General features: G+C 34.8%; 2 protein-coding genes and 1 long non-coding RNA gene across 3 annotated transcripts; all 3 read left to right on the top strand.

Annotated features, from left to right (window-relative positions):
• Positions 1–6,820: 6,820 nt before the first annotated feature.
• Positions 6,821–7,817, top strand: LOC149564885 (uncharacterized). The gene has a single exon (XM_089818431.1). It carries the CDS (start codon positions 7,131–7,133, stop codon positions 7,524–7,526), a length of 396 nt encoding a protein of 131 aa, XP_089674557.1. The 5' UTR covers positions 6,821–7,130; the 3' UTR covers positions 7,527–7,817.
• A 15,065-nt stretch (positions 7,818–22,882) lies between these two features.
• LOC149564886 (uncharacterized) lies at positions 22,883–25,719 on the top strand. Its single transcript, XM_089818432.1, has 2 exons — positions 22,883–24,792; positions 24,927–25,719. The coding sequence occupies exons 1-2, from the start codon at positions 24,601–24,603 to the stop codon at positions 25,290–25,292; spliced, it is 558 nt and encodes a 185-aa protein (XP_089674558.1). The 5' UTR covers positions 22,883–24,600; the 3' UTR covers positions 25,293–25,719.
• A 480-nt stretch (positions 25,720–26,199) lies between these two features.
• On the top strand, positions 26,200–33,817 carry LOC149564887 (uncharacterized). The gene is made up of 2 exons (XR_016361968.1): positions 26,200–33,331; positions 33,438–33,817. It is a non-coding gene; the product is annotated as an uncharacterized LOC149564887 (long non-coding RNA).
• Positions 33,818–72,089: the final 38,272 nt, after the last annotated feature.

Below are 72,089 nucleotides of genomic sequence, written 5' to 3' on the forward strand. Positions count from 1 at the left end.
TGTTATTCTCTGTGCGGTTTAACTACCATCTGTGTGTTGTTCTATTAAGTTGAACTTGTAATCACATTGGGGTATGCCCCTTTTATGTTTTGTATAATATTTGACTTTGTTCCTAGGCAAGACTAAAGGTTTTCTTACTTCGTTCTTTCCTTCCAGTGCTCGTTTGAATGGAGAACTCTGTAATATCTTTTGTTTATCTAATATAATATAAGGCTTCAACTGTTTACCAATCAAAAATTCTTTTTTTTTTTCAAGAAAAATAGTTTATATTTGAATATATATATTTTAAATCAATATTACAATACAATATTTTTAATTTATATTTTTTGATCAATTTAAAGAATTGAATTTAAAATAATAAATTTTGAAAGACACACATTTTTTAAAGATTTATTTGAAGAAGAAATGAAAATTCACATAACTAAAAGTTGTCATTTAAAAATCACATCAAATATTTAAATAATAGTGTGAATAATAGCGTGAGACTTGTAAATTAGTAGAATATAAGACATTGTAGCTTTATTTATATTTCATAAAATTATTCTCTATTAGAGATATTTTTGAATTTTTTTGAATCGTAACATTATTACGGAAGTGGTTTCTTCACAACTATGTTTGTCTACAAGTATGCGTTGTATATGGTTTGGAGAGTGAAATATTTATTCTTATGAGCTACACACTCTCATGGTATTCTTATGCTAGTGGGATTCCGTATTCCAATCCAAATGGCTTCTTAGAATCTCATTTTTCAAGTTCATTAATATTCTATTGTACTCATGCTTTTTTCCACAATTGTTTTCATGATTTCTTACAAGATAAAACATGACATTTATTATTTCTTTTAAAATAGATTATGCAGGAGTTCAATTTATGGTCTTCCATTTATTGTTGGAGTGCTTTATCATTATGTTAAGAAATCTCATTTATTATTGATATTTAAAATGGTGGATAAAGAATCACAAATATTTTAGAAAAGGATCAAATATAAACATTATATTTTTCTTTGCTCATAAAAATATTTTCTTTCAAGTTTGTTATTTTCTTTCCCACTATGCAACCCTTTGATTACTAACCTTATATTACAATTTTGCATGCATGTCATCTTTTACTCAATAAGCCAACAAGTCACAACCTTGTACTAATCAAAATTATAGTGGTTCCATACGGTAATATTTTCTTTTGTGATGATAATTGACAATAAACTGAGCACATCTACTATATTAATGGTGCATGTATTTATATATCTATTTTGTTCAAATCAAATGAGTTAGTTCTTTGTAGTTGAACAAATTTTTGACAATATTGTATAACAAAGATCCACAAAAAATGATCATTGCACAAAAAAACTTGCAAATGTATCTTAAAATATTGGTGCTATGTTAAAAATCAACAATCCTATTGGGTAATTGTTGCATGCACAAAAACATGTGACTCCTAGTATATAAAAGTGAGAGAAATATAGCAAAATTTTATGTATATTATGATTTCTGTTTTATTGAATGAGAGATAAAAGTTTCTTTATTTTATCTAAGAATTAATAATTGATTTTTTTTTGTTTTAAAATTTAGAATTTAATTTTTATATAACAACTTTAGTGTTTAGCGTTAAAAATTTGTAAGCTTATATTTATTCTCTTTCAACTCTAAAATGCATAATAAGGGAAAAACTTAAATACAATCTTGAAATATATTTTGATCTTCCTAAACATTATTCAAAATTGATTTATTGCATCACAAGCTAACATTTAAAAATAAAAATAAAAATTGTAAGTCTTTTTTTTTTTAAATCAGTAAATGGCCAAGGCCTTGATAATATTATTTAATAAAAAATAGTATTATATCAAAGTACCTCCATTCAAATGGGCACCGGTAGGAAAGAACAAAGAAGAAAACCTCTAGTCTTGCCTGGGACCATGGTCCATTATTATTACAACATAAAAGGGGCATTCCCCAATTAAAGTTACAAATTATATCAATACAAAGAATGGATCGAACTTTAATGGATGTGCATTATCTATTCGATCTATTGAGGAATGGAAGCCTGCCGAAAGATTGTACCATCCATTGTACTATGCCCCCTTCCATTGCATAAAAATTGTAAGTCTTATTTTAGTTCACAATAACAATATTCAAGTTCATTAACTACACAAATTATTTTAAAAATAAATAAATTCTAACTTCTATATTTTGGATGGTATTATAGGGTGGAATTAAAAAATAAGAGTCTTGCAACATTACTGTTGAAAAGTTATAAACCTCTTGAGGTAAAAGAAATATTAGAACTTGCCATAAATGGAAAGTATAAAAAGAATAAAGTTAATTTTTTAGAAACTTGTAAGAAAATATTTTTGATGGGAAAAACAATTATAAATCTATCTAAAGAAATGTCGATAGATATCCACTACAAAATAATTATAATTTAATTTACTACATCTAAAATTATTTATATTTCCTTGATTTCGGTTTATTTATTTTTTACTAACTTAGGCTTTTTATTTTAATTTCTAAAAAAATAGATGATTTATATCTCCAAATATTATAATTTAAACAAATATTTTATGTGGTATTTATTAATTTTTTATTAAAAATATTTTCTATTTATAACAAGAGCTCTGTTAGAGCTTGAGTACCTGCCTTCAGTGGATAATCTATAGTAGGAGATCTAAAAAGGAATAGCTAGATGTGTTGGAAATATTCAGGATAAGATAGGTTACTGAGAGGGGAGGGGTGAATCAGTAACTTATAAAACTTTTATACAATTTAGCATTTTAGCCATTCATCATTCATTCGTCAAATCTACAACATAAATGAAAGATTAGACATTTATTGCACATTAACATAGAGATTTGGTGACCCAGAGACCTTCCAAATAGAAAGTAAAACTGGGGTGGGGATGATACCCACAAAACTTCAATACTGCAATATAAAGTTGGCCTGTTAAGGCTTACAATGATCACTTCTGGTGATTTGACCTGTTAGGAGCAAGTAGGACTGCTAGATCCACCTTGTTAGAGGATTTCCAAACATACAGTGAAGTATGCACTCTGTTAGGAGATTTACAAAAAGATTGTTAAGTCTACCCTATTAAAGGATTTATAAACTGATTCACCTATTAGGATGAAGCAGTGGATCTACTTACAACTATTTGCTGATAAGATCCTTTTTGCATTGATCACCTGATGTGATAGATATAACTTTTCTGCTCCTATGTTGACCTTGTTGTATTCCTTTTGCTTTGCTGTTGATTTTCAATATCCTCTTTACATGCGAACATCAATCTCTTCCTTTTTATGTCTTTTTCACACACATCATATATCATACTACAAATGATATCATACATTACATATATACCATTCCATTATTCAAGGTCAGCCAAAACATTACTGAGTCGGCCAAATAGTAGAAAACTCGGGTTCCTTAAGCTGACTCTGTGACCTTCTGATACTCGGCATCCACTGCATTACTCGACATCATCATGCATTCAGTAGAAGTAGAGGCTCGATTCATACTAGCCGCACAACACTGCTTGGAACTTGCTAACCATTAGTGACTCGGTAGATATAGTGTCACTCGGTAGAAACTAACTTCTTCGTTTACCTTGCTTTGCTCGGTGAACACTAAGTTCTTCATTTACCTTGCTTTGCTCGATGAACACTGAGTTCTTCATTTACCTTGCTTTGCTCGGTGAACACTGAGTTCTTCATTTACCTTGCTTTGCTCGGTGAACACTGCTGAACTTATAAGGTAACCACTAAATGCTCGATAAACGTGATAATCTAGATAAGCATTCAAAATTGAATAAGTGTTTGCACTAATGAAAAATATATCATGATTCGAACAAGATGTTCCTGGTCACATGAATCTTGTTGCAGGAGGACGATTCTTTCTTGAAGTAAATTGATGATTCTTGGAATGATTGATTCGTTCTTTCGATGATCATTGTTTGAGGATTTCTAGGTGTAAAGCATTCAACTGTCCATCTCCTAATGGATATTGCAAATGATACAAGTGCCACACAGTGACCAATGTTTTCCTTCATTAGTTATAGTATTAAATATAATTGAATTAAATAAGATAGAAGTTTGATAATTATAGAAAAATATAATTAATTGTAATTGTAATATTGAATATGAATATAACTTGATTAGATATAGAAGTAATTTTATTGAAAAAAAAAATTTATAAAAAATAAATTAAACATTAACTATTATACATATCATCTTATTTAATTTATGTATTAAAATGAGAAAGCCAAGAAACTTAAAGACTTCTAGGTAAAATACACTAGAGTGGTAAAAAGTTTCTAATATAAATAATAAATCTTAATTCATTTCCTACTTTTAGTTCGTGAATGATAATTTGTAATGAGTAATATTTTTGTTTTAAATATATTTTAATTTTAATTTTTAATTTTACTTTAAATGAGAGTTTTTTTTTTGATATTGATCTTCTATTTGTCCTCCTAAACCTAACATTATCACATGTTTTGCATTTTTATTCTATTTTATGTAACTAATGATTTGGAAAATATAGTATTGCATGAAAGCAATCTAGAACTAACAAAAGAAATTTTATATAAGCAAAGGTGATTTAGGCAACAAGATAAAATAAATGAGTTGTTTATAACATCAAATAGTGTAAATCAAATGAAGGATATTTTATTAAATTTTAGTTTTATTAAAAAAATTATAATTTAATTAGATATAAAATAATGCAAAAATATTTTTATGGATGAATTTGTAGTATGTAAAAATTTAGACTATATAGTTCTAGACTAGAGGAAAGGCTAATAGATGAAAATTAGCTATAAGAGGGGAGAGAGAGAATGTAAACCTATTATATATATAGTCACTTTATTATATATTGTTTTAAATTATTTTTATTTATTTTGAACAAAAGAAATGAGAAAACATTTAAGCAAGAGACACCAAAATAGTAAATTGTGAGTCTTTTATGTGAGAGGTGTTAGGTTAATACAAGTTAATGCTGAGACAAAATCATTATTGTGAAACTGACAAATTTAGAATATTGTAAGGAAATATATAATTTTATTTTGTTTTCAATGGATAATATTGTAAATAAATTTATAATTTTATTTCGTTTTCAATAGATTTTTACCATAAAACAAGCTTTTTATAATGATGATATATCTTTAAATAAAATTTTCAAATACACTCCTACATAGTGCTCTAAATAGATGATAGTTTTTAGATCCAATAATTATATTTTATAAATGTAAAATTTGTATTTTAAAATTAAATAATAAATAACCAGTTTACAATTTTTTAAAATTTTAATAAATTATAAATAAGTTACAATAACAAATTTTAAAAAATAATATTAATTTAATAAATAAAATTATAGATTGACATATATATTAATTAATTAAATCATGTTATAGTTGAAACCAATATATGCTCTAAATATTAGATTAGTTTACAAATATATAATACTCAATTAATTGATATAAGAATACTAAACCACTCATTTATTAAATTACTTTTTTTATCTGGAAGTTTCTAAACCATTGCTCCCAATGCACGAAAAAGTAAAGGCCCATATTAGACATGTAATAAGGCCCGAGTCTCACTTACTGTACACTCCTTGCACAGAATAAAGTCACATTGAAAGGTTTCATACTCAAGCAAATACCATTTAGAATGATTTGATCACAAAACTGGTTGAAAACGACGAGTCTGCAATTGAAATAATGATCCTCAAATGGTAGAGAATCTAGAGCTACGAAGGCACCACAAAGCAGCCCATATACATGGAGATGACAGGAGATCGATCTGAGGTGAAAAGAAAGAGGCCTTTGTGGATTCTCAGTGCCTCTCTCTCCATTAAACCATCCACCATTTTCGATTATCGATATGTGATGGAGGACCAATTGGAAGAATGTGACATAATTGTCAATGCCAATCACACATAAGGTTGTAGAATAGAGAGCGAATGAATTTGTCGTGGATAGCTAGGAAAAGTGGAGTAGGTTTCAATAATTGCAGGCCCACGAAAGTCAACAATCCAAGATCACATAGTTTTTGAAATTCACCACGACCGCTTGTCTCACTTGCTCCTCCACACCCTTCTTTGAGAACATGTGCAAAATGACAATCTCATAACTTGGTTGACTGGCTGCTTGTTTTAGAAACTCTTGATTGGGCATTAGGGTTTGTAAGAAACACTATTACATGGATAAGATGCTTTCTAAGGTACTGTATTTCTTGTAGTCACAAATCATTTCTAATTATCTATTTTTATGATGTATCGAGATGAATCCGCATCTTACAAGAAACACTTCAAAGCCTGGTCTGTACAAACGCAGATGAGCAAGAAACCCTTTGTTTGGGAAGACAAAATCAAGACAAGGAACCCATTAGCACCTTTGCTTCTTCCACAAAGAGTCCTAGAGTCATAGTTTAGAAACTAGAAGAAGTTTCCAGAATGAAGTTGGAACATTCTCCATATTTAATTCTATAATTTTTTTAATTAAAAAAATAGCTTTACCCCTAGCAAAATTGCTATTACCCAATTAGAAAATAAGAATTAGTAAGTAAAAATAAGTTTAAAAATAAACTATTTTTTTAACTTTAGAAGTTGGCTAATATTGGTCATAAAAATTATTTGTGTCCTTCAATTGAAAACATTAGTTCCTGCCTATATAGGCAAGGACTAATAATAAGATTTAAACTTTTGACATGTAGATGGTTGTCAAATTTAACCTGAAAAAATACAAGTTAAGAAAAAACAATTGAAAATTGAAATAATAAAAGAAAGAGTCTTACAACATTACCGTTGAAGCTCCCGCATAAACTTATGGGCTTAATTAAAAAGGCAAAAGATATTGGACTTGTGCAACTACATAGCAAGATTACGCAACCATACATGCAAACAAAAATGCCATCTGTTCTTCTATGGTAGAAGGATTGTGGTCATGGAAAAAGCCAAATACGCGTTAATCCTATCCTGCGTCAAGTTTCAGCGAAACACGGTTGAAGGTTTATTGATATATTCTAGTTGAGCGCCGTTGAACATTACGGACCACCACCAATTCTGCAGATCACTTCGCATGCGCAGCGCAGACGTTGGACCTGGTGGTGGGTATTGCTGAGATTGGCCAGTGCAATCTCAATGATTCAACTGTCAAATCTAAGCATCACCATGGCCAAGTGTAATCTTGCCATAGTCATAGCGAGCTTGTTTCTGGTAATCCCATCTGTATTGGCAAGTGCAAAGGAGACTATTATTGCTTTGCCGAGCGAACAAAAGGTCTGCAGCAAAAATTACGAATCAGTATCGTGTCCTGTAAGCTGTTTCAGGGCAGATCCGGTATGTGGGGTCGATGGCATAACGTACTGGTGTGGCTGCGCAGAGGCTCTATGTGCGGGTGTTGAAGTGGCCAAGGTTGGATTTTGTCCGGTGGGAAGTAATGGAGGAAGCGGTCTTCTCACTGGACAGGCCCTTTTACTGGTACACATTGTCTGGTTAATTCTTCTTGGGTTTATTGTATTGATTGGGTTGCCATAATTGATTAGGGTTAGGGTTTCTGTTAGTGGTTAGTTATAATGGAATTTATTTGTAATTACTGGGTTGCCCTGAATTGGACGGGGATAGGGTTTCTTCTGTACTTTTAATTGACGCTGAGAGTTTTTACGGGGGGCTGCGTGGGATTGGGTTCGACTTCTAATTGGGGCCATGTTAGATGAAAGAATTTCTCCCTTTGGAGAACAAGGTTGTGGCTTCAGTTGTTTATGGCATCGATTTGTACTGTGTTTTAGATATGGCAAAGAAAGAGCACGTTAGTGCTTTACAAGTGAAGATGCAATTCATCGACACCAGTGAAGATTTATCTGTTTTTCCTTAAATTGTCTGTTAATGATTTTTTTACACAAAATCAGCAATTTTCCTGATGGATGCTGTTTGTAGATCAAATAAAGGTTTATCTGTGCTTCGATATTCTATTTTCTAACAAGTATGTGCTCATAGCCTCTTACTTAACAATCAGAGCTTTTCAAGCAACGCTGCTGAGAGAATTTAGAAGTATAATGGTCCCGCACACCATTAATCTTTTCAGGTTTCAGTTACTATTTTTTTGGATTCTTTATGCAATAATTGGTATTGAAATTGTTTTTCTTGTAAATATTGATCTGTGTGTCGTTTATCTTAAGATGATCTCAATGAGTTATCATTCCGCGGGCAGATATTTTTCTGCCTGAACCGCAGCTCACAGACATTTAGTACACAAACTCCATTAAGTATTTGCTAGGGGGAGGAATATTGAATGTAAACCTTGCTGAACTCACCGCTGCCCCATTTTCTTATTTTCTACCTTACTGGTGCGTGGCATTCGAGTTTCGAAGTGGGTCCAGAGGTGGTTGGATGCCCAAACCGCTTTGGGTGCCCTGCTGATGTGTGCAGGAATTGCTTCCTGAGCACCAGACTCCGTGAATATTGGCCAGAGCTCACAAATTTTAAACTTAATTCATGTGGAGACTTAATTTTATTAATATTTCCCTTTGCAGTGGGACCCTGTTCCCAATTATTCGTTTGTCCTGGATGCCCCCACAAAGCATAAGACTTTGCACAAGAATTAACATTGATGTGGGCCTCAAATTAGTGGATTATTTGTCAAATTGTGGTGTGTCCGGAAGGGTGTATTTTTCTGGAACCATGTGAATGTAAAGCAGCCAAAGTCACCTTAGGAATATTGAATGTAAACCTTGCTGAACTCACCGCTGCCCCATTTTCTTATTTTTCTACCATACTGGTGCGCGGCATTCAAGTTTCGAAGTGGGTCCAGAGGTGTTCAGATGCCCAAACTGCTTTGGGTGCCCTGCTGATGCGTGCAGGAATTGCTTCCTGAGCACCAGACTCCGTGAATATTGGCCAGAGCTCACAAATTTCCAACTTAATTCATGTGGAGACTTAATTTTATTAATATTTCCCTTTGCAGTGGGACCTTGTTCCCAATTATTCGTTTGTCCTGGATGCCCCCACAAAGCATAAGACTTTGCACAAGAATTAACATTAATGTGGGCCTCAAATTAGTGGATTATTTGTCAAATTATGGCGTGTCCAGAAGGGTATATTTTTCTGGAACCATGTGAATGTAAAGCAGTCAAAGTCCAAAAACTCCTTTTCTTCTTTTGCCTTTATTATAATATATCTGCATCTTCATCCTAATCAGCAACTTAGTTAATTTTCATCATTGTGAGACTGACCTATTTATAACTCAATTAGGTATTTGTTTTAAGGCTGCATTAATGCAGTAAGCCTTTCTTTAAAATTTGAGTGGGTGCTTTAAACTTCCAACCTCAGTTACTAGTAAGCATTAAAATTGCTGCATTTCCATTTAGGTAGGGATTTAATTTCTCTGTGTTGCCCTGGTTTCAAACATTGCATGGGACTGCTAATATAGCCAATAACCTCATGACATCTTGTCCTTAGATGCCATAGTTTTCTCATGGATGTCTAATTTAGCAATGCTGAAACAAAATTTCTTCTTGAAGTTGTATATGTTTTTAGCAGTTAGATGAATTCTACTTATGACATTCATGGGGGATTGTGCTAAGGGGTTCTTCAAGCATAATTGGCTTTTGTATGGGAGTATATCTGGTCCACAATCTAATAAAAAATGTTCTTGTAGAAATTAAGTATCAAGATATGTATGGACCATGCTTCTTATAATTAAACTACGATTAGAAGTGAATAATCTATTTTGTATGTGAATATGGGGGCTTTGTTACATACTATTGAGCCTTTGTTACAGACTATGAAACTAGCAGCCCTAAATACAAGCCAGTGAAACTCAGGGACTCGCTCCCCCCTCCCCCAAAAAACCTCGAAGTACCCATCCCCCAGACACTCCTGCACCAGGTTCTCCTGCACCAGGTTCTTGGAGTCCCCGAGTACCCCCACCTCTGCCATTCCATAGCCATGCTGCTGCCGAGATGGGTGCTTAAATTTCTATTTTAATTTTAATTTTAATTTTTGAATGATACTATTGGGTATGTACCATGTTACTATGTTGAATGTTCAATGGTTCTAGTTCGTGTTACAATTTTGCTATGTTCAAGTATTTCAATTTGGTATTTATGCTGAAACATCATTTCATAACTAGCATTTCAAGTTCTATATGAATAGTGTGCAGCACCCTTAACCACCCGCTTTGTCTCCCCACTGTCTTGAAATTGAGGCCTTTTGTCCCCCATTCTGGAAACTCGTCACAGTGTCCTGACGTACCCAATTGCTGGTGTTACATTGACACAAATTGACACAATCAATACATTGGAGGCAAAACTTAATGACAGTATTTTATTAATTTTTCTGTAGCTTATACAATCAACATAGTGCTTCAAGAAAGTGAGGCCTTCCTGTGATAGATTATTCACATACACAATGACAAAGGCAAAAATTCTTCATACAGTAGTCTGCTCAATTATCTTCAAAAAGATAAAAGCTGGTTTATATTTCCTCTTATATAGGTTCCAATTATATGCTTTGTTAAGGATTTTCAAAAGCTTTGTTTTCTTAGTGAATAAACCCTTATTGTATGTATGCAGCGTTTAATCTCTTTTCTACAATATTATCTCCAAGCCAACATTATCTCCATTTACACTTCACTCCCATATGTTGCTTTTCAGAATCCCATTAGCCATGCACACACTTTGTTCACGCAGTTGTTTTTTCCCATTTGGGTTCATGGGTGGGTTCATGAGTACACACACACACACAAGAGAAATATGCATAGTTGCAAAACAAAGTCATTTCACAATATGAACAGTTGTTTGATCATTGATCAATGCCAAATGTCAATGATAAACATTAAATACTCGTTCATTAATCTATTTTCATGATTGTAAAGAAAATTATACATTGAATTACTAAATTGCAAAATGAAATTGCAAAACATAGACTAGTTCGTCAAATAATACATTTAATTACTAAATTGCAAAACAAAGACTAGTTGATCAAATAATAAAGTTTGAAACATGATGATAGATGACAAGTGTTTAGTAGTTTATCAATAATCATAGTATCAAATGCCCTTCAAGGGTCAAATGGATCATCATAAAATGAGGGATCAATGGCTTCACCCCCAATTGCAACTATATCTAGATCTTCATTATTGAAACTCAAACTGGTTCCACTAGTCCCATATGCTGCTATATCATCCTCCTCCTCCTCAACATAAGAGATTAGATGAGTGAAATGTTTTTTACTAAGTTCTTTTTAGAGTTACATAAGAAAACAATTAAAAAAACACACTCTTTAAAGTTGTTTTAGCCCTGGGTTCGCTGTGGGTTCGCTCCAGCAAGGACCCGGAGGAACCCACAGTCCAAACTAAGGACCTTGTTCGGACCCACAGCGAACCTGGGGGCAAATCCGGACCCGAATTCGAGCAACAGGGGATGAATCCGTCTTTTTAGGAAAAATGTTACATTTCAAATTTTGACCTAATTTTAAATTTGCTCATAGCTGTTAGATTGAACGGATTTTTCTTTCATAATCATGTGAAGTAGGTAGTTATTTATATCCGTTGTATTAACTGTTAATGAAGATGGTCGTTATCCATTATTTGGCATGTGATGATTAGTAGTTGCTTGATTTTGGAATTATGGTTAATAATTAAAATCCTTATAAATGTTTATATGAAAATTATTATGGAATTTGTTATTATCGTGGAAGTATTGCACGGGTGATTGTAGGAGAAGATGAAGGGGGGAAGTATTGCTAAACGGGATCAACGGAATGGGATACTAGCTTAGTCCAGTCATCAGGATTGACAAGTATGACTTTAAATTGCCTTGGTAAGGACCTAGCGATTTGAACTTCAGGATACAATTGAAGGACCCGCATGAGCTATTAAATAAACAATTTAAAACATAAAATAATATAATATGTACCTCAAAGGATTTTGAATGATCTTTCACCATATTATTATAATATATACCTATGTACGTACACAGATTAAAAATAAAGTGACAATATTATTTTTTTAATAATAAAATGATGCCACCTCACCAATATATCTACATGTACGTAGATAGATATAAACCATAATATCTTTTGATTTATAACCTTCAAATCTTCTTCCATCCTTTTATTCTTTTTCTCTTGCTTAAAACCGATTAAACACTTGGCACATTTTCTTGGCCTCCAAGAAGCCAAGACATTTCTTTTATGGTACAACTTCTTGGAAGCCAAAGAGTCTAACCTTTAATATATATCATGAGGTCGGGAGAGACAGAGGACATACAATATCACATTCTTGACTTCCTTTCTTATTCCCGTTTTTTCCTTGCTCATTTTCGACTTCCACCTACCACCCGATACTCTGCAAATACCATTCAAATCTCTGCAAATTCCATTCGAAACCTCTGCATTTTATAGCGGTGCCATTCTTGTTACAGTCTGCCATATGTTGTTCCTTCCTTGCTGAAGTTTAGGTTTTATTTACACATTGTGGTTATGCTTGGAAAGCAAATCGAAGAAGAGCTGATACATAAGCGTCTAGCAAGACTCCAGACATTTTCGGAATTATGCCAAGTCACGTGGTTAATCATTTCCAAATATTGCTATAATTCCATTAACAATTGTTATTGCATTTCGATTTCCATAGCAGTAAGCTGCAAATTATACTCATTCACACTTAAATAACTTTAGGGAGTTGTTCACCATAAATCATAGTAAAGTATCCATGACATGGAATCATGAATTATTTTTGCTATTGGAAATTAGAATCAAATGATATTTATTTTTGCAAGTCTTAAAGAATATAATCTCTCAAATCACAGATTGTGAAATGCTGGAAGTATATAATTTTCATGAATCAATAAGCAGAGCCGATTGCTCTGAGATTCCGAGCACCTAGGATTCACTGGCTGTATAGCCATGGAAGAGGTGAAGAGGTGAGATGGAATCTGCAATGACAGGAAGTGAAATTAGATATGATACATTAAATCTAAATAATTTTACTTAATAGCTCATGCATGTTCGTATTGTTGTTCCCCTATTGTCAAGTTGAGTGGTGGTGATCTGGTCATTGAACTCATCAGAAAAACCTTGGCCAAGGTTGTTTAAAGGCATGTTTGCCATCTAAGATCTCTTGATGTCAGTGGTGCTAGTTATTCAAACACGTCCTTTCATAACTGTACGGACATTCTAAACACCAGAATGCTCAGGTGGCTGGACTAAAAGTATCTCAAGCCCGATCCCAAGGTAGGGAGGGCTGGGGATAATTATGGTTCGAGGTTAGGAGGTTAAGCCTAAGTCAATGCTTCTCCTCTTACTGAAAGCCGAGGCTTGCACAACCAACTAAAGACTCATCGGATAATACTTGTATGTTTCTCTCTTTTTCTTTTCATGTTAAGCATTTACTTTCCTTGTATGTAGAAAAAGATAGTTAATTGTTATTTTACTTATTATAGATGATCATTGATACAGTTATTTCAGTTAATTGTTATTTTAGTTATTTCAGTTGATCATTGATACAATTATTTCAGTAATCGTTATTTTAGTTATTTCAGTTGATCATTGATACAGTTATTTTTCAATTAATCGTTAATATGGTTATTATAGTTGATCATTGATATAGTTATCACAGTTGAACATGGTTAATTGAGTTAATAGGTGGTAGTTAAAACAGTTGATGTCCTATGAAAAGGAATTCAGTTAATTGTTGTCATGTCCCCAATTTTTGGTGACAATTCGATTTAATTAATCTAATTAATACTGGTTGTCCAAGTACCACTGAAATATCCCCGACAGGATGATTGACTCTTTAAGCACTAAAATTTTAAAATTTCAAGAGTTTGACATTTCGTCAAACAATTAGCAATCGAGCTCTGATACCACTGAAATAATACTAAACTTCGGAAAGTTATCAAATATTTGCAAACACAAAAATGATGATATCAAAACTCTCCCGTTGGACTAATGGAACTAATTCAACAGGAAGAAGAATTAGTTCCATTAGTCCAACGGGAGAGTTTTGATATCATCATTTTTGTGTTTGCAAATATTTGATAACTTTCCGAAGTTTAGTATTATTTCAGTGGTATCAGAGCTCGATTGCTAATTGTTTGACGAAATGTCAAACTCTTGAAATTTTAAAATTTTAGTGCTTAAAGAGTCAATCATCCTGTCGGGGATATTTCAGTGGTATCAGAGCGGTTTTCTTGCCATCCTGTGGGGTGAGAACCAAATTACATGAGTGATCAGCACTCTACTTCAACTAAGATGGACAGGTACAGCACAAAGTCTCCAAGGACACAATCTCGGACAAGTAATAGACAGAGTATTCAGAGTCGAAATTGTGGAAAGGAGGACTATTCAGGCATTCAGGATGAGCTCAGAAAAATCAAACATAACATGTCTGAACTGTTGGTTAAACACCACCGTATGCTTGACAGGCTGTCCGTCCCAGCTAAGGTGAATAAATCAACTGGATTTCGTTTTGACAAATCTTCTCACAAAGCGTTGAGAGATGCTACTAGGAACCTTAATGAGGAGTTCGAGAAACAAGTGTGCAACCAGTCAGAAGCTTCAGTTCGGTCACAGGAAGAAGTGGTGAAGGATATTACGCTGATGGATAGTAACTGTCAACTTGACACTCAAGTTGAGACAGTTGAATACGAGTTTTCCAAAGGTGATGTCTCATGTACTCAGGGTAGTTTGGTTCCGACAAGCAATGATTTCAGTGAAGTGAGTTCAGATGACGATGAAGATGTCATTGTGCATGATGATGAGATACCTAGTGGAAATGAGCAGACATCGAGCATTCATGATTTTGCTGAGAGAGAGTACCAGGCTCAGTTAGATGCTTCATCACATGAGGATGAGGATGGCAGTACTTCACAAGATTTGTACAGCCAGCCGAAGGTAAGTAAAGATAGTATTGTGGCTTCTTTATCTCATCATGATAGGATGCGGGAGATGTTAGAAGCGCACATCCAGATGATTCAGTTACGAGGAAGATATAAGGGAGTTCAGGCAAATTCTTCCTGCTGTGACTTACATGCAATTGGTGAAGGGATGGGGATGACGAAGCTGAGCTATTTACATCTTCTATCAGATCGTGACCATCTTTTAAGCCTTGCCAAAGACTATTCAGATGCCTTGAGGAGGAAGGAGGAGGAAGTTGTCAAGCTTTCTTGCGAGCTTGAGGACACTCGAGCAACTTTGGCATTATAGGACTGGGAGAAACAAGGGCAAGAGCACGATATGGAGCTGAGCTTAAGATCATCTTGCACTCAGTTTTTGACAGAAGAGGGATCATATATGGTAGCTGATAATGCTACGAGTTCATCTTACATTCACATCCAGGATACAAGGACAATGGCAGACATGTATGTGAAGTTAGCTGGTATTGGTCACATTACTCAGGTAAGTAGTTTGCTTGAGTTACCAATTGTTTCTTGCATATGGATTCGAGAATGTTTCAGCAGCGTTTGGGATTCAATTGACTGGAGAGCACTTAATAGTAGCAATGATTGTCTGAATGCTATCGTGGATTTGATTAGCAGAATATACGGTGTTATCTTTCCTTGTGCCAGCAAAACATCCGATGTTGGTATTAGTCTTTATGCACTGTTGTTGGGTTTGGTTCATATTTCCAGTCGACCATCCTTGCTGAGAGGTGTTGAAGGTTTTTCATATTTGGAAGCATGTACAGATGAGTCCCAGGATCGTTTTGACCTTGATGACATCCGGGAGGATGAAATGGACAGTTTTGAAGATTCAACTTCCTTGATAGATTCTTTAGGTACAGAAGAGCTTGACAGCAGAACTACAGATTTTGACACTCTGGATGTTGATATGAGTTTTGAAGTTGATTCGAAAAATATGGATGATAATAATCCAGAGACCAGTATCTTTGAAGATACTCCTTTAGACAATGCGTCAGAGGGAGTTTATAGAAGACAGTCTAGCCAGAGCCATCATGTGGTTAGCCAGTTGAAAGTTAGTGAGCGAGACATTGCTATCGCTTGTGAGCATTTTGATACTGCTCGTCGTTTGTTGGCCATTACTGGTTGGGGTACGACTATGACAGATGAGTCCAGTGGTGGTTACTTTTCTTTGGCAGAGATTCATGCCTTGCGTGAAGCTGTTCGGATTTTAAAGCAGGATTATTTACGATTGGTAGCCGACCGTGATCACTTGGTTGAGTGGGGAAGTACAGCCTATGACGCACTCTTGGATCGTGAAGAGGAGGTGAGTGAGCTTTCCCAAGAGCTCATAGCGACTACTGAGGCTTTAGAGGACACTCGGCAGGATCTACAAAAGTCGCAGTTTCAGTTGAAGGAGGTGACCGTGGAGTTGGAGCATTTGCGGTCAAAACTAGCCCCAGACCCAGTTCATTTGTCTATTGAGGTAGATGACGGTAAGTACACTCCTACAGTTGCCTTTGAGGAGCTTATTTTTGAGACTGACACACATGTTCAGGGTTTGGAAGAAGCTGGTCCTAATGAGTTTGGGATACCAGTAGAGTCAAGTCTCCAGAGTGATTCTTCTCAGATAGTTGATAGTGTGGTACAGTTGAGTATGCCACCCTTACAGGAGGACCAGTTGTGGTGTAAAGGGGAGTATGTTAATGCTTCCTCATATAATTTTTACTGTACTGAACCGTTCATGGAGTATTTGCTGGATAGTGCATGTGTTCATTTGGACTCGCATAAGGTGACAGAGGGTGTTCTCATCCAAGATACTAGTGTTATTTGCAGATTGGTTGAGAAGATTATAGGGGTCCTTTCTACTATGCTACCTCACAGGGATCTCGAGGAGGGGTTTGTTGAGCAGAATGCACAGGGACCTATACGACCTACAGTCACTCGGAGTCAGAGATTGGAGCCATATGTTGATTACCAGTTCAGTGATGATGAGCTAGCAGTAGAATTTGGAGGTTCTTACCGGCATTATACGGTAGGGTACGCTCATCATTTCTCTTTTGACACAGAGATAGAAGATTTTATTTCATACAGATGTAGATTGGCTCCAGTTTCTTACCATCCATTAGGGGATAGATTGGCACCTTCTTTCGAAAAAAGAAGTGGTAGTAGCAAGTTATTCAGCCTGCAGCATCGACACACTCGGAGCAGTTTTTCAGAAATTGGATTTGATGGCAGTGATTCAGGTACCTATGGCTGTTGTCATATCTACAATGCAGTTGGGTGCAGGTGTCTTTTTGACAGGAGCTTGAGTTTTGATAGAGTTGATGTTTTAGTTGGCTTGAGTTCCGCAGAATGTTTTCTTCTACCGGCATCTACAGTTGGTTTTCAGATGATTTCATCAGAAGTGTCAGTTGTTTGGATATTGAGTACAGTTTCTCAGTTACTGGTATTGATGATTTCTCCACGAGAGTATGATGCGGATTGGGATGATACACAGATTTACATTTGGGATCCAGGCAGACTGATTGGGTCATGGTTCAGCCATTGCTTGGGGACAAGCAATTTCAGGAAGGGCGGACTGTCATGTCCCCAATTTTTGGTGACAATTCGATTTAATTAATCTAATTAATACTGGTTGTCCAAGGACGACTAATTAATTATTAAATAAATAAATATTAAAAGATAACCTTGTATTTAATAAAGTGACTTGGAAAATATTTAATAAAGTCACTTGAGGGATAAGATCAAAAAGGTTCTAGAAGTTTCTGGAGAGGATGGAGGGAAAGGAATAAATAGGCACCCCAGGGCTCCATTCGAATCAGGCAGTTGTTTTATCTCTCTTTGTTTTCAGGTTGTGATTCAATCACAGGTGCATTGTGGAACCTAGGGTTTCTACAATTGTCACAGTTGGCCATTGAGAACGATAACTCTCAATTGGTACGCAATTTTGAGGGTGTGAAATATCATCTGAATTATTGCAGATTGGAGGTGACATTCCGTCATTTCATCGAGGCAGAATTTGTGGCCTAAGGCCATTTTGGAGGATCACTTTGAGAATTGATATTCGAAGATTCAAGCTATTTGCAAGTGGAATTTATTATCTTATAGGAGCAGTTGACAGCGTTTCAGTATATCATCGAGTCCCTTTTGCGGAACATGAAGAATTAATTAAAATTCGCAGGGCACGGATTCTTGAATCAGACGGATTAAACTATAACCGTCGGGCAATTTGGATTCGTGGGTTCTGAGCATTGTGGACCTGAAGACAGGCGTCTTCCTTAGCATTTCCATTGTCCGAAGATCAATAAATATCGCAGGGATTGGGAACTCTTGCATCTCTTGATTTGTCCGAGACTAGTTAATTACCTCCATCGAATTATTGGAAAACTGGAGAAATTCGGGTCAGGGCTTAGATGGTCTGCTACACAAGACTGAAATTTCATGATTGCCTCTCACACGTCATTTAGCCGATGACATATCTCTGCAATAGTTAATGTTGCAAGGACTTCTACCATCGTCCCTGCAAAACATTCAGGCAAAGGGTTCCAGGAAGCATCTGCAAAATTGCTCCATTCATCGTCTCCCATGGCGGCAGGCTCTTGAAGCCAGGCGGGCTCCAGCTCAGACGAGACAGTGGCTTGGCAGTTCATTAGCGGCATCAGTTTGGGATCCGAGAGCTCCAGGTTGCCAGAGAGGATATGAAAGTCGGTAGCAAACTAGAACTGGTCTGCGGATTCCACAGTTTGCCCTTGACTAGCTCCTTCATTTCCTCACACTGCGATCTCCTGCAAATTCACCTTCTCCTGACGTGGTAGAGCATAGATTGGATCGGCAATGATCTGATAATCGTCTTTTCCTTTAATTCGGGATATATGTTTGAAACTGCCGCTTGAATTGAAGGCTATTCGACCTAAGTCCAGGTTAAGATGGTAGCATACTGCGGGGGTTCTTGAGTGGTGATCCGTCCTTAGGCCTGTTCTAGTTTGCTACCGACTTTCATATCCTCTCTGGCAACCTGGAGCTCTCGGATCCCAAACTGATGCCGCTAATGAACTGCCAAGCCACTGTCCCGTCTGAGTGTCGGTTTAAGCTTGTTGCTGGGCGTCTGGTCTAGAAACGTGGAAGCAGATTAAAAACGCGGTACCTTCGTCCTTGGCAGAGAGGTCAAAAGAGACCAGACGCCCAACAACAATGGCATGGCAGTTCATTAGCGGCATCAGTTTGGGATCCGAGAGCTCCAGGTTGCCAGAGAGGATATGAAAGTCGGTAGCAAACTAGAACAGGCCTAAGGACGGATCACCACTCAAGAACCCCCGCAGTATGCTACCATCTTAACCTGGACTTAGGTCGAATAGCCTTCAATTCAAGCGGCAGTTTCAAACATATATCCCGAATTAAAGGAAAAGACGATTATCAGATCATTGCCGATCCAATCTATGCTCTGCCACGTCAGGAGAAGGTGAATTTGCAGGAGATCGTAGTGTGAGGAAATGAAGGAGCTAGTCAAGGGCAAACTGTGGAATCCGCAGACCAGTTCTTCCATCTATCACTGATACTAATAAGCGGAAGCATTGACTTTCCCATCCTGAGTCAGCCACTATATAATCTGAATCCGATTTAAGGGAGAAAGGTTGCTGACAACGTTCCAGATATAGCGCGAGTTTCAGGTCTATTCTAAATAAAAATTCTTCTTCCTGTTGAATTAGTTCCATTAGTCCAACGGGAGAGTTTTGATATCATCATTTTTGTGTTTGCAAATATTTGATAACTTTCCGAAGTTTAGTATTATTTCAGTGGTATCAGAGCTCGATTGCTAATTGTTTGACGAAATGTCAAACTCTTGAAATTTTAAAATTTTAGTGCTTAAAGAGTCAATCATCCTGTCGGGGATATTTCAATTGTTCAATAATTTGTTGGGAAAAACTCTCTATAAATTGTCTTTGTTTTGTTATGAAAAAGTATGTTACAAAAAAGAAATTGATTCTTCATCCTGTACCAATTCCGGATCAGCAAAAACTAAAAGAAATTCTTTTAAAATCTTCAAAAAATGCAGCTGGTAGATTTTGTTCTAAACATGCATTATTTAGATATGTTCACATATAATTATTTATCAACCAAATTCAGCTCAGCCTTTCAAGTTGTAAACAATTCCAAGACACTACTAGCCCAAGATAAAACACTTTATACTAGTAAAGTCTGGCGGAAAGATTTATACAGATCTTGACCCCTTACAAAAATCTTTCCATAAGCAAATAAATATTGCCATCACCATTCTGTAGCAGCCATTGAAATAAAGAAATAGATGCATAGCCTCTATGATTGATTCTCAAGCAACACATTAATGAATTTTGGACACTATTACATAATATCAAGGTTGCTACAAACAATTCGGCACAGCATTTCAAGTTATAAACATTCTAAGACAATAATAGCCTAGGCTAAAATATTTTACACTTGTAAAGTCTAGCCAAAAGATTTATACAGCTCCTGACGCCTTATAAAAATTCTTGCCATAAGCACATACAGCTTGCCATCGCCATTCTGTAGCAGCCATTGAAATAAAAAATAAATGTGTAGCCTCTATGAATGAGTCAGAAACAACACCTTAATGAATTTTGGACACTATTATATAATATCAAGGTTGCACAGGGATGAGGGTACTTGGAGATTGGTACTGGTACGGTTATTTTTTCAAAATAGGACAGGGGTACATGTAGAAGCCATTTTTCAAAAAATTTAATAATTTATAGCAAATCAGAAAATATGGGGGACTGTAACTATACTGTAATAATACTTGGGGACTTTAACACTGAAATACTTCTATCAACAGAAATCCCCACTCATTTCCACTGTTACATTTGCTCTTAAATTCTTAATGCTCAATATGGCATACAAAACCATTAGATCTTTCACCATTGTACACTGCAAATTTTCCATGGAAGTCTTCAAGGTGGGGGACACATCCCGCATAGACATTTCTCAGCAACTCTGTTACGTATTCTTTATTGGACCTAACAAACGATAGCCTTCCGGCAGCAGTACTCAAAACAAGCTAAAAGTCATGTTGAGCCTACAACGAACATGCACAAGGCTGAGGACAAACTGGATACAAAACTCTGTAAATGTTTTTGGCTGCACAGGGTTGCATGCTAGTCCTGATGCCCTTGCATCATAAGAAGTCAAATTTTTATCCTCAAAATTTTTGGCAAGGGGTGAAACCAACTTTGGCAGTGGCAAATGCACTGTTTATGAATTACTTCAAGAAGCCGAACAAATATGATGAGTTGTAAATAGTGTGGGATACAATCTGTCCTTGCTACCCTGGGTTATATACACACTTTTAAGTGCATGGTATGCCATACAATTGGAATTCTAATCTCTATATTCTACATCTCTAAAGCTACTTCCTATAATACAATCAACTCTCTCATGTGCATATATAGGTGTTGGGATATCTTAGTGCACTACTAGGTAAAAAGAAATTAGAAAGATAAATGTTGGACAGCTCACTCCTAATTGTGTGCTTTCAAATCATCCTTGTAGGGGAAGTGGGGGTTTTGAAGTGGGGGTTTTGAAGTTGCACTCCGCACAAACCAAAAGTTTTATCCCATTGAAAATGGGTTTTTTAAGAGCTGCAACTAATGAAAATGATTTCTTTGATGAAATTTGACTCATGCTGATCCTTATGGATCATACTTCCCGTTTTTGGAGAGGCTTTTAGCCCCATGAAGCTTAGCAAGACTTTGAGTAAAAAGTTTCCCCACCTCTATGTTTGAGTACTTTTTAGCTTGCTTTGATGTTTCCCCTTTGAGTCAAACTTGCCAAGACTTCTTGTTTCATCTGATATTTTTCTACAGCACTACTTCCTATGGGAGCATCACTTGGACATTTGCTAATATGTTCTTTGCTGATTGAAGTAGTTTCTTATCTCCTAATAGTATTCTTTAACATAAGCTTTGTCCAAGTCTTGTCTGTTGGTGGGAATTAATCTCCATCTAAGGTACTTTACAAAGCACATCGTTATCTTCTAAGCTCATGCCCAATAGAATGGTTCATCCTTTAAAATCCATGGCATAAACTCACATACTTCATTCATTATCTCTTTTGAGATCCATTATTTTATGGATTAGTATTGTACTCAATAGGAAATGATATGATAAGTACGAGATAATTTCCACAGCAAGTCAAATTGTGATATTGCTATCAGGATTTAACTGTGTGATTTTGAGTCAACCTCATTGACTTGTTTCATGAGTAGTGATTCAACATGAATCCATCTCTCACGAGAATAAATGGAACACTTAGCACTCACTGGATCTAGGTGATGCAATAGAGTTAAATCCTGATAGCAATATCACAAGGAATGATATCTTAAAGAAGATAACCTATGCTCCATGGGGACGCATCCCTTGGGTTTTTACCCTCATATCCCTACCGGGTACAAAATGGGGTCGTGGGGACTTCATTTTCCCGTCCCTAATGCCGTGTCGCAATTAGTGATTTCGGGTATCGTCCTTGAAACTCCGTTTCCAAGTTGCCAGGGGATGGGGGTATGGATTTCCATACCGGGGACCCCATTCCCGTCCCTTGCCCATCCCTGATACATTTTCCTGTCCCCCTTTTCCCAGACAGCAGCAGCGGACATGATGCTTCAAAAAATTGATTTTTTAATATTTTTTAATTTGTTCTTCTATTGGTGCTGGCCCACATGGATGTTGGGGAATGCTAAAAGACACAAACCCTATTTTGGCTTTAAAACACAAAAGATTGAAGTCTTTTTTTCATTTGAAGCTATTTGCTAGTTGAGAAGAGGAAGAGGGGAAACAACATCAGCAAGAGAGGAGCGCATTTTGGTGTCACAAGAGGAGGTTTTGCCTTCATTCTTCTTCATTCTAGGTATGTTTTTTATCTTCTTTTTGTTTCATTCAAGCTTTATTGTTGTTTGTTGCCATTTTTCATTTTTTTCATGACATAGAGAGGGCATGTTGAATGGAACATTGAAATGTTTTCTTTTCCATAACTTGCTGTAGTATAATACATTGTAAAATCCAAAGGCAAAAAGATAAGCAGCAGTGAGAGTGAGGGAAGTAGTGATAGCATGGATGTTGCCATGCAAGAAACTCAAGTGTCACATTTACAAAGACCAAGAAAAAGACCTAGGGCAGCCATGGATGATTCTTCAGCCCAGCCTAATATAGATGTCTCTATGGAAGATCCAATGCCTAATCCTTTCAAGTGCTCTTCCAAAGTCCTAAAAAAATATGCCAAAGGCCCATTCAACCCTAAGAAACCTCTCCTACAATTTGCCACAAAAGTAGACAACAATAAGAAAAAAAATTTAGGGGGTAGTAGGGAATGGGAATGCCATATGTGTAAGAAACATTATTTTGGGAGTTACACAAGAGTGTATTTTCATCTTTTATGGATAGGTGGGCAAGGTGTGAAAGGTTGCAAAAAAAATTAGAACTGAAGAAAAACTTGAGGCCAATAGGTTGCATGTGGAGGGGGAGTTTTTGAAAGCAGGGGGTCCAACAACTACCACACCCACACCCACATCCACATCCACATTCACTCCCACTAACACTACTAGTAAGGGAAGGGAAAGGCCAAGAGAGATACCAATGTGGCTGATTTATTTAACATACAAGCAAAAGAGAAAGCTGAATAGTCCATTGGCAGATTTCTTTTTGCTCATGGCATACCATTTCATGTTTCTCGTTCCTCATTCTATAAACAAATGTGCAAAGATATATATGCTGCTGGTCCCTCATTTATACCACCAGGAGAGACTAAATTACGCCCACTATCCTTGATAAAGAGTACTCAAAAAGTAAACATTTTGATGGAGGATGTGAGACAAACATGGATGATTGATGGATGCTCTATCATCATGGATGGGTGGACCGATATCAAACATTGGCCACTCATCAATCTTATTGTCACCAGTACAGCAGGGGCCTATTTTCTTAGAGCTATTGATTGTTCAGGAAAAAGGAAAGATGCATCCCTCCAATTTCAGATTTTGAAGGATGCTATAGAAGAGGTAGGGGCTTCAAATGTTGTGCAAGTAGTGATTGATTCAGCTCGGGTGTGTAAATCAGCGAGATTGATAGTAGAGAGCACCTATAGACAAATATTTTGGACTTAATGTTGTGTACATGCATTAAATAACACCTTGAAAGACTTTGGAAAAATTGATCGGATAAAGGCTATGGTGTCCGAGCTAGAGATGTGCAAATGTTTATTTGCAATCATCACACATCTCTTGCACTATTTAGGACATTTTCCAAAAAAGAATTCTTTAAACCCGTGGACACTAGATATGCTAGCTACTTCATTTTGTTGGAGAGGATGTTTGAGGTCCAAGAGGCCTTAGAATCCATGGTGGTCAATGCAAAGCGGAATAGATGGCATGAATCAAGCACTCCGGATGGAAGACTTGTGAAACGAAGAATCTTGGATGAGAATTAGTGGACCACAATGAGGTAAGAAACTTAAATAATTGATATCATAATTGTTATTGCTGATTTAATAAAAATATTTCTGATTTAGGCACTTGCTGATTATTAAAAATTGATGATGTTTCTCACTTGTAATTTTCTTTAATTTGCAAATACATTTGCTCCTTCATTGACTCTGTTGTGTAGGTCATTAGATGTGCTGATATTGACTCTCCTAGCCTTGGAGAGATTTATGAGACCTTTGATAGCATGCTTGGGCAGATCAAGCAAGCTATTAAAGACAAGGAACCTACTTTGGAGTTCTATGAGGAGAATCTTAAGCCCATTGTGATGAAAAGGTGGAACACTATGAACACCCCACTTCATATGGCAGCTTATGCAGTCAATCCGAAATGGTATGCACCAAGGCTTGGGAGAGTGCCTTCATCTGCTAATGAGGAGGTGAGTAATTTAAATTTAATAATTTATGTTTAAGATTTCTGATTTTTTTATTTTAATGTCTTCAAAATCTTGATTTTATTTGTAGACTAAGCTTTCTAAATTCTAACTTCTAAATTTTTGTTTGTTGAATGTAGGTGAAGGAGGGCTTCTTCAAGGCCCTTTCAAAAATGTATAATGCAGAGGATGTTGCAAAAATTCGGGGGCAATGGCTTGACTTTGCCAATCTTCGTGGTCCAAAATTTGGTAGACCAGATGCAAGGATTGATAGAGCTACATTAGCTCAAAGGGACCTGATTGGATGGTGGACATGGCATGGTACAGATGCACCTGAGCTAAAAGCTCTTGCCACCTGTCTTCTCTCACAAGTTTCGGGTTCCTCTGTTGCAGAGAGGAATTGGTCTACATATAGCTTCATCCAATCAATCAAGAGGAACAACCTTACCTCTAGACGATTGAAGAAGCTTGTGGCTGTTCACGGTGTATTGCGTCTAGAGGAGTGACAGAGTCTTAAGTATTGACAAACTCCAACTCTACATTGGGATGTTAATCCGGAGGATGCATTGCAGATTGATGAGGATGACACACCTCCAGGGCTGCTTGGTGTTCCATTGGATGAGAACCCTTTGACTACCCCTGGTAGTGATTCAGAGGAAGAGACTGGCGCTGATCTTGATTTAGATATAGATCTAGAATCTTAGATTAGTAGAGGACAACCATATATTTGGCTTTCCGCTATGCAGATACTCAGATACATTATTGCTTTTGATTATTATGGAGATGGACATCTATACTTCTAGTTCTAGTATTTACTTTCATTATGTCATTTTGATTTTATGCATGATGATGATACATTGATACTTGGAGCCTTTGGGCATTTTTGCTAATTGTATGCAATATTGGGATAATTGTATGTCATTTTGATTTGAATCTTGATAGTTTTCAATTTCCATGTATTATAGCCTATACTATGCTCAATGTTCTGATATGCATATTTGAATTATGTCTCTAATACTCTATTAAAAAAAATTAAAAATCCCCAATATTTTATAGCCGTCCCTTGAGGTCTTGTCCCCTAAATTTTGGCTTCAACCCATACTCGTACCGGAAACATGTCCCCATCCCCTAAAACGTCCTCGTCTTGGAAACTCCATGGAGCATAGAAGATAACAAATAAGTTTGACACCATAGTTGTGACATTTTGAGATGTGGAGAAGATACCTTCTATGCTTCACTTACATTATGCACATTGAAAGAAAAGTTTCATTTGTCTTATCCATGCATATATAACCTTTGTAGTATCTCCCACAGTGTTTTTAATAGCTTGGAAGGAATATTTTTATAATAAATAATCAAATTTAATTTTCGATTTCTAGAGAATGCTATATTGCACAAAATTGAATTTTTTTTTTCAATTGATATTTTTTATAATTAGTCGGATTTGCATAATGACGACTTCCATATGAAATCACTATAAGGAATTGTTGATTTTCATCTCTTTGGCTTCTATCACGATTCCTATGCCTTATTTCTTAGATTGTTCGTGATCATTCTGTGCCACTATTCCCTTGATGGCACCTGCGCTGGTCTCTGTGGTTCTGTCTTTTTTTTAAAAAGTTGTATGTGGCCACCTTCCTTTTTCGTTGCATGTTTTGTGTTGCCCCTTGCGCGTTTATTGCTCCTCCAACAAGGCTGCGAATGAGGAAGGATTCCAACTAGAGCTCTTCAAGTTTGGTATTGCTGTTTTGAGCTCCTTTCTCACAATGCTCTTTAACAATGTTTTTTGTACAAGTTTTCCTGATTATTGGCTGCGACACATTATCCATTTGATAAATAAGACTAGGTTGGTTTTTGACCCCGACAACTACATGACTATCATGGTTGGGCATCGCTCGGTGGAAGTCAACTACTTTGTTGACTTTTGCAAAGCTTTCGACTTTGTTCCTCGGATGACTCTCTTCCAAAGAGTTGGGAACATTGAGATCTCAGAGACTCTACTGATTGCTATCATGAGGCTTTATAAGAGTGTGGTAGGTAGGTTCAAGACTTCGTAGGGATCGTTGAATTCTATTCATTGCACCAATGGGGTGCCCTCTCTCCCCTACACTCTTTGGTATTTACATTGACAAGCTCTAGACTATCCTCCAAGACTTCTTGCTTCCTGGTGATGGCTTCTACTTACGCTAGGTTATGATATCCATTTTGCTTTTTGTCGATGATGTGGTTCTTTTGGTTTCATCCCTTGAGGAGCTTCAACTGATTCTTGATGGTATGGCCTCCTTATGTGATTTGAGGAAGTTAGTTGTGAACCTAGGTAAGACTTGGGTGATGGTCTTCAACCGCTTGAAGACCTCGCATGTCCACTTCTATTTTTAGAGCGATTATGCAAGAAGAGTTCACTGCCCTAACATGCAATATACAATTAAGTTCTTGACAAGTATAGGTATACATACAATACTTTCTTACTGCTGTGGCTCGCACTTGCTCTGATCATACATCAGATTTCGCATCACATAAGGCTCGCATATCATTTAAGCTTTCTTCACAATTGTTCACATCACTTGTACTTCTCACATTGTTTGTGCAAGATATGATCTTTACTTATATCTTGCAAACTAATAAATCTTTGCTCGGTCGACCTTTATGCTTTCACACTTTTAACCAATTATAAAAATCACTTGGGGTAAACATCTAAGATGTTGGCCCATCATGACTAAGTAATTATTTTGTTACCAAAATAATTTCTTAAGTCGTACAATCCAATTTTCTGATATGCTCTGTTCTGTTTTGTTAAATACCTGAATTGGTAAATTGACTGTAACTTCTGCCGTACTGTCTGTACATGTCTGCTTACTGACATACGTCATCATGACATTGCCAACTATTGATCCTTAACTGTGCATGAGCTACCTCGAAGTCTAGCGTCCGTACATACCGAATCTATCTCTTTACTGCTGCAAACTGTCTAACACTTCGACAATTTTCCAACTCGGATAACATCATGAAATATCAAAAACATATGTTGCCATAAATGACAACACCCATACATCTATCTGACTATATTGCCAACAATATCCTTTGGTTCTGGATTATTTTTCCCCTTTGAGAAGTATTTAGGCTTTCCTTGTTCTGTCTCTTTGCTTTTTGCTTTCCTGTTTTGTTCTTTTTGCTGACACCATTTGGTTGTCTTGGTCCTGGCTGCGGCCTTGTTGTAACTTTCTCCCTTAGAACTGTTTGTGGTCTTCTATTGGACATTAATAAATTATATTTTATCTCCAATTGCAAACCTAGAGGGGTTGAACCATAGTTCCATGCTCTTGAAGGAGCTAAAATCAGACAGTAAAATGTTTCTTTGAGACATCTCCTTATCCTTGGCTTTCCTTTCTTAAATAGATTGTTTCCTCCAACAGTCGTAACCAGTCAAATGCTCCTCGATTGGAAATCTTAATCATGATCTCATTTTATAAATTCTTCTGATGCTAACTTGATTGCTGCCTATGCCTCTTACATGGTGTATTGGCTGTGTTTTTTTATTGCATCCAATTTTGGACTTTAGCATAGTTGTAATACCTCTTTATTTGTTACTCATGTCGTGTTGTTTATATTGGGGCATTTATCTTATTAGTCACAACTTTAACATTACATTTCCCACAGTTTATATGTCTCACATCTAGTTTGTAGGAGGATATCATATTTGAGCTCCTGCTTTTCTGCAGGGATATCTGTGATTCTGTAGTCTCTTTTATACGTAGTTATTGTTTTTAAAGAAGCTTATACAGAGTCACACATGAGATTGACAAAAGATTACATGTCTTCAATAATTGGTGATAATCCAAAGAGCTTTTGTTTCTCACACCATTCCTCAGATGTTGATTCATTTTGCAAAATTGTCTCAAGGGACATTAACAGCTTTAACATGCCTTGATTTGTTAGAGTTGAAGATGCCTCTGCTTGTCATCCCACAAAGAATTTGTCTTTCTTGGTCAAATTTATTCATTAATTGTTCTTGACATTTGGTTTGTGCAAATGTACTTAAGATTCAACTAGGACAACCATTTGGTTTGATCTCTGTTTACATTTATTTGATTGATATTCCACTTCAAAGTTTCTTTTAAGTGGCAGAACTTAATATTTAAGCTGAGCACTCTACATATGTTTTGCTTAATTCTTCAGCGCTGTAAATCTAAGAAGAAATTGTCTATGACATATCATTATCTAAGTTGTAAAGTTTCCTACACGTGGGTCACTGGTAGGAAGTTATTAAAAAAGGTGGGATCACACCCTAGCTCCTTTGTTATCAATTTCCATGTGACCATAAATAATCTGTCATAATCTTATGAATCTACGAACAAATGTTTCTGTCTTGTGCTTGCTATGCTACTTCCAAGAATGGACAATAGAGCCTGACCTTCCAAGGATAGCTTGTTCTTAAGCAATTGCGAAATGTGCTGTTTCTTGAGTTACCAAGATTTTAAATCAACTATGGTGTTTTTATTCCCAATCCTCAACCCTCCTTGTGATTTGGTTAGCTTTTGTTGCTCTAAGAATCTAATAAAATCAGGAATCGGGATTTTTGCACTATGTTATTCTTCTCCAACTGGCTAGTTATATCTGATTCTTTATTACAGTGATGTCCTTGAAGAGTTGTTACTATGCTTGACCGATCTTGTTTGCCAACACAGTCCTTCTAAGGTTGATGCCATTCGTATGTAGAAGCATACCACTCAAACGCTCTTCTACTGTCTCAAAACACCCTTGAGCTACTTGTATTGCCTTAGCCAAAATATTCATGGACATTCCATCCTCTGGACAGCTAAAAAATGTTTTACCAATCTAGGCAATTAATCATTGTAATTTTGTTTGGGTAACCATGAGATATAAACCCTCTACATCTCTACCCATGTATCCTCTATCAAAGAAAATAATTACAACCTTTGCAATTGATGCCTACCTTTTAACAAGTTGTTCAATGCCTGTGGAGAAATGTTTCCTAACATGTGTCATTTCTTTCAACATTCTTGAAGCTCTGATCAGGGAAAAAAAACCCCAACAAGGCTTTTAGCTGAAATATCTTTGAAGGACCACTCTCTTGGGTTACCTTCGAGTGTTGATCCCGTTATAAGATGGGAAACTCTGTAGCATAGTCATCTCCTATAGCAGCAAGGGCACCTACACAAGTTACTCGTTGCTTACATATTCCCATTCTCATGTACTGTCCTCTTATCAGGTCATCATCCTTGAGATATGTTATGAAACAATATGCTTTGCTTAACTGAAGTGCTATGAATTTTTTACCCATTAAAATATTTGGTTTTTATGTTTCTTTCAACTGCCATCTGGAAACACTTGTAGTAGCAAAAGCATATGTATTATATCCAATAAATAAAGACCTTGAAAAGAACCAAAAAAGTTGGCATTGTCAAATTGAATGATATAATCTAAGTTACATTGTTTGGACCCTACCAGCCAGGATTGGGTCTAGGTTTGTCCTGGGTTCGAATTCGGGCTCGGTTCATGGCAGGTCTGCGCTGGATCTGCACCACAGACTCTGGGTATGCAGACCTGAGCGGACCCAGTCCGTGGTGCAGATCCTGCGCAGACCTGCTACAGACCTGGGGTTTTTGGCAGGTACCCAGTTGGACCCAGGCGGACCCTGTGCAGACCTGCAAGAACCCCTGATTAATGGGGCCAAAAAGTATCTTAAAAACACATTCAACATTTTTTCTTTTCTTTTCTTCCAACCCTAAAAGGAAACATCAAACACATTTTATTTCTCGTTTGCTCTCTCATTTTGGTCTGTCTATGATGAGTATCTTGATTTAGTTGCAATTGGAGATGAACCCATTGATCCCTCATGTTTTGATGACCCATTTGATCCTTGAAGGGTCCTGATACAATGACAAACTATCAAACACTTGTCACTTTTATCATTATGTTTCAAACTTTATTATTTGATGAACTAGTCTATGTTTTGAAATTTCATTTTGCAATTCAGCAATTCATTTTATGATTTTTTAAAAGTTGTGAATGTAGATTAATGAGCAAGTATTTAATGTTTATCTTTGACACTTGGCATTGATCAACGATCAAGCCACACATATTTATGCTATGAAATGATTTAGTTTTGCAATTATGTATGTTTTAGGGTTTTATATATATATATATATATATATATATATATACACACACACACACACAAACCTCCCCACGTACCTAGAGATTTTTTTTGTTTGAACGGACAAACCTGTACCTGAACTGGAAACTTAGGATATAATACATTGCCATTGTCTGTTAGTTTCTCATTAGATATTCACCAAAGATTTGTAATGTCTCCACATTAGGGGACTTTATGAACAGAGCATTCACATGCCCTTTTAATATATTTTTATCTGTGTATTTGTCTCAACTTTATCTTGGGCATGTGGAGGTATTGCCTGAATTTTGTTTTTCCTTTTTTTGTCCAAGAAGGTTTCTTGGTTCTCTAGGTGTTCACCAACATCTCCTACACCAAGTGTCTTGGCAAGAGCTTGCACTGCTAAATCCATAGAAGACTGATCTTGGACTATGCGCTCTTGTTGACATGTTTATTTTTTGCTGACTCATCTTATTGACTTTTTATTAAATCTTCATGTTTCTCTCAAGGGCAATTGTATTGTGGTTCATTTTTGTATATTTTGCCTTTCGCCTTTTTATTCCACCTTTGAAAGCAAAATGGTCAATAAAGCACCCATAGGGTCATCTGCAATATTCTATTTCCATGCATTAACATCCAGTTCTAATGCCCTCTCCTAAATCTGATTTTGGGCAGGTGTGTCCAATCTTTAATACACTTTTGTAGTGCCAAGTGATTGAAAGTCCAGTCTATGCCTCTCATAGCCTACCCATATCTATTTTCTATTCAGCTATTATCAGGAAGGATGTTCCAGCAATTGGGTAATCTAAATCTCAACTGAAGGATCGCACTATTCTTATTCCTAGATTTGTAATGATCTGAGTACAGATGTTTCAATTGCAATGTAGGATTATTTATTCTTTGTAGTCCTAGTCACTATCACACAACCATCACTATTTTCACAAATCCTAAAGATTAGCAAACTCCTCTGATACCATAGTCATCTGTAATCTCACAAAAAATATGCTTGTATGATTTATAATTAACTTAATGATCAACTGTGCTACCTAGAGTCAAATAAATGATAGTAGGAAGAAAAATATTCTATGGTTAGACAAGTGAACTTGTGGTAAAGGGATAAAACCAACTTTGGTATTGGCAAATACATTCCTTCCGAGTTATTATTAGTAGCTAAGACTTTGGAAGTGGCAAATAATTAAAATTAGGAGTTAGACAAACTCAATGCATTTAAATGGGGGGGAATAATAAGTAGTAGTACAATTCACTTCTTGCTTAAATCTACAACAATTCTTCTTTTCTGTGAGAACACTAAAATCTACCTCCAATGATACAATCTACCAGCCCTTTTGTCTCTATATAACTGCTGGGATGCCCTAATTATGCACTCGAAGGTCCCAAACATAGTTTAGAAAGAGGAATGTCGGTTTGCTGGCGTCAATGTTTCTGATTTGGGGACAAATTTGCCTCCACACAGATTTTCAGTCTCAAAATTACTGCTTTTAGGTGAAAGTTGCCAGCTGTAGGAAGTGTAGTTTTGTCAATACAAAATCAGATAGTTTTTGAGAGCTGCAACTTTTGAAAGTGTTTCCATCGATTTAATTTGACTCCTACTGATCCTTATGGATCAATGCCGATTGCTCATTGAACTCTAGTTGTTATCATGACTTGTTATGTCTTTCAACTAGAGCATGACTTGCTGAACCTAAAGAAAACATTTGTTGAATCTTGATGGATCATGAAGTCAACTGAATCTAATATTATATACAATCAGTTTTATTTCAAGATAAACTGTACTGCTTATTAAGTAGTTCTTTATGTTTTGGAAAACATGCAACTCACCTACTTCTGAAAATTTAATCTATTCAGTTTTATTTACTTCTCCATTATTGGTTAAGGGTTAATATGATGATTTATGATTGCTGTTGGCTGCCTCATTCATTCTGAAAAATTCCTAAAAGCTATAACATCAAAGAAGACTTGAGCTCACCATCAAATACTGAAACAAATAATTTTTGTAAAGGCTATCTGGAATAGCTTGTTCTAAAACAATCTGGTCGAGTCAAATTTTCTTTTGACAAATATAGAACATAAAAAAATTGTTATTTCTTCAAGTCACTAGAAAAGATGCGTGATTAGAAAGCATACTCAAATCAAAATATAAACAACTACTATGGATGCCAAACAATACATCCTAATTTTTATACAAGCACATGGTGGAGCTTTTATTTTGGTTTATTGTATCATTTATGGCATGCTATATGTACTATATTATCCCACTTATTTGTTGTTAGGATTGGTGATATTAACCTTGCAAGCATAGGACTAACGTATTTTTAAATATTTAGCAGTCTATTATTTCATGTACTCTACAAATCATGGAAGGGGGACTTGGATGCCCTACGTGAGGAGGTACAGTTTTTTTGTAATTAGATATTATCTTCTAGGCACTTGGAATATTCTTTGGAGGGTCGCATTGAATGGAGAAATCTAATTCTGCCTATGATATCATCAATAGATGCTTGGCTTGAAGTAAAAGAGAATGTAGACATTTATTGTTGTGGTAAGAAGTTGGTTGGCCTTTTCTGGACTCAAGGAGTTATATTGGTTTCTAGTGAACTGTTTTTGTCTTCTAATGAAGCTGGTCACTAGTTCACGAGAAAATTCTTGAAGCATTTTTAAAAGATGGTTGCAACTCCCAGACACTTGTCATGGACTATTTTGTACATGCAGACTAGTTGGCTCATGGTTCAAATCCATTGAATCAGAAATCATTGAGGGTTTCTTGTATTACTATTGGCAATAACTTGGAGCTCGGAGTAGTTGGCACAATTTGTGTTGTAGGTTGTAGCAGTATTGTAAGTGTTGAATAGTAGAAAATAAATTGGTTTTATGATTTGCAGCTTGTTTATACTTATTTCTGTATTTGCCTATAATTTATCAATGTATATGTGCTTGGATGCTTTTAGTTTTCAACTTCGCAACTTTTCTTTTGCTAGTTTTATTTTCCCACACTCTAAAGATGTTCATGCTTTATGTAAATAGGGTTATATGGTAGTAAATGAGAGAGATGGGAATTTGATGATCACTGTGTTTTTTCTGAATGTTATTGTTGATATTAGTGGGGACCAGTCATTATCTCTCTGTAGTTTGAGGATATGTGCTCAATATTTTGAAAATACATACACATTAGGAAAGTTCATGTTGGGTCACATGCTAATTCTGACTGCATAGCACTGCATAATTTTGATAGTGGGAGGCCTAATAGTCTTAATGTAAGAGCCTAACCATGCTGCCCTTTGTTTCTCTGTGATGCCATTCTTCTATAAGGCTCTTGTTCTTATTTTTTTGTTCTAGTACATATGAAACACAGAAACTTAGCGCAGGGGATTATTACGGTTTAAACTATCTGAGCGTGAACAACAAATTCAAAGAAGCTACCTGTTAGTGTATCGAGAAATAAAAATGTGGTGGGAAAACAAGCCAAATGGATGTAGCCTCTGTGGGCCAGAAAACCTAATGCTGATGGGAACTAAAGGTTTTCCTCATGATTATGGGTTCTCTTGCAGTCTCATCCATCTTTATCCTAATTGGAACACATGATGGACCAGTGCTGGTTAATTGAAGGCTTGAAATTAGAACTTTTGATAGGCTGCTTGAATTTGTTAATGGAGTATAAACCTTAGTTACCTGGGTTCGCTGGTTTGCTCCGAGAACCACGTTTGGGTTTGAATCAGTTCGAAATACTGATCCAGTTCGACCCAAATTCGAGCAGGGTTACATTTGCAAGGGGGTGGTTCGAACCCACAGGTTGGAAATTTGAACTTGGGTGAATTTGTGTGCCCATATCGATTTCACATAGAACTCAGGCAAATTTCCGGCGACGGACGGCTTTAACGTCATTTTTTATAACATATTTGATATTGTTTTGAGTTCTGCAGCCCAATAAAGTGAATGTAAATAGGTTATTTTGGCTTCTAACATCATTTGAGGTGTGCAAATAGGTGATTTTGTGAGTAAATAGGTGATTGAACAGAAGTAAGTTTGTGCAATGAATTGGAAGATTGTATTTTGAGCTATATTAGAAATAAAATCAGATATATATAAAGTTTTATATAAGTTTCTGCTTCCAGGCTTCATAATTATGTATATATAATTTTTAAAATTATTTTTACATGTTTTTGTACGAACGAACCCAAAACCCTTTCCAAAATTTTGCCGTACCTGTGAAGTGGTTCTTCGAACCTGTATTTCCAACCGAACTTGAACCAGTAACTAAGAGTATAACTAACAACTTGACCTAATCGGAAGCCAGAGTTTGCATTATCAAAGAACAAAGGAATCCAATGACAATTTACAAGAAGATATTTCCTGCTTTGTTTTAATTGAATCAGTTATTCAGCGGATTTTATAGTGGACATTGGAACCCTTAATGATCTAATGGGATCAGTTGCAAGTCTTAAGCACCAAGAGTGGGAGGGTAGACCTTAGTTGATCCATAATTAATGTGGAATTCCATCACACACCTCACAAAATGAATCATTGGTTTTCATATTGTAAATGGAATGTATAACTTGGTTTTCCATCATACATGTGCCATATCCCATTGCCAGGCCACACGGAGCCTGTATCTGTTCCTTCTAATCCCGTGTTTTGCTGTGAGCACAGCTGTTTTGAACTGTTAATTCTACCAGAGGGGTTTGACCACAATCAGTTAGTACCAGTCAAACACAATACTAGAGCCAGTGTTATTTGTTAGGTACAGACATTCTGATTGTCGGGTACTTGAGCGCATATGCATCTGTTTTATTAAATAGTCAGCTTCTGAAACTTGGTTTAGTTGCCCATTTTAAAGAATGACCTTTCTAGATCATTTATAGGGTTTAATAGTTTGCTTCAACAGGAATACTCAAATGATTAAGTTATGTAAGTTAACTATGCTAGCATTTGCATACTATATTTTCTGTGCTACACTAAGCCGATAGGTTTCACCAAGGAGTCTAGTTACATTTAGAATTTAAGGTGACTAGATTTGGAAGTAAGATTGGAGCTTGTGCATGTGAACTAAAAAATGCTTACAACCAATTCTGTTTGTTGTGGCTGTGTGTCTGTTCTAATGGTATATCTGCAACTGGTGGCACAAGAAAGTGTCAGGAAACTTATCATGACTTGTTTTATAACCCTTTAAAAGCAGTGTGATTGCTGAAACGTTCAAACTTCCTGGGCTGCCAAAAAATAGGAGCTGGTGGTTTGCTCTTTGGTTCTCGTGTACAGTTGTTTGCTTGTATGTTTTTGTAGCAGAATGGTAGGGTGTATCTGCAATTAGCAATTTAGCAGGACAGAAAAAAATAGTAAAAGCTTATGTTGTCTTGTTAATTTAATTTTTTAAGCAGATAAACAAATGTGGGAATTCCCGCAAAGATGTAGGGAGTTTGGATATGCCCAGAACCAAAACATTACACTTACCTTAGTCTAGTTTTGGGACAGCATAGGCAGTTTTGGGACAATATAGGCAGTTTTGGGACAACATAGGACAAATGAAGGACGACTTAAATGTTCAAACTGTCTGGCCTGCAAAAAAATAACAGTTCACTCAAGAGCAGTTGGATCTGTGGTTGGAAGGAGTTCCAATGGAGTTTGTGTATCCAAAATATAACAGTTACTGTATCCTAGTGTTTGAGACAGCATAAGTAGTTGATATCTACATTTAGAAAACCAACAATGCATGACTAAAATACCCAAATTGCCTGGACTACAAATAATGACAATACTCCCAACAGTAAAAATCTTAAAAATGTCCTAAATTGACAAAACATCGAGAATTTTATAAATAATACATGGTTAAACTCTTTTAAAGCTAGAAGTTACTGATTTTGGTTCTGATGCTGATGCGGGTGCGGGGTGCTAATGCGTGGATGTGTGGATTTTTTTTTTTTTTTTTAAAGATTTTGGATGTGTTTGAGTGTGTGTGTGGTTGTCAAATATAATTTATGACAATGTATGCAAAGAAATACAAGAAATATCATATATACAATAATACAAAAATAAACGAGTCATTGAATCATTCTAGTTTATCATAATCAAATTGAAATATGTTATAAATTATAATAGTAATCAAAACATCAAGATTTCAATGCAGTTTGAATTGCAAAATCAAAACATAGTTCATGGTTCAAAACTTCAATGTTGATCAATCAAAAGTCAATGCTCAAGATTCACAAATTAAGGATTCTCAAAAAAATCCACATTCTTATCATCTCCCCCTGTTGCAAAACTTGCAAATTCATTTGAACAATACAAAAATAAACTAGTCATTGAATCATTATAATTTATCATAATCAAATTGAAATATGTTATAAATTATAATAGTAATCAAAACATCAAGATTCCAATGCAGTTTGAATTGCAAAATCAAAACATAGTTCATGATTCAAAACTTCAATGTTGATCAATCAAAAGTCAATGCTCAAGATTCACAAATTAAGGATTCTCAAAAAAATCCAGATTCTTATCATCTCCCTCTGATGCAAAACTTGCAAATTCATTTGAACAATACAAAAGTAAACTAGTCATTGAATCATTATAATTTATCATAATCAAATTGAAATATGTTATAAATTATAATAGTAATCAAAACATCAAGATTCCAATGCAGTTTGAATTGCAAAATCAAAACATAGTTCATGGTTCAAAACTTCAATGTTGATCAATCAAAAGTCAATGCTCAAGATTCACAAATTAAGGATTCTCAAAAAAATTCACATTCTTATCATCTCCCTCTGTTGCAAAACTTGCAAATTCATTTGAATCATGCATAGTTCCAATTGTGCTAGATGCACGTGCTATGATGTTATTGACATCATCATTTGTCATCACAGTACGATCCTGAAGTGTTGCATCCAAGTTTGCACATTCAGGGGCTACATCCCAAAGCTTGGTTGACCCTTTTTTGTATCCATCCTCCTTATGTGACAAAAGACGCAAGTTGGTATGTATATACACCAAGTCCTCAGCGTTCTTTGAGCTCAACTGGTTGCGCTTCACTGAATAGATATATGAGTATGTACTTCAATTCCATTCAGCATCAAAAGAACTTGCAACCTGAATAGTGTTCATAAAATTTTAAAAACAAATTAGAGAATGTTAAACACTAAAGTGTAGAATACAATTGCTAGAAATAAATAAATAAAAATTTACTTGTGAGAGGATCTTGATTGCAAGACGTTGTAGATGCTTGAATGGTTGACCATGCATGTACCACCATGAGATACCTCCCATGTCATTTTGGTTCTTAATTGCATATGGAATAAGTATTGATCTTGAAGAAAATAAGTCAAATTCTCGCCTCACCTTTTTGTGCATTTCCTCATCTAGCAAGAGTCTTGCAAATGCAGTGTAGCACCCAGTAGCAACTTCTTCATCCGCATATGGTGCAATTCTATCCGGTATAGCAAGTATTTCTTGGCTATAGTACCTTGGAGATAAGGCATATGCAAAGAGGTGCAACGGGGTAGTCATCCTCTCCCAACGATGATGAATGATATCCTCCACCTTTTTGCACAAGGCTTCACATTCTGTGGGGTTAGACTCATGTGGTTGTATGGAGAGCTTTACCATTTCTACCATGGTGTCCATGCCATCATACACATCCCCCATACAAGGTGCATCTATATCGGCAAAGCGTAGCATAGTCATGATAAGCTCTGTGAAATCCAACACAAATTGCACACGAGCCCACCAGTGCTCATCCAAGATCATACCCCTGACCTTCAAGGCTCTCTTTGAATTTGAAGCCTTCCATATAGCCCAATGGTTACAAATAACCATTTGGCTCAATGTTGATCTCACCTTGAGGAGTCGTTTCAGAACAATAGTATGAGATGCAAATCTAGTCTCAACTACCTATCAGCAAGTTGACAATATGACATCAAATATAAAATGAAGTTATAAACAAGAAACATTTCTTGATATTGAACATGAATATAAAACTTATTCAAAATAAATAAATAAATGAAACTAAATAATTACAATTTTAAATCTACCTTCAACGACTCCAACTTGGAGAATGATCTGAATATAGATTGTGACATGTGGTGGTTTGTCACAAACATTTGTATCTCCTCTCCCTCTTGGTATATTTGCTTCACCCAATCTATTTGGGTGCCGATTTGTTGCATGACCAAGTTGAGAGAGTGTACGGTGCATGGTGTCCAAAAAATATGGTCGTATCGAGACTCAACCAAAGCACTTGCACCCTTACAATTTGTGGCATTATCTGTGACCACCTGGACCACATTCTCACTACCCACCATCTCTATTGCCTCAATGAGAATTCTAGAAATGAATTGTGAATCCTTAACTTGTCTTTCACAATCAAATAGCCCTCAAAAACATTGCCCCTTTGGGGGACATTGCAATCACATTTATCAATGGTTAGTTTCTTGTGTCTTTCCATCCAACAGATACTATTGTTATGCCAAAAGTTTTCCAAGATGTTGTAATTAGTTGAAGAGCTTTGTCTATAGAAATTTTTTCTTTTTGTAAAAGAGTAGCATGTACCTTTTCATACCTGGGGCTAAAGTAATCAGCTGGTGCTTTAAGGATGGTTGCAACCATTTCCCTCCAATATGGCAATCTTACCAAATTGAAAGGAAGACCATTGGCATAAAGGCACCGTGCAATTGCTTCATCAGCAATCTTTCTTGCCTCCATTTTGAATGCTTAATCCAACAGACTTCTTTTGCGAGTAATAACTTCTACTTCATCATCATCCTCTGCCACTTCCAAGAATGGATGTTTGGAGGATGCAACATGATCAAGAGGCACATTCACTTTGCTCTTTGTAGATGCAGATTCATAAAAACTTGTTTTTGATTTGCTCACCAAATGATCAACTACCTCTTGTTCTTTTATGAATCTAGCTAATTGTGCATCGCTCAACTTTTTTTCATCTTTACTTCCCTTGCACAATGCTATTCCTTTACCAGTAGGGCCCATACAATGAGCTTTGACCCGAGAATATGAGCTGTTGAATGGTTTACTATGACATATATTGCATCTCCAAATGTATGACCCACCTCCAGAAACTTGTGATAATCTTGTGGTGTGTCTCCGTAATGGAGATGCCGCATCAATATTGAAGTTATCACTTCGTTCTTGCCCTGCTGCTGAACTTTGACTATCAGTAGTGGCCATTCTTGCACGATATCAACTATAAATCTAATAGGAAAATAGAAAAAACAACTTAGAAATGTTTAAAAAAACTTACTCCTTCACTCCTTAAAAAAAAAAAAACACAATTTCTTGAAAAATTTCTCATAAAATTTGAAAAATTTATGAAGAACTAAAAAAACTCATGAAATGGATTGGATGCTTACCTTAGATGCTTAGTCCTTTGTGGAAGCTTAATAGACACCCTATGAATGATCCTCTTCAAAACAATGACCTTGCTATCAGAATTTCACAATGGAGACCAAATGATAAGAGAGCCCAGTTGAAAACAAAATTGGAAGAATGGGCAATGAATGGCCTCTTTAAGGGTCGTTTTAGGGTTTTAAGGCAAATAGAAGGAAGAAAAAAACAATAAAAAACTATTTAAAACACATGTTTTTTGAGTCACTTAAGTGATTGGGCGGTGGAAAAGGTCGGACGCTCACGGGATGTGTTCGGATACTCTCCGGAGCACCCTGCACACATCCGCAAGAGAGGATGACTCTTCTTAGAAGCATCCGCCACACATCCTAATGCACCCACACATCCTCGCGCATTAGCATCTGCACCAGGCAAAAACCCAGATGCATCGATAACATAGTTTTTAAGTATGCCCCAAGCTTGAGGTAAAGTTATAGGAACACATCTACTAATCAATTCAACAAAAATATCAGAGCATCACATAGTGAAGTATAAGGTACCAGAGTACTAGAGCATATTTCTTAGAAGTCATGCAACAATGAAAAAATTGCTTCAAATGTCTAATTCCATAGCAAGTGCATGTTACTTTGGGATAACAATCTGCAAAGTCCTCTTGGTTGCATACATGTCAATATCCAACTGATTCACTTAAATTCACTAAGCTTAGGCTTCAATTAAATGAAGGGGGTATCCAATTGAGTTTAACGAAATGTAAATATATAGATGAAAGTGTAAATTGTTATTGATGTAGAAGTCCGCAAAGTAGGTGAGAGACTACTAATTCTGTAACCAATTCACTTAAATTCAGTAAGCATGGGCTTCTATAAAATGAAGGGTTTCCAATTGAGATCAACCAAATGCGAATACAAAGACTGAAGTGTAATTTTTTATTGATGTGAAAGTCGGCACAGCAGGTGTGAGACTCCTAATTCTCTATGTTATTGAGAGATTTCAGACGTAAGGGCTAGAGAGTTCCAAAGGTATGTTGCCTCTCATATTCTGTGGTAAAAAAGGAATGAGAAGAACAAGAGACACATAACATCATAGTTCCTGCCATATGCATAGGCGTAATGATGGTTGTATTGTAGGTTGAATAAATAAAGAATTGAAATGAAGTGGAAAAAATAAAATTTGAAGAAATGAATTTATATATTGCAATGCAAAAATACTACAACCATTATAGCAATTTTGAATTTTTAAAATACATATAAAATGAATGAAAAAAAAGTATCAATGCTAATTTTATTCTCTATAGAGAAATTTTGTTAAGCTATTTTATATTTTCTCTAATTAAAATTTTAGAGAATGAATGAAATAGACTTTAGAAAATGCAGTTTTACTATATTATTTAATACAGATAAATAGTAATAATTAGAAATGAATTAAATCTAAGAATCAAGGTACATAATTTCCATCTATCATAATTTCTAAGCATCATAATTTCATATTGAAGGTTAAAATCAAGGTACATAAATTCTAAGTATTGAATATCAAGGTTCAAATCTCATGGGGATGAGGTCCCCCATTTGTGGCCTCACTAGTTCATAGCTCCAGGTCAAAGCGTTTACCCCTTAAAATAAATAAACATATACAATTTTTAGTACATATTTTTTTGACTCCTGATTATTGAAATATTAAAAACCATATTAAAATCATTGCTAAAATCTATAACAACAAAATTTTATATCCAATATTAAACAATTGTAATTTTATTTTTCTCGAATATATATATATATATATATATATATATATATATATATATATATATATATATAGTATTTCATATTAAAACTTTTAATTTGATATTAAAATTATAAACATAAAATGGTCAACACATAAAAAAATTTAATTAAAGAATTATAATATATAAAAATAAATATATATCATTAAAAAGAATAATAATAAATATGAGTAATAATTTATTGAAAAGAAGAAGAAGTCTAAACTAATTTGTCTCCTTATAACTCTGTCAATTTTGTAATATGTAAAGTATGAGCATATTATTGATTTATTTTAATATTTAATTTTTTCACACAATAATTTTCATTTGTTTTTAATGTTTAAAAAACTTTTAAAATCCTTACTATATTATGAAATAATGATACCAATTTTCGTATTTTTTAAATTTCTTCATTGTTTCATTTCTAGCCATGCATGACCCAAGGGCCCGTTTGGCAAGCGAAATAGGAATACATGAATAGGAATACCTATTCCGAGTTTGTTATTCTGGGAATACAAAAATGGAATACGTATTCCTATTCTTTGTTTTGTTCACCCAGAATTTGATAGGGAATATGTATAACCTATGTTTGGTTGTGCAAAAGTGGAATTGGAACAAGGCTATTTTTTATTGTTATTTAATATTTTTTTCATTATACATTTGAATGAGTTAGATTACTTTTAACATTTATTTATTTATTTTTCTATGTTTTTCAAATTTTACATTTAAGTCACAAAGATCACATATACTCTCCAACATGAGAACCTTATGGCCTTATCATTTGTGAAATGGCTATCCAGCCGACGAAATGGTTGGTTAATGTCATTTTAAAATTATTTAAAAATTACCAGAACACTTCTATTGTAATTTTAAATAATAACAAATGGTAGATTTGGTTTGTTGCATTGACACTGTCTATCATTTGTGCACAACCTATAATATAATAAATATTATTAAGCTAATAAATAAATTGTCGAAATGATTTTGTGAAAGAACATTAGTTGTCATAATTTTTGTAAGTAAGATTCATACTTCATTAACACATTATAGTAAGTAATTATATTAAAACAATGAAATCCTTAGCCAAATTCTTCTATTAATAAAATATTTTTAAAAACACCATTTTTCCATTAAATTCAACGTGAAACCTTTTTGTTCCTTATGAAAAATAAAATCCTCCATTAAATTCTTTTAAATAAAAAATTGTTCTTTCCAATGTAACAAATTCTTAATCTTTCCAATGTAACAAATTCTTAACCAAAACTCAACTCTCCAAAATAAAGAAACATGAAGAAACAAGTTAAAATATGGAATTGTTTTTTTAATTAGTTAATCAATTGAAATAGTAATGAAACTAGTATAATTTATTCATCATTTTAATAGAATTAGTCACCACAATACAATCAGAAATAAGTTCCAAACAATAAAATAGTCAAATCATTATTAAATATGTCCACCATTTCTATTCAAAATCATAAAATAAATTACAATAGTTGCTTTGGCTTTTAACTGCATTTATGCATATGGTCCCAAAAGACTAGTACAATTGAAACAATTATAATTCCCAACATGCCTCTCAACATGCCTCAAAAAAACATGTTTTCACTCTCTCGGATTCTGCACAACTTGCAATCATTACTTTCATGTGCTATGGATTTAGCTATGACAGATGTTGGGGGGACCTGATCGACCCACTGAAAGAAATTACAACCACCATCCACCTGCAATACGAATTCTAAATTAGTAGTGTCGAAAATAATTAGTTGGTACAAAAATGTAAGTTCATACAACAAAAATTAGTAATAACCTTTGTTGCATTTGGACAAGAATAAAATTTACGTTCTGTATTATCCTTAGTGTGCGAGGTCTTCACTACTACGCCAGCGCCACACTCACACACTGGCAAATTTAAATCCATCAAACTTGTATAAAATACGAACAAATACAAATAAAATGAAACATTCAATTAGCAAGATATAATATTTTATATACAATTGCTCTGCATAATCCGCATAATCCCACTCTTCAAATTCAAGCTATTTATCCAATAATTATTGGTGATCCAAGTAAAGCACTTGTGAAGCAGAGGCAACCATTGGGGGAGAGTCCTTATGAATGCTGAATTAGAACATATCCAGCTTGGAGTGCATAAAAGAAGAAACCAAGAGAGTCAAACAAAAAACCATTTATTTTTGAGCTGAACATCAGTGAGAGCAATCATCTAAGATTCTAAACGAGTACATAAACTATGATATGTTCTAAGACCATTTAACGTAGCAATACGAAATCCCTGTGCCTTATGGGATTAAGGTTGGTTAGAACGAATGACTATTCAAGTAAAATATTATATTTAATTATGCAATTGCGAATGTTGTTATGTAGGAAGATGGACAAGCAATACTCACATAGTGTTAACTTAATCCAAAATTCAAAGCTCGCCAAACAAAAAAATAAAACTCTTGCTATACAAAAAGATTCTTAGTCAAATTATCCTGAAAGGCAGAGAGAGAGAGGAGTTTGAGCTTGTTGTATTCAAGATTAAGAGCTATACTGCCTACATCTACAAAGGTCTCTGCAAAACAAAAACTCACTTTTATTAAAAATTAGTTAGCTTTAAACCTGTAAATATATACAATGAAACCAATGAAACCAAAAAAAATCTTCATTATCACCTGGAGAGATAAATGCACATATTGCATAAAAGGTTCTTAATTGGTATTAGTTTCTAACCCTCCATTTTAAGATAAAGATTACTTATGAATCAACATAGGCTATGTATGCTTTCTACATCAGGATTTCAAGATCACATTGAGCAATCTATTCTAAAATAGTTAAATCATCTAAGATTCAAACAAAAAAACCATTTATTTTTGAGCTGAACATTAGTGAGAACAATCATCTAAGATTCTAAACGAGTACATAAACTGTGATATGTTCTAAGACCATTTAATTCAACAATACAAAATCCCTATGCCTTAATGGGATTGAGGCTGATTAGAACGAATGACTATTCAAGTAAAAATATTATATGTAATGCACTTATGAATGTTGTTATGTAGGAAGATGGAAAAGCAATACTCACAGAGTGTTAACTTAATCCAAAATTCAACAGGGGAGCCTTTGCCTGCTCCAAATCCACTTATTGTGAAAGAGGAATACACATTTGAAGCTCATACTGCTTTTTTTAATAGTTGCCATGCATCTACTATTGTTGAGGCAAGTGAAGTAATTTTCAATCTATTCATGTCATTTATTCCATTGGCCTCTAGCATTGCTTTGGACTGGTTCTACAGATTGAGCCCAACCATTTATTAGTTGCATATTTTGGAGGAAGTAACGAGGGTGCACCTGATGTGAAGATATGGCTGCAAAGGTACAAGGTGTGTATTTGTTTTAAGTTGCTCAATATAGACTTGTTGTAGCTGCAGACTTGTTGGATATGAAAAAATAATCGCTACATATGCAGACTTGTTGCATATCAACTAAAAACTTGTTACACAACAATAAGTAGGTTGTTATAGAGCAACTAAAAATTGTTGCACAGAAGCAAAAAAAAAACCTTCTTACACAACTATAATTTTTCCTTGTCACCATCTATTTCGAAATTGGCATAATTTAATTATTACTAAATCCTTCTAGTGAAGCAAGGGATTGATCAGGTCATCATGATCAATTGCATAGTTAGTAAGGATGATGATTTATTTACAAATGTCCCTATAGCTATTAAGTATTGAATAGGAACCAAAGGATGATGGCATTAATAATCATCATCAAGTAGTCCTCAAAATAAACATTTTTAATCTTGTAAAAGAAACTAAATATTAAAGCCTAAAGGTGAAGTTGGTATGTAATTGTATTGAACTCATTTTTTGGTCTATGATGCTATGTTGCTGGATCCATGAATTATGCAACTTAGGCAGTCTTTAGCCTAGTAGCTAGTACCTTCAAAGTTCAGATAGTATACAACATCATAAAAAATGTTGGAGAGCTGTGAATTGCCACTCAGGCATAAGAAGAGTACGAATGCCACAAATGGCAAGAAACAGTCTATTTGGTACTTTTCTAAACTTTCTAGCTAGAAGAAGGAACTCTATTGTTGTCTTAAAGGCTTTTTATAATTTATAAACACTCACAAGCTTAAGGCACTTTATTACACTTTATTACACAACAATTTGTCATAGCCAGATCCTGAAACTTCCTTAAACACAACGAAATTTAGAAACTCAATTACAACAACTCTATAACACAAATACAAAGGTTTATTATTTAGCACTTCATCACAGTGAAATATTAAACTTTATTACACAAGTTGAGTTTATAAACTTCATTATAGAACAATTCGACAAAGTCAGATTCAATTTCATAGAGTCAAATGTAAATTTTCTAAAATATAATCAAATCCAAAAGCACTATTATAAAAATATAATCAATCCCAAAAACTCAATTACCTAACATATGAACTATTTCATTCTACTCAATTTCAAAATAACAAGATCTTTGATTGTTCAAACTCTACCATTGATCAACAAAGTATATACCTACATGTTACATTTGACAAGATCAAATGGAGTGAGACTAGCATGTGTGATTCCATAGTTGAGAACGCCTCCAGATATAGAGGTTAAATAGAATTCAAATGAATTCATTTTGGTGGTATGGATCAAACAAACTTACCAGGGATTACAGAGCCATTGAATTTAAGAGGGTGAACAACTAGTATGGCTATATATGTCGAGTCATATATCGTTCAAGTTGATACATATACAAGAAAAGGAAAAAATACAGGGCTGAGCCATATATCATTCAAGCTGATACATATACAAGAAAAGGAAAAAATACAATTGTTTCAAAGAAAAGAATGCAATTGTATCATAAATTATGCAACATCAATAAACTTGATACATTTGGAACACAATACACAATACACAATTTCTGTTTACAAATTTTGAAATAGAGCAGAGTATTAAAACACGAATAAAACGTTGAAGTATAAATGTTACCAAAGTGCTCAAAAAAATGTGAACACTCAATAGAGTGCTAAATAGTTCTAAAAAAGATTGAAGATAATATAAAATACTATTTTCCTTATCCCTGAGAATATTACAATCCTCCAAATTTATATCTAATATAATCTTTCCTCGCTATGTCATCCATCTCTAAGAACCAAATAGCTCTTGTTGGTTCTTGCATAAAATGATTAGATGTGATAGTCATAGTCTATTGACTAATTTAGGGGATGGCTTTCAAGGTAGCAAACAAATCTGCAGCTTCTTTCCTAGTATCCTCTTTATCAAATTTGATGGTGTGTGACTATTTGATTCCCTCCCATATCTCATGGATGCTTTCAGATATTACATCCACAGAAGCAGCCATGCTTGCCTTCCTCCTCTTTAGCCTCCTTGTTGTTGGTGTTGAAGGAATGCTTCTAGTAGATGCAGCGGACTAATTTGACTGAAGGAAATCTTCATCCAAATCAGCAGCTCCGTTCACAGGTGTATTCAAATCATCATCATCATCTAGATCAACAACATCATCATAAAGGTTACCATCTTCAACATCTTGTGGTGTTCTAGCTACACTTCCTTCTGCCATGTCATTTCCCATTATGACAACTAGATCATTAAAATAGTGGAATGGCTGCCTCTTATACACTTTTGTAGTTTTGAATTCTTTTCTCTATACATGTTGCCAAAATTAAATAATTAGATATTTTTATGACATTAATATTGAAAAAAACTTTGAAGAGGACATTACCTTTAGAAGTTCATCCCACATGCTATCCTCAGCATCCACACATTGAGTTACCTCATTCCAAGAAAAGCCACTAGTATTTCGTAACTCCTTCATTATTCTATACTCCCTCTTCCATGTTTTCAACTTATTTCTAAAAATTTCCTTTCCAAGGTTCAATTTTAACTCTTGATTGAATCTCCTCTCGATAGCACTCCATGCTTCTCTACGAAAACCTCCTTCAGCTTTCCTTCCTAGGTTGACTTGCTCAAGGAGAAAATCCAACAGTTTTCTCTCCATTTCTTTAGTCAATAGAACTTTTGGATTTCTACAAGAAGTTGAAGTAGTAGTAGAAACAGGTGTAGCAACAGGGGTGGCAATGGGGGGCATATTGACCTCCTCATGTATGCTCGTCAAAAGATTTGTGAAAGACATATTGCTGCAATAAGTAGCTATTATATTGCTAGAAAACATCCATAAAATAAAAGTACACATTGTATATGTTGTTTAAGTCATATTAGAAAATAAAATGTAATGATAATGTAAACAAATAAACAACAAAATGTAAAAGCAGTTCACTGAAAATCACAGACAAATTTTCAAAAACAATGGACCATCTGACAATATTGCTGAAGTAGATGCAAATGCAATAAGCTTAGTAGCATGCAAATACAAAATAAATTAGCTATCTCAAATTATTGTGAATGCCTTGGAGATGGATGATGTCACAAGATAGTGTGCAACATACAATTTAGGGGTGGAAAAATAACAACCATGATTGGATCAGTTGCCAAATATGTCTGGTTGTCCTATAGATATGTCCAATGGTCTCTGATTTTAATGTATTGTAAATTGCATGCCCAAGGTTTATGAAGTTTGACTTGGCTAGTCCCTATGAGACATTCTTGCATAAATCAAGATGGATCATCATAAAAGTGAGGTACGCATATGACCTAATCTCATGATTAGTTTCTTATACAACATAAAATGTGTCTTCATTTTCTTACATAAATTAGATTTGCAGCTTATTGTTGAATTGAACTGTATAAGGGAGGAGAACTAGAAACTCATGTTCATGATAAATTGCATGGGCAATCATTACAATAGCTTGAAAGCACAAATTATGAAAGAGAAGGTACCTATATTTCTAATTATTTTTTCTTATAGCTAACTAGTTTCATCACTACTTTCTATTTTTGCTGTCTTATTTTCATCATAGATCATAAAGTGTGATTTCAAATATTCGAAGGTGAAGTGAAAAATTGTATAATCTAATTCAAAATTTTCAATCTCTTCTCTATCACACTTTGACATTAGATCATAGAACGTAACCCATTATATTTTTAGATGTAGAACATGAAGCTTAGATAACCTATATCAAAAATTTTTAAACTCTCAGTTACTTTTTCTAATCTCACCTTGACATGCATCATAAACATGATACTAACTTTATAAGATAGATAGAAATGATTATATTCTATGTTAGGAAATATCTCTCATTTCCCTTCTTTTTCTAACTGACCCATATTTCAAAGATGAATAGGAAAGATTGTATAGTGTAATTCAAAAAGAATCTCTCAATTCCACTAGATGAGATAGACAGATAGTAAACTGTGATCCTAAACGTTTTAGGAAAAAATATTGTAATGTCATCTTAACCAATGTAATCTAACCCAAAAAGTTTAAAGATTTGAGGAATTTAATGTTTGGAGTAGATGATTAGTATTCTTACAAGTACTGTGAAAAAATTTAAAAAGAAATTTCTTTTGGGTGTCTACAGAAAAATCATAGGAGATCCTCCTTGAAAAGCATGGAAAAGTCTCTTACATTAAGTATAGAGGGAGAAGGAGATAGTGTTAATGGAGGGTATACAACAAAAGGCTCAAATTACACCTTCGAGTCCTTAGAAGAAAAGGACATAAAATCCTTTGTGGATGATCTGTAGTTGAATTTTCCATGCAAGAAGAGGAAACAATTTTTTTTGAAGGTTTATGAAGTTTGACTTGGCTAGTCCCTATGACAAAGTTTCTGAACAAAACAATCGGTAACTAAGATCAGAAATAGAAACTAAATAATAAATTGAAGACTAATTAAGCTGGCAGTTAAAGAAACAACACACATCATACAAATAAGTGAACCATATGCAGTATTGCAATAAGAAATCAATATTGAAATAGCTTTATAGAATGTTGAATCACTGTCACAGTTTTACAGAATGCTGAATCATATATCAAAATGAATGAACATTGTATAAAAAGTGTCAATGCAGTATTCTAGCTATTCAAAATTGAAGTAGAATGTATGAATGCAAGTAAAACAATCAACTAATGTCAAGATCTATAGTCCTCCCACATCTTTTTTGCTATTTCATCTCAAAAATTTCCTCAATCATCTCTATCTCTTTGAGTCATCCCAAAAGTCTCAAGAATTGGGACATTTATCCCTCCATGATCAACGTCCTCTTCAATTTCCACATCTTGTGGAGCACCGTCCTCTATCATAATGAAATTGTGTAGTATGCAACATGCTAACACAATCTTTGTTTGAGTTGTGATAGTATAAGATGTCGCATACCTGAAGATAGGAAAATGTTGCTTCAAAATACCAAATGTGTGCTCAATTATATTCCTAAGAGAGGAGTGTCAGTGGTTAAATGGCTCATGGGAATTGTTGATCAGGTTTTCTCTGGAAAACTCTTTTAGGTGGTATCGTGTACACTAATAAGGGGCGAGAAATCTAGGAACATTTGGATAGCCGACATCAACTAAATAGAATTTTCCTATACAAAAGAACAATAAGTATTATGATTTAAATAACATAAACACTATGGTTTACAATAATGACTATATAATCATTAGAAATATGATTTAATATACCAGGGGGAACTATTAGTGGATTTTCTCTTGATAGAGTTGAAGCAAGAACACAACTATCTACAACTGAACCTTCCTAACTAGCAAGAACATATTAAAACTTGTAGTCAAAGAAACAAACACCCATTACATTTTGTGATAGATTACCTTTTCTAGCGTGGTATTTTTCTTGGTTGTCCACATCAATGGTAACTGGTATATGGGTCCCATCAATTGCTCCAACACAATCCTAGAACACCAAAAATATTATAGTCAAATACGTAATGATATACTCAAGCAACAAAGGACATGTCAGTAGGAGAATTACCTTGAAGTACGGATCAAAACGGTCCTTCCCAAGAATTTCTAGAGGGGTAGTTGGAGAAGGGGACAAAAATTAATCGCCATGGAGAAATATTATTACCTTCAAGACCTTGTGGAAGTGGCGACTCAGAGTCTCTCTTGAGTGACCAAAGTTATGGCCAATCTTACGATTCGTTAGATTGTGGCCAAGGGTATGTAGGAACATGACTAGTTGTTCTTCCAATTTCATGTTTATTGTATCTTTAATGATCCCTCTCTCCCTTAGAATATTGGCGAGTTGGAAGAAAGCTCCTCTAGTCATGCGTATTTAGTCATGACAATCTGTGTCATTAGAATATATAATATGTTTAAAGAAAGGACAAGCAACTCTTCTTCGCTTGCACCATTGTCTTCTAGCATCTTTGTAAGATGCTACTATGAGTACTGCTTGGGCTGCAAGCAAAACTACAAGTACACGCAAGAGCATAATCTTCCTAACAATGCTTCCGTAATTTTTTTTTATCAACAACAGGATCCATCAAATGCGCTATAAACACATATATAGATTTAATTTAGATTTCCATTTTAATAAAGATGAGAAAAGAAAGGAAGAGACTAATTCAAACACATTCTTTGTGAGTAATAAATTTGATACACAACTAGTTTGGCGATATAATTCATATTATTGAAATGTATGAGGATTGGACTATGCATAGGATGTTTTGGAGAGACAACTTTCTTTGCCATCGAATCTTTGTATTGTATATACTTCAGATCAAATGCAAATAAGTTGATGTGTTATACTTTGCAGATAATACTAGTCATTACTGTTTGATTGATGATGTTCTCCATCGGCAGTGATCAATATAAATAAATTCCAACTAGAGCCAAAAACCTTAACTCCACAATTATGGGATTAAATCCAAAAAACTAACTAGACACAACACAAGTAACAACAATAACTTCGAGAAGAAATTGTAGTAGCATACAAGAAGAAACCATTAGCTGTATATACAAGAACCAACAAATGGACAAGAACAGCTCAGAAAGAGCTTATAAGAGGACTCTATCATAATCAAAACTTTAACACTTTTTGAAGTTGTTTTGAGCTCATGACTATAAAGTTGAAGCAGCTAGTACTTGATTCTAAACAAGCAATCATAAAATCAAAAAGGTAAAAGAAGTCCCAATCTACTAAACCTAAGAATAGACTTCGTCAGGTCAAAGCTTGTTGCCATGGTTATAAACGATGTTAAAGAATTGCCGCATATTGATGGTGATGATGATATTTTTGAAGATGAACTTAGTTTATATTGAAGTGTGCGATACTTTGAAAATAGTTTATGCTGAAGTCTGTGATACTTTCAAAATAGAGAAGGATATTAGAAAGAAAGTTAGACATTCAATAATTTAATAAATTTGTGACCAAAGGAACCAAATCTTATCGAGGTCATGAAATATGCATGTGAAGATTAGTATCTAATAGATTCTAAATCATGGGAGATTCTAAATCTAGAAGTTTGAAGGTATATCTTTATGATAAGAACAAGATATTTCGTGTGTAAATGGGGTCAAACAAAATTAGATAGTTGGATGGTAGTTAGGTGATTATAGTTGAGAATCAGCTTGAAGATGTTTTATTAGTCCAATAAAAGATAACTTCTATATGCATTTTGTTTTATATAGAGATATTCCAGGAGTCCATCAAAATTATAATATGTCTTAATGGAAAATGTTAAAGAAAGTAAAGAAAAGAAAACTATGTTTCTTTGGTTACGCATTGAGTAGGTGTCAACTTAGTTCTTAAACTTTTTAGATTACTATCATGAGTATAATTATAAGATTTTGTTGAAGCCAATTGTAACAATATATTTATCTTCTCCATTTCTGTTTGCAGTTTTATTTTTCTCTATATTTTTAAATTAGTTACTTTCGTCCATTAATGTGTCACTTTGACATCTTATCTCTTTAACACAATTTGGCATTACATCAGTCTAATGCTTTTCTTTCCTTTTCGAATGTCCCAAAGAAGAAATAAATTCAAAATATCCACAAAGTTTTCTCTGCACATTTGCTCTTGATTAAATTGATCCAATGAAGAGGATAACCAAAGCTTGGTTCCTTAAGAGGAATTCTCATTCAACTATATCGTGGGCCTTAGCAATGTCTAGCTTAATGGGATGACTAGTATTAGTAGTGTATACAAAACTCCTAGTTAAATTGATGGTCAATGTTTAATTCCTTTAAGAGGAGTTCCCATGCAACTATCTCATGGGCCTTAGTAATGTCTCAGTAATTATCACACACAAGGTATCACTCTATTCCTCTAGACTTACAATTTCCAAGAATTTGGAAAACCAAACTTAATTTCGATTACTGCCCCCATTACTGCTGAGAGAAAATTAAATATCCATTTGGATGAGAAAATGCCAAAACCATGTATGTTTCTATACTTTCAATTTCCCAACAATCTGTAAATATTGACCTAATATTCTAGGTTATATAAATATTGACCTAATATTCTAGGTTATATATATTTTTTTATAAAAGCTGGTAAGTCAAACATCTTTTTCCTATAATTTGCTAATGTTAGTGGAAAAATCCAAACTATGTTATGAGTTATATTTTCCCCCAACCAAAACATAGCCACTCTAGTTTTTTTGTTTGAAACCGACTTCATCAATAACTGATTATCAAGATCACAAATGAACTTTAATATTTTCTTCAGCAATTTGTCTTAAGCATCACTATCTATTACTTCTTTGGCTGTCAACAATTTTTTGAGAACAGTAGCACTCCTATTTCTTTGATTCCCTTATTTTTATTATCTTATCTTCCCAAAGATAGGTTGATTGTGTTATTTCTATTATCATTTCTTTGCACCACTATGGACATGCAAGTTTAGAGACCATGCCATCTTCTTTCATCACTATTCTCTTATAACTATTGGTACAAGTTATTTTTTTTGCTGTTTTTCAAATCTGCTTAAATTAAAATATTATTTTTTCCCTTTTTCCAATAACTCTTTATTTACTGTAACCATCATTATTCCTTTTGTGTTAAGTATCAAGCATCCACAATACAAAAGGAAATAACCAAGAGTTTAAACTAACACAAAACCTATAACTGTATCTATTCTATATTCATATCTCATATAAATGATTCAGATTTTCAAAGCATTACACACACTCAATCTCGAAAAGTATTCCCAATACAAAATTAGTTATTACATTTGTTTATACTCATCTCAAGACCATTATATTTGAAAAACAAGAGCATAGAACAAATGCTTGCTTATATATAAGTTGGTGTATTTATCTTGCCTTTGCTTTCATACTTAACTCTTTTTTGTATCCACTTTGAGAATATGAATCAGCTCTTTCCTCTAGCCTCCAAGTATTTCCAATTGATTTTTATTTTACAATGCTTAAATTACTTTTACACAAGGTTGCTGGCATAAGAAATGGCTTCCCAAAAATCCATCAGTAAAGTATTTGGCAATGAAGCCCTTAGGAGAAAAGGAAACGAGATATACCGACAAGTGGCCAATGGAAGTTATGGACCTTGCATTCTTAGATACAAGCTAAGTAGAGCTCATTGGCTATATGAAGAAGCAATTGATACTGCAGGACCCATCGATAGCAATGAGAAATCTTCCTGCTTTAAAAATCTAGGTTCAGTGAATTGGCTATGGGGAAAGGAAGAATGGAACATATACATGAAATAAGAGGGAGGAAACGAAGCTTTAACAACCATCTGGGCTACCAAACAACACATATCAAAGGCTGTGGATTTCCATATCCTGGCTCTTGAGTTTGGGGAGCTTGGAAACAAATCCTCAATATGGCTTCAACAAGAAGAAGATTCTCTAACCACCATTATTGATTGGGTTAAGGAACAACTCTCCAAATATAATATATGCTTCAAGCCCATATTGGTGGAGCTCTGTATAGAAATGGAAAATGCAGGGTCAACAAGCAGCCAAAGGAAAAAGTAATTAGCAACTATCCTCTTTTGCCGTCACCTGGAATTTTTTTTCAAGTAGAGTATCAAATGCATTGTGGAGGACACAAAAGGGATAAGAATGGAAGACACTATTTACAATTGCTATTTGAGTAAAATCAAAGATTGTTACCCACAATATGATAATAGAATTTAGGGAAAACAAAAACCCCTAACCCTAATAACCGATGATACCAATATTAACAAAAGAACAACCAAAAACACAATTTTTTTTGCTCTTGTGCTAAAGCCCTTTCAAAAAATCAAAGATCAAAGAGAGAATAACTCTTACAAAAACACATCTACGAAATAATATGACTTACTTGTAAAGAAGATGAACAGGAACATGAAACAAGACTTGTATCCTGAATAATTTGGTACCAAAAATTGCACTGCTTATACCAGAGAAGCCGTGTTCTTCTACCTACACCCACAAACAAAAAATAAATTAAACTATCATGAAATCAAGTCTGTATTATCTTCCTATTAAAAAACCCCAAATCACACATCTACTACACACCCGTATTAAGAAGCAAAGAGATAAGGAATAAAACCACAAAGAACAGAAAATCCCTACCTCCAAATTAGAGAGAACAGAACAAATTGCTACCTTCAAACTAGAGAAGCCGTGCATGAGTAGTTCTATTTTGAGCGCCCAAAAAAATGAACAGGCAGATTTTGGACGGACCCAAAATTTTATTATTTTTAACAAAGTATTTAGGTGGAATAAGAATAGGTATTCCAATTCCACCTATTTAGGTGGAATTGAAATATCCCTTTTTTGGGCATAAAATGGAATACGTATTCCCCTTGTATGCCAATTCCTAATTCTTGCATGTTGCACCCAAACGGAGAATATAGAGGTTTGAGGAATATACAAATGCCTATTCCCGATGTATTCTGCTCACCAAATGGGCCCCAAGTGTCTGATGAGGTTTTAAGGTGTCCTTTCCATGTTTCAAAAACTGTTTGTGCATTTACTAATTTTTTTACAAAAGATCAAAGAACAAAAACGAGAAGAATATATTACCATGAGTAGTTTTCCAACATAATTCTTGTTCAGTTGAATTGAAGACACATTATAGAAGATTTTGTGTTGAATTAATTATGAAGAAAAAAATTAAGGGGTATAAGGAATGCTAAACAGCCAATCTAAAAATCAAAGAGGAAATAAACTCTTATGAGTGTTAATATTTCTTCAAAGTTTTGCAGCAAGATTTTGCAGCTTCCATTTTTTTGTCTCACCTGTTCACCTATTCTTGAGAGCTCATTTGTTATCATCCTGGTTTACTCTATTGCAACACATTCCTCTTATATTTCTTCCAAATATCATAGATGCGGCTGATGCCAATATGGTCTTGTATGACCCAAAGGGCATCAATGGATTGTAAAATTGTGTAGTTCAAGGACATGGAAAAGTTTGAATAGGGATGAGGGAATTTTGTGCATAATCAAAGACTACAGAGAGATTTTTTGGGCCTATAGTAGGGAATAATAGAATAGTAGGGCCCAACCTGATGACTATCTTCCCAGGGTGGTGCATTTGCATGAACCTCCCCTACTGTTCTATGAGGTGTTCGGTAGTTGTGTTCTTGGTGGTCGACTCAAATTGTAGCTAATTCACCCTTTGTGTGTGAAAAAAACATCGATTTTGGTGAATCTGAGGAAACTCTTAACAATTTACAGAATCTATGGCATAATTCAGTTTCTGATAAGGAAGAAAACAATCAAGAGACAAAACCCAAATCACTCTCTACATCCGAGGGTAAGTATTTGACTTTATGAATGATAAAAATATGTGACTTAATTTTATATCAGGGAACAAAACAAAAAACAAAAATTTAGTTTTATTATTGAGTCTTACTAATTTTGGTTTAGATTTGGGTCACCCTTCCAAGATTGTGGGCATTATTGAAAAAGCCTTATTGGAAAGAAGAGCAATTTTGATAAGTCTTTTGCAAAAATTAGGATTTAAGAGAGATCGAATTATAAGGAAATTTATTACGTTTCTAGAACATACCCTTTCTCTAAAGAAGAAAGGAATAAGGTGCTCAAGGCTTCTTATTCTTTCATCTGGTTGATCTTGGAAAAACCACAAAATAATGCAATAGGGGGAACAAGTTGCAATAGCACTTCATGAGTGTGTTGAACACGCAACCAACGCCAAAGAATTAATGTTGTGCAGGGAACTGCAAATGGATTAATGCCTATGATAATTTATAATCTTTTCCCAACTCTGTGAGAGAGATAAAACAAAAATTCGTAGGCACAAACAATCAATTAAATTTTTTTTTTGCAACTGCAATTGTGGAGTAACCAGAAATTGTACATGGATCCAATCTACGGATTACAAATAGAAAAATTGTAAAGAAAAATACAATAAATTCCATAGGGATTTCAAATTACAGGGCGTGCCATGCAAATAATGAATATTGCAGATAGGCGAGCAGGGATGAGGAAAATCTTAAAAGTGGACGATTGACATGACTGAAGGGGGCAACCATATGATCCACAGTCCATTCCAACATGTATACGCTCACCTTGTTATTTTGCAGGGTTTTCTTGCAATAAAATAGATAACTTTCGACAAAATATCTAGAAGTTGCAGGCTGAAGCAATCGTGTAAAGAAATTTCCAGAAGCAGCTGAAGCAACTGGGTAAAGAAATTTCCAGAAGTGTCTAAAGTGTTTTAAATTTGAAATTTCTAGAATCGTCTAAAGACTCAACTTTGTAAAAAAATTTCTACGCTCGCCTAAGATAATGTTTTATTTTTTTTATTACTCTAATATTCATAAATTTATATTTTTGCTCAGCAAAAAATCAGGAAACTAAGATTTTTAAATTACTAAAAATAAAAATAAATTTGTAACTATAATGTTTGAGTCTAAATGAAATTTAATAATTTGTTCTTATTGAATGATTGACTGGTCAAATTGGAATAATTGCATCTCAAGTGGTGCATGCATAATAAGTATCTTGCTTATAACAAGAACTAATAAAAGGAAATGGAACATTGAATAGCTAAAATATGGAAACCAAAACCCTTATTGTTAAGTTTATTACATTAATTAGGTTAGTTTTTGTGTTTAGGTTAGATAAATGAAATTAGTTCAATATATAGTTGCTGGAAAGTTATTCTCGTAAACAGTTGTTGTAAGGGAAAATAAAACTATATAAACATACCCAAACATCAATGTAATGATTCAGTATTATTCAATATTATTCATATTATTCTAGTATCATTTCAATGTCATTTTCATTATCAATTCTTTATGTTTTCGAATGTATCTTGAAAATCTGAATTAATAGTTTATCTTTCATTTCATATTTCCAGTTTCACATTCTTTGGGCCTATTACAGTGGTATCAGAGCAGGTTTGATCAATGGGAAGAAGAGTGCAAATGGATTTTGGATAAAGAGGACCCTAATTTCTGTGGGTTTATTGAAGAGAGGTTTGAGATATATTATGCAGATATTACAGTGTTATATTGTCATGAATATGGTGTGATCATTCTTCTTCTCAATTTTTCAATTGCATTATTTATTCTGCAATATTGTTTTCTAAACAATGGATAAATTATCTACAATTCCTAAATTTGAAGGGCCTGAGTTTTACACATGGCAAATCAAGATACAATTACTTTTGATTGAAAAAGATTTATGGGACATTGTTAATGGAACTGTTCAGAAACCCCAAGATGCAGATGAAATAACAAAGTGGACAACCAAAGATCATAGAGCCTCTGCATTGATTGGACTTGGTCTATCAGATGCATATTTGCACCATATTGATCTTTCAAAGACTTCAAACAAAATATGGGATGGGCTTAACACCTTGTTTGGTTCACAGGCTTCTAGTGCAAAAATGTCTATAAAACAAAAGTTGTTTAGGTTGAAGATGAATGAAGGTGATAACATTGTTCAACATATAAGTACTTTTCATTCACTTCTTAATCAACTTGTAGGTGTGAACTCTAAAATTGATGATGATGATGCCAAAGCAATCCTACTTAGTAGCATGCCTTCAAGCTTTGATCATATTGTTTTCACTTTGAACAAAATGAATCCTAGCCTAGAAACTATAATTTCTTCTTTAATTGATGAAGGAAATAGAGCTCATAAGAGTCATAATTTTACTGAGGATTGTGTTTTATTTGCTAGAAAGAAATATAGTGTTCCTGGCAGAAGAGAAATAAAATGTTTTTATTGTCAGAAAAGTGGACATGTACAAATGAATTGTTTTCAGCGGGCCAAAGATCTTATTGATGGGAAGTTGAAGAAAAATACAGCCTTTGTTGCAGTTGAAGGTGAGACAAACTTTTGTGATTTCACAATACATTCAAATACTAATGATTGTGATAATCCACCTGAAATTGATACAAGATTTGTGCATTAAAGAATTTCAAATAAGTAAATAGGAGGCTGGAGGTAATGGAGGTTGGAGGATTTTTATCATCTCAAGCTAACTTCTCGCTTAGAGATGATTACTGCATGAGAAGCCACTATTTGTGTCCCTGTAAAGTTGGGGCTTGGCCAATTCCTCCCTGAAGATAAGAGGGGAATTGATAGATTTGTGTCCCTGAAGAAAAGAGGGGGCTTGGCTACATGATTGTCCTTCTATTGAGTAAGGGGGGGCAAGATTTCAAGAATGACGTTTGAGACACTCAGAGGAGATGTCAACTTTCGGAGGAAAGATGTCCATATGTTAGTGGTGATTGTTTCTATGGCACTTGAGGAGGCATTAGACACACTTGGAGGAGATGTGGATTTTCGAAGGAAAGTCGTCTCATGTGCAACACAAAGCAGACATCAGGCACACTCCATGGAGATGTGAAATTGTGGAGGAACTATGTCTCGTTGTGTAAGGGAGGTGGAAACAATGTTATTGTGAGGTCAACTTCAGGATTTATAGTCTGAAGTTGGGATAATGGGATATGAGAGCAACTTCAGGATTAAGATTTGCAATCTAAAGTTGTAGACTATTTTCAAAGATTGGTGAAGGAGCTCAACTTTAGGATTAGGATTTGCAATCTGAAGTTGCAAACTATTTTTCAAAGATTGGCGAAGGAGCTCAACTTCAGGATTAGGATTTGCAATTTGAAGTTGCAGACTACTTTCAAAGATGGAGCTTCATCAAAGTTTGTAATATTGATGAAGGCTTTTCAATTTTGTTTAATTAATGTAATAAGGGGGGAATGTTAAGTTTATTACATTAATTAGGTTAGTTTTTGTGTTTAGGTTAGATAAATGAAATTAGTTCAATATATAGTTGCTGAGAAGTTATTCCCGTTAGCAGTTGTTGTAAGGGAAAATAAAACTATATAAACATACCCAGACATCAATGTAATGATTCATTATTATTCAATATTATTTGTATTATTCTAGTATCATTTCAATGTCATTTTCATTATTAATTCTTTATGTTTCCGAATGTATCCTGAAAATCTGAATTAATAGTTTCTCTTTCATTTCATATTTTCGGTTTCACATTCTTTGGACCTGTTACACTTATCATACTCAATATTGAAGAAATGTTTAGGTTCTTATTGAGGCAATGCTTAAGAAATATTTCAGTAGTATAGGGACTAAATAAAGGACGAGACCTCCGCAGAACTGTTAATGAACAAGAAGCTATGGAATCTGATATTGGGTAACAGTGGTATGACTTCCTTAATGGTCATTGACGTGGTATCAGCACAGGTCGATGAGATTTAACACAATTTGGTGGTTATGGTATTTGAGGTTGTTCTTGAAAAGTTTATCATAATAAATAAGGTCTCTTGTAAACTCGGCAGACCACTTTTCTCCTACAATGCTCGAGACCCTCCTATACGCATTAACACATATATCAATAGATGGAGAATAGTCTGCTAACAATCACCAAAGACAAGCCATGTGAGGAAGAAATTCATGCCAGAGAATTATCGCTGCAACAACGTACTTACCTAGAATGTGTTGGCAAGCATGAAGAAGTTTCATGATAAGGCATGCCAATCGATATCAACTGCAATGCTAAGTGGAAGTTTTTGAAAATGCGCTCCTCACATACTGAGCGTATTGTTCGCGAGTCCAATGTAAGGCCCATCTTAACATGATCATACTGGTATTAGAAAGAGTGATCTTCGATGGAGTTGTCAGAAAGATACACCAGCTCTCCCTGCACAATGTTAGTAAAGCCAAGGAAAATCTCACTCACGCCTGACGACTTGCATTTACAGTGGAAAATATGAATGATATGAAGGAAATGTTTGAGAACAAAGAAGCAATCTTAAGCATAGGGGGAGATTTATAAAATCCACAAGAATGTCTGATTTGTCTGATTTGTGCTTCAAAAAATCATGCTCAGTCTAAGGTAAGTGATTGGAATGTGAAAAATCTTTCATCTACGTTAAAAAAGTAGGCATCAGCTGGATGGGTGAACGAAATCTCAAACCTACTGCTCTTGAAAACAAGAAGTCGATTCTCAATTAAATTTGAAAATTTATTAAATAGTGTATTTAATGTTTAATTAAGGGTAAACTTTTGTGATTAAGATTGATCAAAAGCTAACGATCTTGAAATTTGAGATAGTAAAATATTGGAATTGTGAAAAATCTGGAGTGTTTGGAATTTGGAAAAAGTTTCACCAATTTTGGATATTGAAAAAATTTGAAATTCTTGAAAAATTGAAAATTCCGGAAACATGGGAAATCTTGATTTTTTTTTGAAATGAGTGTTGGGATTCCAAAAAGATTTTTTTGGAAAACTTTTAAAAAATTCAACATTAGAGAGATTGGAAAGTGAAAACTTCAAAATCTGAGAAAATTTCGGAAAAATATGTCATTCGAAAGTGTCAAAAAGTTGGATACCTCCAAATGTCAAATGTGAAAAGTTGAGAACTCTAAAAATTGTGAAAATCTTGCAAAGGTTGGAAAAAAAACACATTTGTTGGGTTAAAATATTAGTTGGCTATAAGTTTCATATTAAATATTTAATTAATAATGTTTGAGAGACAAAATTAATAAAAGATTCTATATTTAATTATTATAATTGATCTAACTTTTTCATGATTAAGTTGAAGGATTAATATGATATTTTTCAAAAAATAATATGACAACAATGACAAGTTGTAGCAAATCTCTTGAAACTGAAATCTTGAAGACCAAGTAAAGCAACTACCCAAATTTAGCCTAAAATCATTATAGTAGCATTCTATGAGAAGAGTCAACATAAGAAACTCTCTTATTTCATTTTCACATAGGTTTAAAGAACAAATTGAGAAGAAAGACTTGAGATTTAGAGGGCTTGTGACAAGGTAAGAGGACAATTTGAGAACAAAGAGTTGAGATTTAGAGGGTTTGTGATAGGGATTCAAAAAAGTCTCTCGTGTTAAAATGAATCAAGAGGTTGTGAAAATTTGAGGAACTTTTTCAGTGATTTGGAGAAATTTGTGAGAAAACATAGATTTTTCAAGGAGAGGGAAAAGTATATTTCAAAGAATTCTTGGCAAAATTGTTATTTTTTTCTCTATTTAGAGAAAGAACTTTCTGTTCTAAAGGAAAGAGAAATGACATAACTTAGGGGAACACACGAAACTAGAGGGAAACTTATAAAGAATAAGAAAATAGACTTCTACATCAAATCCAAAATAATTTTGAAGTGGGCAGAAATTGGAGACACTAACTTCGGTGGCCTTGACACGAGTTTAACTAAAGTATTCTGGATACATAGACCATCAACCAATGCCATTTGGCTACTCAGATTGTGAACAATGGGATCATTACATCCTGAATTAATTATGGAGTGTGCAAAGCATTGTAGTGTCAGAGACAAGATTATTAAAGATTCATATAAAAAACCCTTGTATATTGCTCTCCATCAACCATATCTGAAGCATTTGGAACACCCTCACCCCTGAGGATGGTGACAAAGACATAGGATCAAGAATTAAGGACCTATTCTTCTGGGGTCTAGTTTTGTGAAGAAGTCATTAACAATAAATGGGTGAAGAAAAACAAGTCTCATAATTCCAAGTTATAATTCAAGGAAATTATATGACTCAACTTGCAATGAGAGTATAATGGCTTGATTATGATGTACACTAGGATTTTTGGGATACCTTGGTCCCATCAATTTGAAGTGTGGATGTCGCACTTCATTAAGCAAGTTTTTGGAGAACTCAATGAAGTTGATTGGGCTAGACTTATCAATGACAACCTAAATTAACAATTGATGAATTTGAGGAAGTCCACAAACAATTGAGAGGTGGGGAGAGGGGGAAGGGTTGGGTGAATAAGTTGCGACAATCTAATAGTTAATTCAAACTTATAAATCTCAACTTGAACAATTATAACAATGATGCACAATAAGAGAACATCATACACCATAACACAATGATTTGTTGACTAGGGAAACCCGATTAGAGGGAAAACCTTAGCATAGATGAAATCCACAAGACAATTTACTAATATATAAGATCCTTATAAAATGATGTGACCCAATTACAATGTATTCAACACAACAATCCTTGTTAGGAAAACTTGATCCCTTGTTAGAAGGTTCTTTGTTGAAGGTTAATAAAGAAACAAATAGACCCACAATCTAAATGCTTCGACATTTGTGAAGATCAAACTTCAGGATAAAAAAACTAAATCGAGTGGAATGCAATATCTACAATTTACTTGTCAAAATAGTTTCTTTGAAGCCCAACTATTGAGCTATCATTTTGCATGATGCTTAACGACAAGAATCCTTTCGAACTCCTCTCTTGAAAAGTTAATTTAGGATCAACTCTAAGGTTTCAGGCGATCTTGTGACCTACTAGAATCTGCTCAATAGAAGATAAATGTGAGTGTTCACGAGGAGACCTTTGCTGATTATGGTCAATTTTGGATAAGATGTTGAATATGCTTGCTATCTCAAAAAAAAAGTAACCACAGAAAAAAAAAAAAAAAAAAAAAAAAAAAAAAATAAAAAATAAAAAAAAAATATATATATATATATATATATAGTATTTTTCTGTTTATAATGAATGTAATTTTAACCATGCATCTATATGACTTCCTAAATTAACCAAGTGTTTGTAAAAGCAAATAAGAAGATAAGGTAACGAGAAGTTTAAGAAAATGACTTGAAAAGTAAATTCCTAATGGACATATGCCACGAAAACAACACGTGTGTGAGTTAAGCCTTTGAAAAGATCGGTAGGTAACTAATGAAAATAGGAGCAATGCTTCCTTAATTCCATTGATGCAATCGTCAATGGGAATTCAATAATCGTGAGATGTTTCACTTTTCATTAGATCACAAGGCTACGAAAAGTACACTCGTGCGAGACAAAAACCTATGTAGGAACAATAGGATGATCTCTTCTTCAACTAAGTATGTCAGCGAAATTCATAAACACATGGCAAACACCAAAATTAAAAGATCGCTCAATCAAAATAACACAATAAAATAATTGGCTTCATTAAACTTCATGAACATACATTCACAAAATATAAGACACTTAGGCAAGAATAACTACACTCTGAATGAGAGCACCAATAACATATATTATTGTATCAAAATAACGGCTTGGAATACATATCTAATTCTTTAATTTATAGGAAATCTTCTCCTCAATTTGTGTTGAGAGTGAAAGATCTCTTCATGCAAACATATGCTTCTAAACTAATAAAACAAATCTATTTATGTACAAACTATCTCTCTAACTGGTGCTAAGGACTCCATCCTTGTTTATATTATTTAATGGGTGCATAAGTCTTTACATGTCTTAAAACAAAGAAAGCATGTGAAAATAAGAAGAAGAAAGCTATTAGATGATGTAGGAGTCTTTGGAGATGCCAAAAATAGAAGCTCAATCTTCTCTATATGTTTGTAGGAGTTAAACTGTTGTTGGAATGCATTTCTGATGCATGGAAAGCTCTACTTTTGGAACTGCCAATTAACTATCAATGCATCTCTGACTTCTTTACAAACTTCTGGTGCACCTTTGGAGAAGCACACCTTGGGAGAAGTGCGCCTTAGAAGATAGATTTCAAAAAATATAAAATTTCACCAAGTGTCAAAATTGAAATAGTAGCTTTTGGGTTTGGTTCCCCTTTATACCAGAGCTATGTCTAGGTATCTGCTGTTGAATTTCTCTATGATCTCCATCACGTGGGTTACATCCAAAAAATCTAAAGCATCATATTTATCATTTACTTTTTGTCGATAGTTGCCCACCTCTATGCGAGTTTTTGCAAAATCTCCCAATTTCACATCTAATTCTAGCAATGCCTCTTTGGTCTTAAATGCTTGTCTAATATCCTCATCAGTGGAAGCTTCTTCAAAAGTCTTCCAAAATTGTTCAAAAATTGCTTGCACAGTCATGAGTCTATCCCTTGAATCATCTTCAAAAATTTCAAGGCAAGCATCACTATACTGTCTCTCTGCTTCCAAAATCTGTCCTTGGGCTTGATCCTTGAGCTTATGAATATCCACATGTAATGTCTCTATTACTTTATTACCATCCACAATCTTCTCTATCTAATCATCTATTTTATCTAACTCAGCCCTTGTATATACATCTACAAGCATTCGATACCTCTGACCTTTTATTGATTGCAACACTTAAAGGTCATTTCCCCAGGTATGTACCTCGTCCATCAATCCAAAATCTTGGTTTAAAATGACAACTAGTTTCTCCACATTATTTTGTATATGGTGCAATAACTTGAGGTTCCCCTGTATTATCTGCACCCCCTTTTCCTCAAAATTTTTTTGCCATTGCTGACAAGCCTTCAAAAATGGACCACCTATATAATTGCCTTTTTTTTATCTTTTCTCTCTAAAGCTACTTCAATAGTAGCCTCTAGATTATCTGGGTCAATAGGTCCAACTAACTCATGTAGAAATCCCCTCATGATTTTATTTTGCTTTCTCAACTTTACCAACTCAGCCTCATCTTTATCTAAGTAATTAAACACTTTTAAAATCCCAATGGTGACCATCAATTTACCCATTCCATAGTTGGCTTTCCAAGTAGTACTTCTTTGATCTAATAATCATTTGTTGTCAAATCCTCAGTATTTTCATGTAGAGGAGAGATAAAAATATGAGCGAACAAGTCCCAATTTCTTTCCTTCACAATGAAGGCCTATGCATGCGCATCACCCTTACGTAATTCAAGCTTCAACTAATTCCCTCGTCCCCTCTTACTCAATACAGTACAGTTGCCTTTTATGCCTAAGCATCACCTCTTTTCTCAACTACCTTGGAGTAGTTTCCATCAAATATTTATGCTTGGATGAAGAGGGGGTTTGTTCTACTAGAACCTTTCCCTTATCACTCCTCTCTAGAGTCCTTTAATTCTGTGAGGTATCTATATCAGGCATCCCTGTATTTGTTGAGCCCTTTGTTCTTACCTCTATATCTTGAGAAGTTTGCTGGGGTTCTTCATATATTTACCCCTCCTCTGATACTTCATTGACAAGTCTTTGTCATGGCTCTTCTTCTTGCACTGGTTGCACCTATTCTTCATTGACCAGAGAGAGAGGAGTGGTTGAACCTTTATCCACTAAAGATACATCTTGAGCTGGTGATGGCAGGGCACCTAGAGGTCCTTATGGTTGAGGTGACAATTGACTCCAATCCTTTTGTGGAGGTTGATTTTTTGGTGTGTCCCTTATCTGATCACCTACCAGTTCAGTACCCACTGGCATGAAGTCAAAATCTGACATATTAAAGACATCAGTGTCTTAACCCTCCTACTCATCAATCCATTGTTGTAACTCATCCTCTGAAGTACTAACCTAAATAGGTTGTATAGGAATGGATGACTGAGTTATCATGGAACTCTTTCATTCTACTTCAGTAACCTTTTCCAGATGAGTCCTTTGGCTTAAGGGAAGGTTATCCTCTTCTTCTTTGTCATCCTTTTCTTCTTCTTCCAAAATAACTTCTGGAACTACTGAAAAAGGAATAACCTTTCTTATCACCTTTTATCTCCGTGTCCTTTTAATTGGAGTTTTCATATTTTTCTTCTTGGGAGATGATGTAGAGGCTTCTTCCTCCTGGGTAGGTAGAGACACTTCTTGTGCTTCCTCTTCAGCTTCTTACCCTTGTTTTGCCAGTGGCACCAATGGATTATCCCGAGTCTGAATGATTTCTTGGGCTTGAATTACTTCTTGGGCTCAACTTGCTATGGAGAAACTCTTTTCCTTTTATTCTTGCTCTTTTGTGCCTTGAAGTACCCAACTTCCCTATCGTGCTGATACACTGTCTCTAGCCTAATTGGAGATTGGGCTGCGAATCTTGGTACTGTAACCTTCACTCCTTTACCTTTCACTGGGTAGACTGTAGCTTGGAAAAATATTGTTTGTGGAACTAGATCCAATTTGAATGGTCTCTTAATCCATTCCTTGGTCAACTGGGCGATATGTCTCACCCTATGATTGATATTTGTATTTTCTTCTCTATCAATATTTGCATTCATGATAGGCTGATCATATATTTTTTCTTAGTTATATAAGGGATATAAGACCTCTTTAGTGTCTTGGTGCACAATCTTTAATGGGACCTTTATTTTCAAGGCATTTCTTGCCAAATAAAGAGTCATCCCTACAATAACCCCTTATTTGGATGTCGTAGTCATCTACTGCATTCATCCAATGATCCTTTATGGCATCTTCATGTTTGAATTGTTTTCCTACCAAGTATTGAACTTTGCCAATGTTATCAAAACATGGATGAGGGGAGTTATAATCCTCCAAGGAATACTGATCCCATTCTAACTCAAAATTTGTGATATCCCACTTCTGCTTGACACTAAATAAACCTATGGTGATGGGCCATACCCAAGTCTTCTTATGCTACTTCCTTACTCTATCATATGTAGATGGGAGTTGTGCAATGTCTAGCAAAATGAGCCTATCACATGGATATCTCAAGAGCTTCTTAGGATTTTTAGTTGTACCCACTACCCTTAGTTAGATGAATGTCTTGAATTGAATGTAGTAGGCATCTATTTTTGTAATTTTTGCTACTGCCTCTTCTGACATCCTTTTTGCATTGTCCCCCTCAATGAATTGGATGATTAAAAAAATGGAAGCATCATTATGAGAGCTTTTTCTTTAGCAGCTAGGGGTATACCACATAAGGCCATGCATCAACATCTTGCAAGTTACCCCTTTTAAACAACCCAGGATAATTTGTAGTTCTTGCTGCTAACAGATACACCAAATAAGATGTCATATAGAAACTTAGATCATTTTTGACCACCACCAATTGTTCATCTAAATTCTCACTGAGAATTGTGGCCTAGTCAATTGGCATCTTTTCTGTTCTGATGGTTTCAATGAAGTGTACCATCCATATGTTTAATTGTCCCACTGCTGGTAATCCCATGATTCTACTAAGGAGAACTATGGAATATCTAATATCATCCTTCATATAACCTCTTGTCATATCTACATTCCCAACTTTTCTTTCCAAAGGTGTTTTATCAATGAGATATGAAGATTGAATAATTTCTGTGGCTTCTTGTTCATGATGTCTATACCACCTTTCTGCTTGATGGTATGTCCATCTTATATACTAATCTACCCTTAGAAGATGAAATATTTTCTCTATATTCTTGGGTCTTAGATCGAGACTGATTTGTCTACTTTAGCTTTTAACCACCCTCTCTTCTGAAACATAATTCTTAGCCAAAGTCATGATCAACTCGAAAGATTGTACTGAAACTAGGTTTAAAGGTTCGTTTACTAACCCTGATCTTATAAGTGTAGACACCATTTGGGACCTCTCATTTGGTTTGTTGCATAGAAACAAGAATGCATTCCAGTCAATATGACCCATCTTAGTGTCTCGAATCTCTGAATGCGCATCCTGGAAGCGTGATTTTGATGGACCACCTTGAAATTTTAAGACCACCAATTTTGGAGAAATATTTGCAATGAGAGAGGATGAGGAGGAAGCCATTTTATCTACACAAAACATACATACATTAGTTTGGAAGGTGAAAAAAATCAATTTAAATAAACCCTAATTATAAAAAATTATGACCTAGAACCCTAAAACCCATCAAAAGCACCTAAAAACCTATCATTTTACTGTAGTATAAAAAAAATTGGTGCACCTTGTGCACCTTTAGAGTGCGCTAGGTGCACCTTTTTTCCTTTGTAAAACTTCAATCATTAAGGGTGCACACATAACACACCCTTATGATGCAAATCTTGTGTTAAACAAAAGCGTGTGCACATAGTGGACCTTGTGGGGTGTGCTATGTGTGCACCCTTACAATACTTAGGAGGAAGGTTTTTTGTTGAAAGGTGTGCATGTGCACACCTTGGATAGGTGTGCACATGTGTGCCTTTCACTAAGGTGAATGCATTCTTTTTATAGTTTTTTTTTTTTTTTTGTGAAAAAGGGTGTGCACCTTGCACGCCTTCTAAGTTAGATGCTTAATGTGTTGTATGCAGGTTGCAAAGATGAAGTGCACCACTAAGGTGCTGAGGTGCACTTGCCAAAGATCACTAAGAGGAAATAAGTAAGGAGGAAGGAGGGGTCTTGAGCTTTTATAGGCCTGGGATGGAGTATACCTTTGGAGGTGTGCACCTATGCATGTGCGCACTTCCAAAAGGAAACATTCCCACACTAATGCACTTAGTCCACTAGTGCACCTTGAAGGGTGCGCGAGGTGTGCTAGTGTGCACCTTTACTACCAAAGTTCACTTTTCTCTCAAAATCTCTAGTTTTTGACGACTAGTTTTTTAGGAAAAGTGCTAGACTAGGCTTAGACACCAAGTAGAACCCTAAAAAAGACTTAGACCCTAGACTTGGGGTCTGGAAAGCAAAAAATTACACTAGGGGTCCTCATTTCTAGGAGAAAAGGGGCACGTGTTGTAAAATCACAACACCAACATAATCAACCAAAATGATCTTTACTTTGCTTTGATTGTCCACATTCAAGCTTGCATCAACTAACAAAATACCTTACATACATTATGATTCCCAACCAAGGAAACAACTTTCTATTATATCCTCAAAAATAATTAATTAGGATCATACCAAGGCTCTTGTGGCTCAAACTCTTGCTCTCAAGTGAAGATTTCTACCTATTGCATTCAGGCATTTCAAGTATTCAAAAATTTCAATCATTTTAGCAAGGGGATCTCTATCTAGCATTGAAGGGCCTAGTCCCTTATGGTTTTGGGGCTTGAGGTCTAAAAGGCCTCAGGGATTTAATTAGTTTTCTTTCACTCTCCCATCGGCTTGTATTGTTTTCCCGCCTGAAAAATCATATATAAGACAACTTGGAGGCTTTATTTTCATATCATATCTCATTCATTCAAACTCTTGCTCCCAAGTGAATATTTCTACCTTTTGCACTCAGGCAGTTCAAGTATCCAGGATTTTCAAGTATTTTAGTGAGGGGATCTCTATCTAGCATTGAAGGATCCTTTGTACACATTTCCTCTTCAAGATCTAGCTTATTTTTGTTCATCAAGGGAGGATATCTACATTGAAACATTCATCTTCTTCTTCATTGATGCAATTTTGCATCCATGGCACCATGATGGAATAATGGTAGATCCATTGCAAAGTGTGGATATACCCTACATTCCTAGTTCAAGATCTACAATAAATTTGTGTACAAAATTCTTATTGACAAGGGTTTCAAGCAAGGTGAATTCCTAACATTTATCTTGTCTTTCAGTCATTTACATTTACATTTCTCAATTATGGTTAATTCCTTAACCTAGGGCTTGACCAAGGTAAGCCCTCATCAATTCCCAACCACAAAACCCTTCTTTTATGTGTTTATTTGCAGTATATAATTTTGAGCTTATAGATTTGGATCCTACTTTTTGGTAGCTTTTTGGAGAGGCTAGTTACAAATTTCCAAATAAAGTCAAACTGATTATAGGGTGCCCTTCCAAGTCGACCTAGACCTTCAATGTCCCTTTTTGGAAAGATTTCTTGGTTTTGTTCATTTTGTCATTCTATTTTGAGATCCACGAACATATATTAAAAAAATAAATCAGATTTGCAAGTTTCAGAGCTAAAATACATCTTCCTTTACATATTTCAAGGTGGGTCTTTCATATTTTATTTCCTTTCATATCTTGGCCCTATATTTGTATCTTAATTGGGTTAATTGTGTACACATAGCATCTATATTTACATTATTTAAGCACTTAGTTCAATTTTCCAATTAGATTATCCTATTAAAGGCTAAAGAGTGCCTTTCCTTGTATTGCATTCTTCCTTGAAATTCAAATTTACTATTAGCGCACTTCTTCCTTTGGGTTATAGCTAATCTAATTTGGATTAGAAACATAATCATATTTGGAAATTCTCCTCTTTCCCTTTCATACATATTTAAATGGACCAGTGGCTTGAAAATAGGGAAACCTATAGTCCTATTAAAGTACTTCCCTTTCCCCACTAAACATTTTGGTGAACCCAACCTTCTTATCCTCTTTCTTGGAGTTTGATCCTTCTTTTTGGCAATCTCTCTCTTCTTTGGTATTGACTTCACCTAAACATTTTGGCGAGCTCACTTTGTCAACTCTTTCTTTTGTGGTGTTATTCTTTTGTGGTGTTAGATAAATCCTTTTATTTCATTAGGTGTTTACCTTCTTTAGGTGAACCCGTTTGCTTACCACTTTTATTTTGGAATTAGATCTTTCTTAAGATTTCTCTTCTCTTACATTGCCTTCTTGTGGATTTTAGTTAGACCCTTTGATCTCCCTTATTCTATCATTGGCATTGGGCTTTTCTATCTTGAGAAGTTTCTACTTTGCATTAGTAGCATTTAGATTTTCTTCTCTAGACCTCTTTCCCAATATGACATTCACATTATTATATTTCTCATGCATCATTTTTGGATGGTTCATGGGATCTTGCATACATTTCAGTAAAAATGTGATTCATTGGACCTATTCTACATAAACTTCTCTTTTTCTCATGTTTCACAAATCATTTAAAAAATGCTCCAAACATCTTATCTTTGACATAAACCCTCATCCTCCTATAAGCTTAGCTTTACCATATAATCTTTATGAATAGAGTCCTATATCTTCTTTTCCTTCCCCCTTCATGGACTTTAACTCATGATGATTCTTCTTTTATGGTGTGTTCAATTGATAGAGATGTTCTTTTCATTGATAATATTACTATTTGG

Source organism: Cupressus sempervirens, chromosome 3 (genome assembly GCF_028749045.1).
Source record: "Cupressus sempervirens isolate cs-2001-9-10 chromosome 3, ASM2874904v1, whole genome shotgun sequence".
NCBI classification, from domain to species: Eukaryota; Viridiplantae; Streptophyta; class Pinopsida; order Cupressales; family Cupressaceae; genus Cupressus; species Cupressus sempervirens.

Bases quoted from the DNA above. Each gene is read 5' to 3' on its own strand.
- LOC149564886 (XM_089818432.1), top strand. From the start codon at position 24,601: ATGCTTGGGCAGATCAAGCAAGCTATTAAAGACAAGGAACCTACTTTG. The intron at 24,793-24,926 runs GTGAGTAATTTA...TGTTGAATGTAG, and splicing joins CTTCATCTGCTAATGAGGAG to GTGAAGGAGGGCTTCTTCAA.
- LOC149564885 (XM_089818431.1), top strand. From the start codon at position 7,131: ATGATTCAACTGTCAAATCTAAGCATCACCATGGCCAAGTGTAATCTT.